The sequence below is a fragment of the Dipodomys spectabilis genome, unplaced genomic scaffold (assembly GCF_019054845.1).
Source record: "Dipodomys spectabilis isolate Male_0828 unplaced genomic scaffold, ASM1905484v1 ptg000009l, whole genome shotgun sequence".
Taxonomy (NCBI): Eukaryota; Metazoa; Chordata; class Mammalia; order Rodentia; family Heteromyidae; genus Dipodomys; species Dipodomys spectabilis.
The window spans coordinates 18,644,754-18,716,842 of record NW_024870686.1 but is presented as its reverse complement, the minus strand read 5'-3'; the positions used below and the strand labels follow the sequence as shown (position 1 = coordinate 18,716,842).

Genomic DNA, 72,089 nt, shown 5'->3' with positions numbered 1-72,089 from the left:
CCTCCAATTTCATTAGGTTAACCTAATTATGAACACCTACTTTGTTGAACATGGAAGTAAGAGTCAAGCAGGGGCATTTCCCTATCTCTAGGATTATGATTCTGAATCTTCTGAATGGATTACTTCATAAAATTCTGCAAAAAATTCATAAAAATTCATAAAAAAATTCATAAATTCATAAAGCTCTGCAAACCCTTAAAACTCCGTGGACTCCATATGGAACAAAGGAGAAGTCAAAGTGGGGAGAACAATGTGCTGTTTGGAGAATATTGCTATGGAATTCATTTATTTTTTGGTACAAGATAAAGAAGCAATAGAACATTTTTAATGTAAAAACACCTAATGCTGTTTATCTTTTCTCACATTGCGCAGGAAGAGTGACCTTTTTCTGTGGCTCAAGACCACAGAAGTTAGGAAAGAATTCTCTACCTTTGAGAACTCTCTAAATTATAGATCTTAGAGTAAGAGAGAACCTCGGGATCATTTAGACCAACCTTTTATTTTCAGAAAGGCAAGGTGTTATTATCCTTCATTGTAGAGATGAGACAAGTAAATTAAATTACCTGCTGTAGTCACATGACTGCAAAATGACTGATGGCTGAGATGCAGGGGATAGCAGTGGCAGTGAGGGAAACAGTAAGTCAGGACCCACCATGCTATTAGAGCGTATGTTCTATTATACTGCAAGCAGGGTGATTACTTTCTATTGCCATATGGATGGAGGAAAAGACATGATATAATTGTGTAGACTGTTATTTACCATTATTTATTTTGTTTCTTAAAAATAGGGAAGAAAGAAAGAAAGAGAAAGAAAGGAAGGGAAGGAAGGAAGGGAAAGAAAGAAGGGAAGGAAGGAGTGAGGGAAGAAGGAAAGGGAGGAAGGAAAGAAGAGAGGGAGGGAGAGAAGAGGAGACTTGTTCTGAAAGTGAAACTTGTAGGTCCATTTATTTGAGAAGGGACAGAAATAATTTTAATTTGCTTAAATGATGAGTTCTAATGTCCCACATGGGAACAACTAAAGACATTGAGATGTAGAATTCTTATTGTGACATTTGTTGTTCTGAGAGTGTAATTAAATACCTTGAGAATTTTACTATAGGCTGTGAAATGGTCTCAAGTGTGACCTATGCCTGCCTCTGGCCTTATGGACCGGAAAGAAGGATCAACCCTAGAGAAATTGAAATCAATTTTTTCCTGTCTTGTATTTTCTATTATTGATTTTATGGGTTTATTGAGATGTCCTGTGTCTATAAACCACAAGAGAAGATATTTCACTTTGTCAGTTGCAGAAATTCCTAGTTAGATCTATTTATTTGTCCTCTGTAACTTCTAGAACTTTCATTCCATAAGCCAGACAGTTGTAAGGCTGAGGCTTTGCTACAGACTCTCACTAGACTTCTGCAAAACTGAAAATTTGAAAAATGATAACAGCAATTTGTCAGACTTTGTATTTCATGACCAATGCAATTTAATGATGGATACTAAAATAATTGACTTTATTTTGTACTGAAGTGACCTTTGATCTCTGCCAACCTGTCATTTCCAGCCTAGCTATGATTTTTAGGAAGGATAAAAACATGTTCCTTTGATTCATTAGTTTTCTGTTGCTTTTGAATGATAAAGCTATCATTTATAAGGAAAAATAATATGTAGATTTGAAAGAGGCATGAAAAGGACTGGGTCTTGTGCATATTGAACTTCAGTACCCAGATTATTCATAGCCACATTTGTGCTTCCTTTTCTTCATTCTTCTATTTCCTTTGACTTTAAGGAAACTCTTTGCCAGTACTTTCCCAATCAAGTAGAATCTTACCGTGTGCCAAGCAAGGCTTACATCATTCCATATACTTCCCCTTGCCCACACACAATTTCCTCCTTCTCTATCTAAAATTGCAACTGAGTATGAATTTGTTTACACTTGGCCATATCAAATTGTTTGTATTTTTTTTTTTTGGTCGGTTGTGAGGCCTGAAAGCTGGGCCTGGGCACTGTCCCTTAGCTCTTCAGCTGAAGACTAGCACTCTACCACTTGAGCGTCAGCCCCACTTCCGGCTTTTTTTTTTCTGCTTATGTGGTGCTGAGGAATCGAACCCAGGGCCTCATGCATGTAAGGCAAGCACTCCACCACTGAGCCACCTTCCCAGCCCCTGTTTGTATTTTTAAATGATATCTATAAAAATAATTATTTTGCTCAATATTATTAGCTATTACTCACCCCCCCCCAACTTTTCAGTACAAGGGACACTTTTGACAGGTTAGGATGATGAGATTTGGAAAAGAGGCTGAAGTTAATTGAGGTTAGCAAGAGAAATACTACTGTCAATTTCATATTTTTTCTTTAATTATATTAAACTCATGAATAATCAAGTAAGTGAAAAAGAAATGCACTTTTAAGAGCATCTTGACTTCCCATTCCTGTATGTATTAGAGAAGAGAAGACTCTTGTCACACTACATACCATAGAACATGCCACTGGCTTTTTAAAGATGACTTTTTTTAATGAAACTTCTTTTGAAGTGACAGAATTAATACACTAGAAGGGGAAGTTGAGCATCGGGCAATAGAAGGCAATTTGCCTATTCAGTGACAATCTGGCTGCACTGTATTACCAGGAGGATGTGTAGCATACAACGAAGGAGACAACTGAGTTTCAGGTCTGTTCTACAAAAGATAAACAGCCAGCAGGTATTGTTCTGTTTCACAGGGAGCCTTAACTCTATTTCCTCCTCTGTGTGTATTAATGTGCTTTTGACTTTCAATAAACAATAAAGGTAAGCATAAAGAAATGAAAAAGGAAGGAAAAAGCAAAGGAAAGAAGGAAAAAAGGGAGGGAGGGAAGGAAGGAGGGAAGGGAGGGAGGGAAGGAAGAGGAGGCAAGGGAGGGAAGGGAAGCTGGAGGGGAGGGGAGGTGGAACAGAGGAAAAAAAGAAGGGTGGAGAGGGAAAGAGGAAGAAAGAAAGGAGAGAAATAGAGAAGGGAGAAAAAAGGAGGTAGGAAGGGAGGAAAGAAAGAAGGAAGGAAAAAAGGAAAGGAATGAGGAATGGAGGGAAGGCAGATGGTCAGGCCCAAAGACTTACTTGACTAATACATTTTCTTCCAAAAAACATGGTAAGATGCAATGTCAGCCCTACTAGACAGATACCTTCGAGTATCTACATTCATTGTGTTTTTCTAGGATAAAATGTTGCTTTGGAAAGAAAGAAAGAAAGTTCACCTCCTTCTTTCCAAATGGATTATATTTAAGTCATCTACAGGTTGATTTCCTTAGCCATTTTCCAATTTATTACCCTATATACCTTCTATTCATGTGTGTGATTTGAAAACTCTTTTCCTTATAAAAATGACAAAGTGCACATTAATGCCTGGGGAAAGTAAAATTTGTGCTTTAAATGCTTTGTGGGCTGAGGGTGTAGATCAGTAGTTGAGCATTTGTCTAGCAGGCACAAGGTCCTGGGTTTGATCCTCAGCCTGAAAGAAAAGAAAAGTTGCTTTTGTGATCTGATGTGACAGGTATGGTTCCTTATGGGTTATATTTGTGGCACTATCCTTTCAGTCATGTTTGAGGGATCACATTTATGAATGTTTAGGAGGAAGATCTATGCTAACAAATTTTCCTGTATGACTTGTTCCAAAAGAAAGATGTATAATCTCAGTGCCAGTGGCTCATGCCCCTAATTCTAGCTACTCAGAAGGCTGAGATCTGAGGGTTATGGTTCAAAGCTCGCCCAGGCAACACATCTTTGAAGCTCTTATCTCCATTTAACACTTATCTCCAAAAATTCAGAAATGGAGGCATGACCTAAGTGGTAGAGTGCTATCCAAGAACAGAAAAAGCCAATTGAGAGCAGGAGGCCCTGTATGAGTTCAAGCCTCAGTACCAGCACACGAGCGCGCGCGCGCGCACACACACACACACACACACACACACACACACACACACACACACAAAGTAAGAAGTAGAATGTAGAATCCTTGGTAACCTGTGATGTTTGACGTTCTTTTTTTGTGTGCCTACACTATTTTCCCTTTAACAAAGCAAATGTCTTTGTCTTTCAAAGTTAGATGGAAAAACATCATAATGTATAATGGGCCAAACACAAATGGGAGAAGAAGATATAAACTTGAAGCCAAGAAACTGGTTCTGAAAACAATATTTAAGCAAGATATGAGAAATTTATCTTTTTTTTCTACTTCTAAAATGGGGGAAAAAAAGATAGCCGGGGTTTTCTTAAGGTTCAAATCAAGAAGTGCTTATCTGACAAGTCATTTTTTTTCCTGGTGAGGGCTGGTTGTGGAGGCATCCTTTCTCATTTCCATGTGAGAAGACAGACTTCTGTCATTAAGGATGGGGCTTCCAGGTAGGAAGACCTGAAATATCCACGTTTGGAGAGTCATCACTTTGACTAATGGAGGAACGTGACCAGACATCATTCTAAGCACTTCTTCACAGTGTGTCATTTTTCCAGCTCAGTTGATTTTTGATATATCTCAATTTATCAACCACTGGTGTGGAAATTTTCATCATTCTTCTATGCTTTTTTGAGTTTTTCTTAGTGTTTGTCTTGTAATAGGTTTCATGGGTGATTAGTTATGTGAATGGAGATGCTCTTGGTGATAGAAGCCTATCTTAATTTCACTCATGAAACCTGTTTCTCCCATAGATTGTGCCATCAACCATGGGTTAGGGGTTGGTGTTCAGTTAAACACACCTCATTGGAATTAGCAGCTGTACTTTCCAACATTACTTAGTGTGAACATCCATAGCTGAAATTACTTGCATTAGCTCAAAATTTGAACACTGGCCCTTCTGGCTCTGTGATTTCACATACTGCTGGGATGCGCAACTGATTCCCCACTATCAAACGTCAGGATTCTACCAAAGCCCCACTGCACAATATTGCGACATAAGAATGATATTCCTGCTACTTCTACAATGATCATCTTTGCTATAAAAGCTTTTATGTGAAAATACAAGAATTTATATCACTCCCCATCTTTCTTTTATCTAATGTGACTGTAGCTGCCTGCTGTAATAGTCGATTTAGCACTGTGAATGGATGCACAGCTTATGTTGTGCCAAGCTGATTTTGACCCCTGGTTGTGCTCTGTAGGTGACATGCAACCTTGGTGTATTATGTTATCCTTGTCTAGGTTTCCTTGTGTGTAAAACACTGAATGGAAGAGTCGACCTCAGATCTACTGTGAACATTAAATGAGCTAATATATATAAGGTAAACATTTGTTGAATGTCCAGGAAATTTCAGGTCTGGACATTAACCTTCGTTAGTCTCTATTCAGTTACATTGTCCACATCTTATACGTGCCCACATGTCCAGGTTGCCCGATATTTCTCTTAGGGGGAACCATGAAATCTGATGTTTCACAGTCATATTACCAGCATAGAATGTCCATCATCAAGCTCCCTACACAACAGCAGAACAGATGGAGTTGTCTCTCCTTCCAGGTTGACTGTTATTGCTATTGTTGTATGTACAGTGCAAAATCTTAAGAATCTTCAGATTAATTTTTTGTTTTGTTTTGTTCTCATTCATTTGCAGATTTTAGATTTGTTGTCCCTTCTTTTTTCCTTAATGTGTATTTTTATTGTAAAGATACTGTACAGAGGGGTTACAGTAATATGAGCAAAGTAATGAGTCCATTCAGATTAATTTTTAATAGTTTAATTTTTTTATAGGTCGTGGGGCTTGAACTCAGGGCCTGGGTACTGTGCTTGAGTGCTTCTGCTCAAGGCTAGTGCTCTACTGCTTTGAGCCACAGTGCCACTTCTTTTATTTTTTTTTTTTTGAGTGACTAATTCGAGATAAAAGTCTCATGGGGACTTTTCTCCCTGGGCTGGTTTGAACTGTAGTGTTCAGATCTCAGCCTCCTGAGTAGCTAAGGATTGCAGGCATGAGCCATCAGTGCCTAGAAGTAGTTTAATTTCTAATGTTTTTTTTCTTTCTATATATAGTTTTTCTTTTTATATATGTTCTTTTTTATATGTTTTTTTCTTTTTATATTGTGTGGTTCTAATACTAGGATATTCTGCTTGACCATTATATTTTCCAGATACAAACCTTACCACAGTAAAAGTCATTCAGACATACATAAATATTACAGAGTTTTGTTCAAATAGGTTCCTTGCTACATCATCACATTTTTAGTATTCAAGAGGAATTTTTTTTGTGGAAGAAGCAGAAACAGGAGTATCACAGTTTGAGGCAAGCATGTTTGAGGCAAGCCAGACTCTTATTAAAAAAAAAACAAAAACAAAAACAAACAAACAACATGTGTGTTGGCACATGATAGCAATCCCAGCTACGTGCGAGAGAGAGAGGGAGGAGGATCATGGTATAAGACCAACCTACCAAAACTCTGAATCAATAGTTGAGAGATAAACTAAAGCAAAAAAGCCCAGGGGAATGGTAGAGTACTTTGAATATTGCCAAACCAGAAAAAAGGAAGAAATTTGAAATAGGATATGAAGACTATAATCAACAAGTGAAAATAAAAATATACAAAAGCATATGTATACTGAAATCAGTAGTGGCAGTAAGTAAGCAACGGTCAGTGCACAACTTTATATTTTCTCTTACAGGAAAATGTATTCTTTTTCATTACAATCATCTCTATTGTCTCGGTTGGATTTTGAGACATCAAACTTCACACAAATCAGGCAACAGAATTGATTATTGAAGATGTATTATATAGAAGGCATAAAAATAGCACCAGAGTAGATTTTTCTGTTGGGTCGACTGAATTTTGGAAGAGGAAATAAAAAAAGTGTGGAGTAGCTGGATAAAAAGTGATAGGACAATAAAACTTCAGTGGAGATTAGTCCTTCTTTTGCTTCTGAACCATGGCACCCCAGGTAGCGTTCGTGGGAGTGACACAGATTCCAATTGTACTGCTTGGATACAGGACAGAGCATTTGTGAGATGGTAGAGATCTATTGTGGTCCCTCAGCAGTTTCTAGCCAATGTACCTTATTCATGCGCAGCCATATGAGCTAGAGCTGCTGCTACAGTGGGATGTGGCTGTCAGAGTTTTCCCTCCTCTTCTTCTCTTCTTTTATATGCCAAGATGACACAGGTGGACCAGGAGCTCCAAGCATGTAGAAAGCTGAGCTGTGCCGGTGGTAGGCATGGTGCATTTGGCTACTGCTGAGCATCATGCTGTCAGACCAGCTCCAGACACATTTATATTTCTTGAAACAAGAATCTTCTCCCCTGAAAGCATGCACGAGGATGTAATCAAGGCAATGAGCAGCTCTCTTTAAAGAGAAATAGCTTCTTAACCAATAACAAGTCTTGAAGGCCAGTGAGTGGGGGAGGAACTAGACCACTTTTATTCTCTTACTGAAACCTGAAGGCAATTGATTTACTACAGAAACAGTTGTGTTCTAATTGTGGGTGTTCAATGTTGTTTTGAGGCTTTTCTTCCTTTCAGTGTGCCACCAATGTGTTTAGTGCCTCAAAGTATGCCATAAACATTCTAGTGGAGCATTTTTTGAGCTAGAATATTAGATGTGATCAGACTAGCTAATCACACTAGGTATTTCACACACATGGGCATGTCCTCCTTCTCTTTCTCTGAGTATGTTCCTTTGCTTCTGCAAAGCTCTCTTTTAGTGCCTCTTGGACTTTTAATGTAGGGAGCATGACTCAAGCTAAGTCCCGTGTCCTGAGACACAGTACCCAATACGAGGTTGATAGGCAGTGCATGCCTTATGGGAACCTACCATGTTCCTTTTGTTGTAGCGCTTGGAAGGAAGTGGTTTCTCTTTCCTATGGTACTCTGCATTTTAGCAAAGGTAGGGGGGAAATGTCTTGTGACATTGCCTTTAACTCCTTAAGTTCTGCAAGTAAACCAAACCATTTCTTTAAACATGAGAAGAAAAGCTGTCAAGTACCAGGCTTTACCTAGCCAGGGGAACATGGACCCTCTTTTCCTTGTTAATGTCAATGAGCTACACAGATGCTTGTTTTATTCTAAAGGTATGCAGCCCTGTACTTCATTCATCTCAGAAGAAGGCTCTTTGTTTGCCCTTATAAGACAATAAGCCATACTTACATTTGAAATGTGTTTTGTGATCCAGGTTAGTTCAGCCAATATGCTAGGAGACCATATATGAAAATGTTTCTAACATTTTCTCACAGAGTTTCCTCTCTAGGCTTGCTTTGAACTGTGATCCTCAGATCCCAAGCCTCATCAGGTGTTAGGTCTCCAAGCATGAGCCACCAGTGCCTGGAAGGATCTACTCTTTATGGAAAGTGTATCACGTGTGTGTGTGTGTGTGTGTGTGTGTGTGTGTGTGTGTGTGTGTGTGTGTGTGTGCGTGCGTGCCAGTATTAGGGCTTGAACTTAGGGCTTTGTGTTCTCACTTGGGTTTTTCACTTGCTCTTCCACTTGAGCCACATCTCACCTCCAGCCTTTTGCTGATTAATTGGAGGTAAGAGTCTCATGGACTCTCTGCTGATTTCAAACCAGGCTCCTCAGATCTTAGTCTCCTGATTACAAGTTTGAGCCACCAGTGCTCACACTTTAAAATATAAAATTATTTAATGAGAAATTACCTTTCAATAATATGGATATTTTTGTATTTGTTTTTCTTTGCTGTTATTGGACTGATATTGTGATACTGGTGGTGTTCTGAACCCCAATCGAGTGAAGTCCTCCTATAGCACTTGAGGACTTTTACCAATAGCCTAATGCTAAATTGTGTCAAGCATGCAGCCCTTCATCTGCTTAGGGTTTCATGGTTTTCAAATGATACATATTAGAAAGATTCTGTAGATAAGGGATGAGAGGAAAAGGCATTAAGTACATTAGTTGAAACTGGCATCATGTTGCCAAATTCTAATAAGCCTTCAGGGAGCTCAGCGTTGAAACTACTCAATTGAATGCTGCAATTTCCCATAACAATTTAAAAGACCTGCAGGCACCCTAAAGTCATAGCTGGATCTTTCAGTTAACACTCTGTAACATGACCCCAAAGTCTCATTTACATCACAGCAATTAAAATATATTCCACATTACATGCTTGCTACTATATACTGTAGAAATAACCCAATGAAATGTGGCTATTTTCCAAAAATAGTCATGAAACTGTTTCTACTCATGATTTTTTTTTCTTTCCAAAGTGGTTTTTACCATTACATACATGTACACGAGGGTGATGGTGATTTGAATGGGGAGGAAGGGGAGATAGGAGGAGGAATGAAATTTAGATGAATAAGTAGCAGTCATTACTATTTGGTGACCCACAAGAAATTAGGTTAGTGGTCTCAGTCTGGTCCGTAGGTGACAGGTGTCCATTATACAAAATGATTATTGTAATCAGTGCTAATTGGCCCCCTACTGGTAATTTGAAAGTAGAGGGACCAAAATTAAATGAGTATTAAAATAATATACTTCCTACTTACAGGAGTGCTATCCCCAGACTAGGCAGAAATGCCTTCTCCCAGTTGAGATGGAGACAGAATTTCCAGTGGCACTCAACTGAGGACGGTATTTTCACAAATTAGAGCTCTTTCCAATGTGCTCCATGCAAATAAAATTCAAAAATCTTTCTAGTATATGCATTTTAACTAAAACTATTAACTGATGGTGCAACTGTTTTGTATGAGATGGACAGCAAATTAAATTACAGCAAATCCACGGTGGCTACAATTAGATTGTATTTTCTGAAATAGTGACGATTACACCTCAGTAATGCCTTTCTTTGAAGAAACCTAGACCAAACTGACTTATTCCAAATGTTTATGTGGTTTAATATTTATAGAGTAATCACAACTTCCTAGCTTACCTTAAAGTGTGGCTTTTGGAGGTTGTATAGATTGAATCCCCAAGTTATGAAACATAGTGGCAAAAGTCCAGCTTCTTCTCTTGGCAGTCAACCTCAATGTGAGGGAGGTGAGTTTCTCTCTGTGCCTGTTAGAACACTGTGTCCTGCTTGTACCACACTTTTATGGTCCGGAAGACGGAAGAAAGAGCCCTACTTAAGCAGACATCTGAAAGGATCCCTGCCCATCTTCTCCCATAGGGTTAGACTTACCATTAGTGATAAAGTTGTTTTGAGTGTCTCTTCTTGCCCCTGAGTCTTTGTGCTCAGTTTTGAAAGGTGCATCCTTGAAGCACACAATCTACCCCTCCATCCCACCCCTGCCACAGGGCCACTGATCCGAACCACAGCAGGATAGGACAACATAGGCTGGATGTAGCTCCGTGATCTTGTGCAGATGTTTAAGGTACTTCAGATGTCTAGGTTACACACCTAAGTGTCTTTATGATATAAAACATCTGGAAAATATAAACTGATTAATTAGATTCATTTCCTGCTTTTACTTGGCTGTTTAGAAGCATGTATGCAGTCACAATATTTAAACCTACTGTATATATATATATATATATATATATATATATATATATATATACACATATAAAGGTATGTGACTAAACTCAAGATCTTAAAACATTAAATGACTTGATAGTATATCTAAAACAAACATACCTAACACTGTTGTGTAAAAACAGTCAGGTATGTTGGTACATGCTTAAAATCTTAGCACTTAGGAGGCTGAAACAAGAGGATCATGAGTTTTAAGCCAGTATGGACTTCAAAACAAAACCCTGTCTTAAAAGAAAAGAAAATTGGGATAGGGGTTGAAAATAAACAATAACCACCAAGACAAACGAATAGTAAAGAGAACAAATTCTCATGTCAAGGCACAGCCTGTTTGTCAGGCTAATGATAGCAGCATTAATCCCATTTCTCAATCCATTGAGACTGAGTCCTGACCTAAGCCTGCCTGAACAATCTCCATAGTGTGTTTTGGGTTTTTTTTGTCCCACTGTTCAGCTGCTCATAGTGAACCCCTTTGGGTTTTGAAGCAACACTGCTATAGACTATGCCCCTAGAGCTACCCTACTTGGAGAAGGAAGTGGTGTCTGGGAATCTGGGCACATCTGTTTGCCTCACTAGGGGTGGGTTAGGGATGTTGTGTTTTGTTGAGGGTGACACTCATCTTTGACACTGGACCAGAATTTCCTGCTCTCCGGGGGTCTGTGAAGAAGGGGCCATTTGCTAGCTTGGCGTATTTCAGAATGAGATGAAAACTGTCTGGTGGGCCCTAGACAGAGTGTATGTTTATTATAGTAATTTTGCCTGTGGGTTATAGAGGCATGAATAACTGCAGTTACCCTTTATTCTCCAAGTACTTGCGGGTAGTTATCAGGTCTCCACCTAGTTGTTACTAAAATAAACCTAACAGAGTTCTCTCAATCTGGAGACTCTTAATCAGTTTTATTACTGCTCTTGAAAAGCCCTTCCAGTGTTTTCCTACTGCTTTCTACTACCACGACATAAATATTTGGATACCATTATAGATGAAATCATTTTTAAATTAGTGGTGTGGGAACTGCTTTTCCTTCCCTTATTTGATGGCATAGTACTTCCAAATAAGCCCATAAAAATTCAGAACTAAAATCAAAACATCTGAGGAAAATATCAGGTTCATTTTAGACATATAATCGTTCGGTCTTGATCTTACAGGACTGAGATTTGATGCACTTTCTTCCACCCAATTCCTCAGATGACTGGGGTGTAAGCCTAAGGAATGAGGGTAAACATTATCTGTGGACAAGAAACAACAGTGTTAATTTAATTAAACTAGCTGGCTTTTATCAAGTATTCATGTTATATGCCAATCTCTGTGGTAAATGCTCTACAATACTTCTAACTTGTTCATTCTTCATGAGAAAGGTATTAACCTATGTCTTAGAGAATTAAGCGTAGGAAATCATGACTCGGAAAGTCTGATTAACCCATCTATGCCATCTGTACATAAATTGTAAATAATGGATTGAAACTTTACACAAAGGTTTTGTATGACAAAAGACCTTTGCTCTGTTAGATTAATATAGATAATTTTAGTTGAAAACTCCAGAGAAAGGGCATATTGCTTCTTGAATCATAGTTCTCTTGAGATCTTGTTTCTTCTTTCTAGACATGAGAGGCGAGGAGTATTTTTCTGAAAATGTAAACAAGCTCCCAAGTTTCCAGCTTTTCAGAGTAGCAGTGCCAATGAGAAAAATAGGCCCATTCTAATACTTCGATCCAATGTTTTTGGACTGACCTTGTTAGGTCAAGTGTCTACTACTAATCACTGAAATTATGTACAGAAAGCCTTTGGGCTCCAAGATGGAGGTCTTCTCTACAGAAACAAGTGAGCACTCATTTTCTTTCAGGGGAACAAAGGGAATACAATTGAAATTCACTCAGCCATGCTAGAGAGAATGTCTTTCCTTTGGAAACTAAACCACATGGGATATAATACAAGAGAATTGTGACCATGCCCCCTCTAAAACATATGTCACAAAAAAAAGCCATTCTTCCTAGTTGTCTTTTCCCTGAAGAAGCAACTTAGCAATGTTTCCAATATATTTTTTTCTTCTTGATCTTAAATTATCTTTCTTACTCCTCAGTGGAATTTCACTTGGTTTTTAGTTTTGCCTCCCCAATACTGAGATATCTGAAAATTTAATGATCATAGTATTTCCAATATGACATCCTTTATTTAAAATTTGATCTTTGGACATCTTGTTGCAGTTTGTTAAACTTCAGGCTGTCTTCTTGATCTCTCTTTTTCTCTCTCATACTTTTGTTTGTTTCCTGTCTTTGTTTTGTTTTGTTGGTAATGGGTTTTTATTTGCTTTGGTTTGGCTTTGGTGTTTGTTTTTTTTTTTTTTTGAGATATTGTCACCGTGTAGCCCAGGATGGCCTTGAACTCAAGGTATTTATTATTCCTCGACTCCTGAGGAATGTTGATGATGATTTCTAATCTCACTGCTCCTTTTGTCCTAAGATTTAGACCTAAGATTTAGTAGTGAAGAGCACAAACTTGGAAACACACTGCGTTCAAATTCTCCTCAACTACTTTCTGACTCTTTGAGCTGGGACCAGTTGATTCATCTCTTGGGGTCCTAGTTCTCTCATGTAAAAATGAAATTTCAAATTTGTAGCAAGGTTGTTATGAGGATTAAGTGAGGTCAGATATGTAGAGTACCTGGCATATTTTAAGCATTCAATAAATAATCAAGATTGGAATTAATAATTCATCAAGGAGCTTTTATGTCTACTCCTAGAAAGAGAAATATGCCCAGCACTTAGGGAAATAATATTAGCTCTTCATTTAGAAAGTTCCTCCTGTTACACACCACTTGGCCCACAGTCACCAGGTCAGTGATACTCATCTTCAAGTCACTTAGATAGAGCAAGCTGTACTTGTTTATCAGTCATCTAGAAGGCCTACTTATCTTCCGCTCATTACAATCAAGCTTTGGATTTGGAGTAGATGTCATACAGGCCTGATAGCCTGGCAACTGCAGAGAAATAAATGGAAGAACAGCATGTAGGCATAGGAACCCCAGTCTTGAAGGATGGGGTTGAAGAATCTTATTCTTAATTCTATACTTCTTTATTGGTAAAACTAGCAAATAACTCACACTGGCTATGTGTGGTTAGGAACCGAGATAGAATGGATGAAATACTTAGCATTAAACAGTGATTAGTTTATTATTTTCATGGGGTGTTTGATGGCAGCCGCCACACCTATGGAGGTGTACACATTCCACTGAGAAGCAAAGGGCTCAGTATCATCAGAACAGTAAATCTAGAGTGACATCAGTTAGCTATGTGGTTGTTGTTTGTTTGTTGATGGAGTATGTGCATTTGGACACCACAGCATCATTTTTATGACACATCTGTATGTCCCTCTAAATAAGATATGATTAATGTCAGAATTCTCAAAGACTTGGCTCAGGCTAAAGCAGGTTGAAGTGAACGAAGAGGTATTCTTCAGATTTGGGTTTAAGTCATTGTAGCAATGTAGAAAGAAAGAAGGTGGATCTTGTTTGATCCACGCAAGAAGACAATTTCAGAAATATTATTTACACGTCACCCTAAAGGTCTGCAAGCCTGGGAAGCTTCATTTGACTCCGCTGTATTGGATTCTTGAGTGCCTTTCCCATCCATTCCAAGAATAGAGATTATGACCTGACTTTGTACCTATCGACCACGTCACTGTTAGTGGATTAACCCTGTCTACTAAATACTTTGCCCCATCATTTGTATCAGAAGAAGTATCACTTTTGATTCTCAAATATGGAAGTTAATTATCTTGTTTCTAAATCATTGTACATCTCCCCACTGTAGATCACCCAGTAAATAAACTCATTATCCATTTTTTTTTTGGTTGGTCATGGGGCTTGAACTCTGGACTTGGGCGCTGTCTCGGAGCTCTTCAGCTCAAGGCAAGCACCCTACCATTTGAGCCACAGCGCCACTTCTGGTTTTCTAGTGGTTTTATTGGAGATAAGAGTCTCATGGACCTTCCTGCCCAGGCTGGCTTTGAACAGTGATTCTCAGATCTCAGCCTCCTAAGTAGCTAGGATTACAGGTGTGAGCCACCGGTGCCTGGCTTCATTATCCATTTTTTTCAATTTTGATCATTTTCAGTTTCTGTTTCCTCTTACATATAAATATTTTTTAATTTTTTTAGTGATTTGATGAGATTTAAGCTACCTTTCTTATCGCTTGAGGCAGTGTTCTATATATTTTCCAATTAAAAATTTTTCACGGGGCTTGCGGGGGGGTGGGGGAGATGGGAAGGAATGGTAAAGGGAAACAAAGGAGGAGGCAACAATGCTTGATAAGAAATGTACTCATTACCATGCTCATGTGATTGTAACCCCTCTGTATGGTATTTTCACAATTAAACAAAGTAATTTTTATACTATTCATACTTATTCAGTAGCTATTTTAGTACACAACTCCTATTTATTTCATTATCTAAGTTTACATACTTGCTGTTTTCATGATAAAACATAAAGGGTAGTTCTGAGTTTTAAAATAAGCCTCCTATTTAGTGTTTTTTACTAATAAAGTCATTTGAAAAAGTTCATAATATGTTAAGGAAACATGGGTTACAAGACTATCTATGTTATATACATGCAGACACAGACACATATCCACAGATATACATACACCATACATACTTGAGAAAGAGAGAGAAGGATGGGGAAGGGAGAGTAATGACAAAGTCAGCCCAAAATGTTAACAGGGCAAACATTTTTTTTTTTTTGTTTATCTGAAGATCTTAGTTTCAACATGGAGCAAATGTTACCAGTCTAATGCCTAGTTTTAGAAAGTGTGCACTAAATAGTGTTTTGGGGAGAGTATCTTCTTTTGTATGACTTAGGAGGAGTTCTTGTTTGCAGAGATGTTCTTAGTCTTAACTTTTCCTTTTCCTCACTTTTATTCCAACCCATTATGCCAATACTGCCTCTAGCCATCTCTCAAGCCTAGTGACCTCTCTGTATCAAGTCCAGGCTCTTTCCTGGACATCTGCAAAACTTACTGCCAGCAAGAGTTCCTGCATCTGCTGCAGACATTCCCTTTCTCCTTCTCCCTTTCCCTCTTCCTCATCTCAGCTAATGAGATGGCTCTAAGTTGGAGATCTGATTCATCATTTCACTTGTAATAGTAGTCACAACTCTCCAGCCATGTTCCGTTACTGATGGTCCATGAATGAAGCTGCTGAACCTGTCTAAAGCAACCTGAGTCTTGCTTTCCATTCCCTGTGGATTCATCTGATACGTCTCCCTTCCTCACTCCATCCAGCCCATTGATAGTTGTCTGCCAAGCTCTTCCCAGCTTCATTGTGGTTTTTGAACATGTTTTGCACTTTAGTCTGGCCTGTTCTTCCAGAAACCACTTCCATGTGACAAACACATTTCTGACCAAGTTAAATTCCATTTATCTTGTGAGCCTGTCCTTAAATGTCATTTTTCCACAGAAGGGTCTTCTTTTGCCCCTATGTCTTTGTTAAGCCCACAACTCTTACTCTCTTTCTTCATAACCTAATTTTTGTAGGATTTCTACAATTTTAACTATGTTTGCTTGAGTCACTAATTCTTTAACTTTCATCTCTTTCACAATGAAAGAGTGCAAAACCTGTATGATGCCCTACTGTATTTTTGATTGACATTATTTTTATTGCAATGTTCTATATATAATATGCCTTTATTGTGTGTCTCCTTTTAAAACTAATTCTCCATTGCTGGGTTTGAATAATTTTAATCATAGTTAAATGTCATAGTGTAGTTTTCTTCACATTTCTTATATGTAATGGACTTCTAAAGGTTTTTGGTTTTGATAAGACTTGAATGTTTTCAGTTATTGTTTTCTTGAGATACTTTCCTTCTTTTAACCTTCTGATTATGTCTGTATTGGCCTCTTTAAAGTAATTCTGTTTCTGGGCTTGGAAGTTAGCTCAGTGGTAGAGCACTAGCCTTGCATGCCTGAGGCCCTGGGTTCAATTACTCAGCACCACATAAGCAAAAAGAAAAAAGCCAGAAGTGGCGCTCTGGCTCAGGTGGTATAGCGCTACCCTTGAGCTGAAGAGCTGAGCGACAGTGCCCAGGCCCGGAGTTCAGGCCCCACGACCGGACCCCAAAAAAAAAAAAAAAAAAGTAATTCTGTTTCTCACTGAAGATTTATTTATCATCAATCATTATCTCTCTCCTTTCTATCACTATGCTTTGATTTCATTCTTCTTTTCTTCCATAATATGTAATCTTCATTAATCCCATCCACTGGATTCTTCATCCTAGGCCTTATAGTTTTTCCTATAGAAATTTGATTCCCTACTTTCCCTATCTCTATTTAATTTTCAAACATATGGTATAAAGTTACAATAATCATTTTCATATCCTTGTCTATTAATTGTAACACCTATGTCAGTTTGAGGTCTAGGTTTAACTGGTGGATTTTTTTCTCTTCATTTTTTCCCCTGCTTTTTTGAATTCCTGGTAATCTTTGATTAGGTGATAAACCTTGTGAATATTTTTGTATTCCTATAATACTCCATGCCTTTATGATGGAATAGTTAAGCTCCCTGGAAACAATTTGACCCTTCCTTGTCTTGCTTTTAAGATTTATTAGTTGGGAACAGAATTGTGTTTAGTCTCGTGCTAATTGTTGTCCACAATTGAAGCATGACTTTCCTGGGAATATGTCCCATTGAATAATGAGTCCTTTCCTTTCTGGTTAGTGGGTAAACACTATTCTTATATGAGTCTTGGATACTTTGGCTATAATGTAGTGGGCCTAAGGGAGCCTTATCCCCCTGCCCCCCCAGAAACATCTGTCAATATCTACAAACATGTTTTACTGTCATAACTGGGAGTACTACTGTCATCTAGTGGGTAGAAGTTAGGAATACTGCTATATACTGCATCACATTTATGAGATATCCCCTCTGGAAAAAAAAAGATATATTTGCCTCCCAAAATGTCAGTACTGATGAAATTCAGAAAAGTCGTTCTTCCTCTGAAAGCCTCTGATGGTCTCCTCCCACAAATGTATGATCAATACTCGGCTGAATACTCTAGAGTAAAGCCCTGCAGTCTCCAGAACTTTTTCCACGCACCTTTCTTTTTTGTCCAACACTGAAAATTCTTTTTACCTGTTCTACTGGACTCAGTTCTATGTTTGTAATTAAGGAAACCTATTAGGCCCTGGTGGGTTTCTCATTCCTTATCATCATGCAATAGGGAGGTAATCAAGGTTTCACCTGGTTTATTTCCTAGTCTCAGGGATCCTGGCTCTTCACTGCTTGAGGCCAACGGCTTGAAAACCATTGTTTCCGGTATTTCATAGGGAATGGTGGTCTAGGAATGGGGTATCCCAGACCAAGGCAAGAGGATCAGAAGTTCAACATTAGCCTGGGCTGTCTTTCATTTCTAAGTTTTGTTTGAGTTTTGCCTTTGAATCACAAGCATTAGAATTTGATTCTCTGTCTGAACTGTGAACTTAATCTCTACTTATGCTTGAATTTAGTACTGCCCCAAAAGTCACCATAATATGATTTTATTTTTGTACTTTATTATCTCAGTTCTTTGATTCAAAAATTGACCTTAGGAAGCAAAATTTCCTATAAAATGTGCAAAAGCAATTGATTTTCTCTGCTGATCAATTGATATTAATCTTACTATTCAATAACAGAAACACTTTCAAACTTGTACAGTATACAAAGCTCTATTTACTGTTCATCAATGTAACTGATAATTATCAGGAAAATATGAGTTATGAGTAATGAAATGTGAAATTTTATTGGTATTGTGTATGAACATCTTAATTTAAATCTTTAACCAGAGATAAATTAGTGTTTTTCTGACGTCTACCTCTTCTTTTTGGCTAAGTTTTCAAACTGTAAGAAAACTAGAACAACCTATGTAGAATGATATATAACATTCTAAAAATTGTAATTCTATAGAAAAAAGATAGGAATAGAAGCATGAGTGAGATTAACCAACAAATTATTTAATCTTTTGGATTTGCCTATTTATTTTTATTTTGGCTCATAAAATTTTAGAACCACAATTCATTTTACAGATGTTTGTTATGGGCCCAAAACACTGTACTCATTGGCATCATGGGTTATAAAGATAAACTCCACTTAAAATAAAATTAGTTTTCCTTTTCTTTTTCTCCTGATTTATTTAGAGTCAGTATTTCAATATATAGCCCCAAGCCGACATTTAATTCTGCGTTTCTTACTTTAGCCTCCCAAGTGCTAGAATTAGACAAGTGTGCTACCATGCCTGGCTCAAAACTCAGGTCATTTTTTTTTTTTTGGTAGAGGAGAGGTATCAGTGGTTGAACTTAAGGTAATCCTCTTTTTAGGCAGCTGCTTTACCACTTCAGCCACTCCTCCAGCCCTTTTAGCCTTAGCTTATCTTCAGAGAGCATCTCTCCCTTTTGTGCAGGTTAGCTGTGAGTCCAAATCTTCCTACCTCCACTTCCTGAGTAGTTGGGATTATAAGGTTACATACCACATCTTCTTGCCTGAGGTTACTTTTTAAAGGCCCAAGTTAAAAAAAAAAGTCTTTGCAAGTAGGAACATATCACAATGAAATAATGTTCAGTTTCCTGGCCTTGTTTTTTAAATATATTTAGATAATCAATTCAACATATATGATTTGATCACCCTATGTTAATTTCAGTAAGTCAGGAACTTGCTGCACATTAATTTATTCAGGCAAATACTTCAACCTATAGAGGCCCTCCACTTCTGATAGAGGTAGATCTTGATCACTCTATTGTAAACTGAAAATATCATAGAAGTTGAAATAGATTGAGTGCACCAAACCTAGTATATATTATAGCTTAACAACATGGTGCATCATTCATTACTGCTTCTTTACCTTTGTGGGTGTGTGACTGGTTTGAAGTTGAAGTTCCTGGCCAGTGTACCAGAGAACTTTGTACATGTGTCACTAGCTCAAGAAAAGATGGTGACTCAAAATTCAAAATGCAGTTTCTACTGGATGTGTACTGCTTTTGCACCATGGTGTAGTTAAAAAGAATCAAGGTGAAACATACTGTATCACAACTGTTGGTGTTGAGAAAATAACTAAATAACCAAGGAAGACAATTGGCTTTAAGAACAGCTGTGATTATCCTAGGAGTACTCATGGTTAGCCCTGGAGTTGCTTTTCAAGAAGGTAATAAATAGTAATCGATTCAGACTGATATTGTGCCAGTTCAGTTGGGGTCATCTTTTGTTCTAATAGCTTTCTTTGGTTTTCAAAGGCACTGCCTACTGATGGAGCTCCTGTTCTGTCCATAGAGTTCTTACGCGTTGTGTGCTCTAGTCCATAGTCCATGTGGAGGGCTGACTAGTCACCTTCCAGGTGCTTCAATTTAGCTCTTCTATTTTTTGACCTTCTCTTCCTTATCTTTGAGTAGAGCAGATAACACAGAAAATGGCCCTTTGAAGGCATAGGAAGCTTACTGATTCCCTCATTACCATATCAGTGGTTGCAAGCATTACAGTGTGACTACATTCATTCCTTAAAAGTAGAATGGCAGATACAAATGACTTTTCGTTGTCTTGGCTCTCTAAGATCAAATTGCCTCTCCCTTAGATAGTGTGTTTGAATATGATATGGATTTATCATGGCATTTTAGAAATGGCATGAAACAGAGATTTGGTGCTAAAGATGAATTATAAAGTTCAAGGCAATCTAAAATTCTAATTCTGGGCTGTGGGTGTGGCCTCAGCACTCCCTGCAAAAGCACAATGCCAAAGAAAAATAGCACCAACAAAACAACTGAACAAAAAGCCCAAAATTAGTATTTTATTTCTAATTATTAAAAGTTAATTAATGTTGATTTATTACACTGTGGTAACATTGTCACAAAGTTGTATCATTAATTGTGATAACACACTCCATATTAATATATTAAAGAAGTTCAGGATTACCTGATCTGTAAGGGTACAAATTTTTATCATAAAAATTATATAATAAAGAGATTTATTTCTATATTTAAATGTAAATTACTCTGCATACCAAAGTACTTTGGGGTATGGTTTTCTGAGCCGCATTATTAACTAAACTTCTTTTAAAATAGTCATCAGCATAGGGCAGGAAATGAAAGTTCTATAACCACTTGGAATCCCAAATCTCCATTACTGAAGATGCTTGAATTATCTTTTTGTCCTCAATTAAAAGGCTTTTGGATGATCATTTACTTTTGAAAGTCTATATGGTTTTTCCTCCAAAAGGGATCAAGACAATTTTAGAAACAAAATTTTTATTGAAACTAGAAATTGCAACCATTTAGTCTAAGATAATTAAAGCCAATTAATGTTTTTACTTTACAATTCTGGAAGCAGGCAGACTTCATTCCATAAAATTAAATTCACTTTCCAATAGTCTATACAGAGGGTTTTTTTTTTAATTTAAATTTTATTGTAAAGGTGATGTACAGAGGAGTTACAATTACATATGTCAGGTAATGAGTACATTTCTTTTTGAACGTTTCTTTTTTTGAACATTTTCTCCCACTTTTTCCCCTCTTGACTCCCCTTCCCCCCAAGTTATAAAGTTCGGTTCCAACATACTGTCTAGTGAGCATCATTGCTGAATTGGTTCACCCTTTGTCCCGCCATTTCTGTAATTCCCCTTTCCCTTCCTGATAAACTTATATACAAGACAAAGAATACAGAAATCAAAAACAGTAACAAAGGGAATAAATCAAAGGGGAAAAAATGAAAGGAAAAAGTATAAGAAGTACAAAAACTACAATAAAAAAACCTCATTTCCATTTCTTGGAGTTCTTTTTGATAACCATCATTTTATATAGTTATACGTGCATAGTTATTGAGCCATTGTGATCCTTTCCTAAGAATATCCTCCTTTGTTCTCAATGAGCGAAAGCTTAGAGTGCTGTTAATTATTCACGTCCACATATAATTGTCTTTTACTGTCTGTTGGATTAACTTGTAAATTTATAGCATATTCTATTTATTACTAATGAGAAAAATCATGCAACCTGTTTCTTTGGGTCTGGCTTACTTTGCTTAATGTATTTTTTGCAAGTCTTTCCCTTTCCTTACAAATGGGGCAATGTCATTCTTTCTGATGGAGCATAGAATTCCATTGTGCATATCTATATCTATATATATGTGATATATATATGTATATGTATATATATATATATATATATATATATATCACATTTATGTTGTTGATCCATTCATCCACTGAGGGCCATCTGAGTTGATTCCAGGTTTTTTATTCTTACTTTAGAAGTTACTTGCCTTGTGAGGTGAGAAAAGAGAGACATAGCAACAGAAAAGCAATTGATTAGTTAATAACAGGTTGTTGGTTTTGTTGGTTTTGTTTTGTTTAACTTCATGTCAATGCTGGGGTTTGAATCTCAAGCCTTACACTTTTGCTTAGCTTTTTCCACTCAAGACTGGAACTCTACTACGTGAGCCTCACCTCCATTCCAGCTTTTTGCCAGTTAGTTGGAAATAAATTTCTTAGATTTCACTACCTGGGCTGGTTTTGAACCAGGATCCCCAGATCTCAACCTTCTGAGTAGTTAGGATCATAGGTGTGAGATATCAACATCTTGAAGGGTTTTTTTTTTTTTAAATGAGGATTAAAACAAGAAGACTACCATTATCATGTTGACTGAAAATGGCTCATAAACTCTGTCTGAGATAGAAAAGATCATCAGATAACAACAGGTTGGTGATGTGGGGCCTGTATGGACTCCATTTTTATTTTTATTTTGCTCTAAGGAAACTAGTCAAAATAATGGCCCCTTGTAATTTTTATTTAACAGCTCTAATGGAAAGAATGGCTCGGAGGGGAGAAATCTTTTATTCACTTTTTATCCCTCAGCATCTGAAATAGACTCTAATGCATAGTGGTCATTCAGTAAATACTTGTCTAAAGTAACTTTTGTCTGTTGCAATGAAAAGGAAATAGTGGTTTATTGTTTTAATCCTATTGTTTCTATATCCATATCTTAAATGATTTATCATCTTAAACTAAAAGCAATGCTATAATCAACAATCCAAGTATTATTAAGACCTATTAGAAGAATTTGTAGGAGAGTAATGGAGAAATGAATCAGAAGAGGACAATGAACAATATAAGTTGTTTTATAATGATTAAAAAGGGAAATGGAGAAATGAATCAGAAGAGGACAATGAACAATATAAGTTGTTTTATAATGATTAAAAAGGGAAATGGAGACAAAGAGACATAAAGATACTCACATATTAGCAACTCATTTGAAGAGCTTAACTCCATTCAAACTGCACGTGAGGAGACCCTTGTAGTTTGGTTGAAGAGGTAGCGTAGAAAAACAATCTAAGCCTCTCTAAACAAAGCTCTGGAATTCTGTAATCATTCTAGCCCAGAGAGTTTTGCCACTCTTTTTTTCTTTTTTTGTAGCTGGATAGAAGGTAAAAGCTCTTAAATGACAGGTTTAGGAGTTGTTGTACTAAGTGGAAAGAATCAAGACTTGTTGACAACTGTGATGTAAGCTGAGTCAACAAGAGAGAATCAGATCAGCTACAAGATTCCAAGCTGGAAGCACATGAAACAACCCTGTGGTGTATCTATTGGTAGCGAATGAAGAAGAGAGGGTGAGAGCCCTTTCAGCAAAGGGACTCAACATGGAAGAAAACATCTAAATGGAAATCACAGCCCTAAGAATGTGGAACCAAAGAGGAGACCAGGGGCTTGCCAAAAATCATGTATATCTCGTCGATTATGGAATCACCCAAATAAAAACCAAATTTAGGACAGCAGAATTGGGGGTGGGTTGGAGGCTGAAGACAAAGCCTTCCCAGACCTTCAGATTCAAAAAAAAAGGACAAAATGAGAGAGAATAAAGACAACACAGGATCATTTTGAACGCTGATTAGCCCTGGGCATTTCTTCTCCCTCTTCTAGGCTGCAGCTCTTGTTCAGCAGAACCTTTCTGCTCGCCCTTTCCACTGTCGGTTCAGCAAAATCTTTTTTGGAAAAAAAAAAAAAGCGAGCTGCTAAGCAAACAAATACGATTTGGCTTGCTTCTTCTAACTTATTCTTGCTAAGGGCAGTGGCAGAAAACTACTCCCATCAAATTAGCCACTTGAATTGCCTTAAATATCAGTAGCACTGATTAAGTTCATTTACTAGAGAGGAAAATGCATTTCAAGGAGCAGGGTATATGAGAAGGAGACCAATTCTTTCCACAGTTCAAGACTTTCAGGTCCTTAAGACATTAAAATTGCCCTCTGACGGAAACTAATAAACTGTTCCATGCATTTGATGAAGTTTCAGCTGGAAGAAGCCTCCACTTTCTTCCTGCTCTTCAAATAAAATTGAAAAATAAATAATAATTCAAGTTTTAGTAAGAAAAAAAAGTAATTGGTGTGGGCACAAAGAAAACACTACCAGAAGAAACGTTTCCATTGTGGAAAATACAATGTGATCGAGGCCAATGTTGAGCTGGCTTCTGTAGTAAAATTTGAGCTTTAGGCTAATATTTTTTTTTCATGTTAAAAAAATGGAGACAGTAATTTACACAAATACTTGTAGCTCTTATTGGCAGCATATTTTACAGTGATCTTACAAATACTAAATTCTTATTGAAAGAAAAAAAATAGATTCCCAGATAGGCAAAACTGTTGCATTTCACCCCCTCTCACAGTCAGTTTACAGATGCATATTATGTTGACATCATGCCAACCTTTTATCTTTGCAGAGAGGCCAGTGAGACTTGAACTCTGAGCATAATTTGTAACAAGCAGGACTGATGTGCGCAGAGAAGGAATGAAGTATGGATGTGAAAGAACGTAGGCCTTACTGCTCCCTGACCAAGAGCAGACGAGAGAAAGAACGGCGCTATACAAATTCGTCAGCAGACAATGACGAGTGTAGGGTCCCTACGCAGAAGTCTTATAGTTCCAGTGAAACCCTGAAAGCTTTTGATCACGATTCCTCGAGGCTGCTCTATGGAAACAGAGTAAAGGATTTGGTTCACAGAGAAGCAGACGAGTATTCTAGACAAGGTAGGTAACTGTTCTAGTAAAACAAGGCATGCCCAAATGTTGCTAACTTGAGTTGTCACCGCTCCCTCTCCCCACCCCTCCCCTGTCCTGCCAGAAATTCTGGCAGGATTATTTGCCAATTTTGATGTCCTACTCTTGTTCTCAATTTAGAGAATTAAATGCTCACACGGTATTCCAGTTGAGAGGTTAGAAAGCCATGTGTGGCACATTGGCCCCCCCAGACATGAACACTGACACAATGTCGAAAGTAATCCCACAGCTCCATGTTTATAGGTGAGGTTTACAGTTCACACACATATCCATGCATTGTGAACATAAGCCTGCAAATCGGTCTCTAGGGTTTCCTCTCAGTTGGATACAGACATTGCTTTTATAGTTAGAACTGATCCAAGGGAAAGAGGCCATGGTAGAGGATGGTCACCTGTCCCAAGAATGATGATCCTCGATTATCTCATAATCCAGTCAGCCCAGTTCTGCATAGGTACCCATGTTATATAAGATCCTGACACCAAAAGGTTCTGTTTTATTACTCCCGGGCAACCTAGCACTTTTAAATGACACCATAAAAGATCTTACTTTCCTGTAATATACTCTATTATAGCTTGGTCATTTGCATAGGTTTGTTGAACATTTTACATTCCCTTTTCTGCCAGCATAGCCTACCAGTAGAATAAAGACTTCTGTGACTTTATTTCCTAATGCTAAACTGAACAATTTTCACATGTAAGACAGTAGTCTGAGGCATACAGAGTTATATTTCATCTAATACAGTCTTAAAGTAAAAATAAAACCCTCTTACATTTTGTTTTGAGTATTACAACTTACATAGCACTTCCTGCCCCTTAGCCAATTAATCCAGAAGTGAGAAAAAAATAAATTAAGCATCCATAATAAAGAATATATTCATTGTTTCCTAATCAACTCGCAAATCATGTGGCTCAGCGTTTGATATGCGGAAGGAAGGAACAAATTTGAGGATAGGTGATAGGAGGCAGGTTGTTTAGAAGTCTGAAAATATCCTATGATTCTTTGCCCCACTGCATTGCAGAAAGGGCCCTCCTAACTAGACTGAGATGGTATTTACTCACCCAAACCAGTTTGCATCTAAGAAAGTTCATTTGATTTTCTAAAAAGAGATTTTTTTTTCCCCTTTAAAGCCCACCAGCAAATCATAAGAAAGGACAAAATAGCTTCGAGCTGGCAATTCATTGTGTAAGGGGAGCAATAGAAAATTTTTTTAAAAAACGAAGTATGAACACTCACTCTGCATTTGATTTTTCCGTCTCGTATCATCTGTACGGCTGAAATGAATGATCCATGAACACGTTTGTCACCAGTTAAAAAGAAAACAGTGGGTATAGTGTAGACATGTGTGCGGTCAGACCCCAAATACAATGCTTTGCTCTTTGAAACAAACCTCACTGTTGCATGCCCTGTGTGTGTGTGTGGGAGGGGGCAGCGGGGATCCCCACGTGGTGGGGAAAAATAGCAGCACATGTGGCAGATGCATAGAGGAGACTCATCCCCACCCCAAGCAAGCATTTCATTTTGGCAGAGCAGAAGATGCTTCAAGAAGGTTAAAAATAGCACTCTGAAATTTTCACCTCCTAGGCAGCGTTAATCCAGCGCAGACGGCTGTTGACGACATTGGCAGCACCATCTGTGGAGAAACCCCGGAACCCAAGCTCTTAGGGAACCAAATAGTACTAGTACTCAGCTCCTCCTCCTGAGGCAGGGACTGGCTAAGTAAAGGGACAAAGGAAAGAGAAAGTGAGCCAGGCAGCAGATGGAGACCTCTTGTTAAGAGCTGAATGGAGTAGTGAGAAGTAGTTTAGGGCAGAGGGGAAAGCAAGGTTTGATGATGCTGTGATTCACTTGACAGACGCATTCCTCAATCACCATTTATGAAGAGTATCAGGGGAACCTATCACTTTTTTCTAGCAAACCTGTACGGATGCCTTTTTGCATGCCATGTACTTAAGCAGCTTGTATGAGATAGGTCTCCATGTTTGCTTTCTTTCATGGGGATATTTAGGGTTTGGTGAGCCCATGGCTGGTGCACAACCACCACCTGGGACTTGAACCTAGGCCAGTCAGTCTTTGTCTACTAGTCAGGCTTTGTATCTGTGCAGTTGCCAAAGCTAAACACAGGCAATTCAGTGTAATAATTGCCCCCTTGGCCTACAGGAGTTGATTTTCTTCCATTCTGTGTTAAAATGGTGATGGTGTGAATCGAGAAAAGTGAGCAAGCAGAACATGTTTGAAGGAAGTAAAGCGGGTCTGATTGTAATGGGGTGGGTGAGGGTGAGGGAAACATTGCAAATGGTTTTCCTTCCTTGTGTTTGGATCTGGGGAGTGTTCCTAGCAGGAAGGGTAGGTGTAGGAGAGAATGAGCAACGCAAGTCTGCCGTCAGATTATGTTTTCCTTGAGCAAGCACAATGAAAAGTCTTTCCAGACTTTCATTTTCTTTGAACCCGACAAATGTCAATTTTTCCTCACTGACTGTTATGCTGTGGGATTAATTATTTAATTGACAAAATGTGCTTTCTGCCACAGCTCCTGACATCATACACATAATAAAGATGAAATATTAGAAATATTAATAGTAGCCAGAAATCTTTGAAACAATTCCAAAGAATCATGCTAATTTAGCTTGTTCAGAGAGTTTTATACCTTGGATGACATAGAAAATGCTGCTTTCGCTGGAAGAAAGGCTAAGAGAACTCTAGTAGTGCAATTACATAGATAATCAAAAGGGAGAACGATGTGTTGGTTTTGTTTTTGTCAACCAATTTTATGGCCTATCATCAAACTTGATTTTAGTCATTTTGTATGGCTTCACTGACTGGCAGGTAACTATCATTAATTACATGTTGTATTTAGACACTAAAAAGCTAGGGTTATTTCGTTTTCGGTGGTGTGTAATGTGATTGGATCTCTCATAGGTATCCTCTCTCCCAATTTAAATTTCTTCTTGGGGTTTGCTGGTGATGGAAATAGTTGCTCTTTCAACAGCTGTAGAGAGCTCTCAGTAGGTGTGATGGGGTTTGGGTAACAATAGCATGTTTTACATTCTTGAATACTATTTACTTTGTTTCATCCTTGAAAGCAATTGATGCCATCAGGTCTGAAATACACTTCCCCATGCAACAGCTACATAAGATCACCTTGCAGTTTTTGAGAAAGGATAAAAAGGAAAGATCTGCTATCCCCACATTCACCTCTGCTGCAGTTCTCTGTGCTATGTTTTGTGCCTAAAGTATGCTTATCAAAATCCAACAAGGAATTTTGGCCTTAAGGGGGAATTTTGAAAAGATGTAATGTCTGCAACTAAGAATATTTTCAAGCTGAGCGCCAGGGTCTCACACCTGTAATCCTAGCTACTCAGGAGGCTGAGATCTGAGGATCACAGTTCAAAGCCAGCCCAGGCAGGAAAGTCCGTGAGCTCTTATCTCCAATAAACCACTAGAAAAACCAGAAGTGGTTCAAGGGGTAGAGCATTTGCCTTGAGCTGAAGAGCTGAGGGATAGTGCCTAAGTCCAGAGTTCAAGCCCCACAACTGACAAAGAAAAAAAAAAAGAATAGTTTCATTCCTTTGAACCATAAGTACAAGGATAACAAAAATAAAATAAAATAGTCACCTTTGAGGCAGTCCTTATCCAGTGTACTAAAGAGTAATCTGGTGCTGAGGTTGTGAACTGCAGAATTTTTAAATGAAAAGATTACCATCTAATTTTTATTTCTATAATTGACATGGAGAAGAAGGTTATTGTTTTTTTTATTTGAAAGCCAGCATCCTATCTGTTTTTACATAAGTAAGATCAGGAGAGAAGATTTATTTGCAAAGATGCAAAGGGATGGAGGAAGGCAGATTGACAGACTGGTTGCCAAATGTGACTCATGCCATCTTCCCTTGGAGTGTGGTTCCACCCACAGAAGCCCGTCTTTTGGGAACTTGCCTTCTTGCAGGTCTGGGCAGATCCCACAAACATTGTTTATTCTCCTTCTCTCATACATGATTGAATCAGGATCAGTTGGGATGCAGTTTAGGGGATTCTGGGGAAAGGAGATGAAGACCTTCCTAGTGGGCTGCATCCTGAGTCCTAATCTTGTGTGTGTGTGTGTGTGTGTCATATGGGAAATCCAAAAGAGGACCTCGAGCATGCTAGGTAAGCAATGTGCCACTAAGCTACATCCCCAGCCCTAGTCCACTGTTTATGCTATATCCTAGATACAAACTTGTCACTTACCAAAAAGAGAGAAAGAGAGAGAGAGAGAGAAAGAGAAGAGAGAGAGAGAGAGAAAGGAAGGAAAGAAAGAAAGAAGGAAGGAAGGAAGGAAGGAAGGAGAAGACAGAGGGGGGGTGATTACAAGAGTGTGAACTGTCCTATAAATACATACCCAGGGTTCTGGCATGGTTAGTAGCCTGAATGATACTTCATCCCTCACTTCTCTCGGTTGATTCTTTCCATCATCTGAGCTGAGCAGTGATTAAGGATGCAAAAGCAAGGATGCAAATGAAATCTGGAAGCTATTAGAGTCCTGATGGACCTAGTTGAAGCAGGTACTTGTTCCTTTAGGGCAAATGAGAGCTCCAAATGAGGTAAAGATCACAAAGAATGCTATGACTTGGTGCTTCCAAAGAGAGCCTGGGCTGGCCTACCTCTCTCAAGGGCCATACCTAAGTGAAATCACTTCCCAGGGCAGCTGGCTTGCTTTACCCTTCAGAAACTGGAGAAACCTAAATAAGTATGTTCATCACTCTTGATATTAGGAGAATGCCTTACTTGGGAAGCAGGGAGTGGAAAGGCTTATCCTTGAATTCATTCAGAATTTCCCACTATCTCTGAATAAAAGGAAACAGTGTGCTTAATGTCACCTAGCAAGCAGGAAGTGTGATGGAATGAAAAATGTTCAGGAAGCACATAATGGAAACATGCAATAGAGATAAGAAAGAATGTATGACTCAAACCAAAATACGGTATTTCTATAAGAGCCATGAAACCCAAGAACAACAACAAAGCCAATAAAGCCACCAGTAAGCCAACAATGCCAATCAATCACTAGAGTGGAAAAAAGCCATAATTTACACACTAAAAAATAAAATAGGTTGGAAGGTGTAGCTCAGTGACAGAGCACATGCTTAACATTTTCAAGGTGATGAATTTAGTCTCCAGTGTCAAAATACAAGTATTTAGACAGACAAGATTTGCTAAAGAAGAAGGGTAAACATAGTTGAAATCCAAACCAATGGTTCTGAATAAATATAGCCCAAACAGAAAACAAAACAAAACTCAGATGAAACACACACACACACACACACACACACACACACACACACACACACACACACACACACACACACATCATTAAGCACATCCTAGAAAAATTGTTTAACTTTCAAGATAAAGGTATTTTACAGGATTGTACAGAAGGAAAAAAAAAAAACAAGTTAACTTCCTTATTACTGACAAAGAAAAATAAGACCAGTAACGATTTTTCTCATCAACAACAGTGGAGGTCTAAAGACAGTGCTTGAAGACTCCCAAGAACCCCCACCCAGGGCTGTGGAGAACACATGTAGGAAAGGAGAGATGTCTTTTCTTATCTGCCACGAAGACTCATGTCTGAGGCTCTGAGGACAAAAAGACCCGTGAACAAAAAAGAGCATACAAATGTATTAACATTTTACCTTCCTACCCAAAGAAGCAGATACGTGTGTATACTTTTGTAGTCCTAAAGGGGAAAGGACAGGTAGAATATGATCTGATGATAATGTAGGGGCAAATGAACTTTCTCTTTTGACTCCTTGAAGTTTTAATAAGTTGAATCTATAATACAAACTGACAACAAAGAGATCATCATACAAGCTTATTAGCATATAGTCCTATGAGAGCCATGCAAAGTATGGAACTTGAAGAGCCAGATGGTTAAAGCTTAAGTAGCATTGTAGACTGCAGAGAAAAGTCTGGGCTTGGAGTTTCTGGGGGAAGGTGGTGAGAGGCTTTGGAAGAAAGGAAAGAAGTGCACAGAGAACAAAGACCATTTTCTATGCAAATAAGGTCCCTCAAGCAACCATCCTCTAAGAATAGATGGTTGCTTGTTTCTGTCTCTCTGGAGGAAATGTCAGCTCTTAGGTCTGAAACCTTCCCATAAATTAATGTTATCTATTTAGGGAGATACTGCATAGAGATCCAGGACAATTCTATTTCTTCTGCAGCAAATTACTTTAGTCAGGTAACCTAACCCTGTAAGGCCCATATATTCAAATTGTCTTCTGCATTCTTGTATCTTCAGGAGGAAGATACAAGGAATAGGAAAAGAGTAAGTTTCTAATGAGGATCTTATAACTTGCTTTTGGAGAGAGTATCTGAGAGTAACCGTCCTAGGTTTTATGTCCTGCTTCAAGGGAAAGGTGAGAAGGAAAGGAGAGAGGAGGAAAGAATCTGTTCTTGTTGTTTTCTCAAAGGCCAAGTTGATGTGTTGGGTCTGAACCCATCAAGATCATTCATCTCTCAAAAAAATTGTGTGTGTGTGTGTGTGTGTGTGTGTATGTATGGTGCAAATGTTCAGTGATTATCTTAAGAATATATACCACAGTATTCAGGGAGGAATATCAACAGTGAGAATTGTGATATAGGAAAAGAAGAAGAAAAGAGCAATCAGCTTTGTGGTAGGTATAGTTAAATCATCAATGGTGATGGTAGACCAATTGGAAATGGGTAAGGAACATACTGAAAAAAAATATAATAAGTGCTGGACCTAAAAGTAAAATATAATAAATAGTTGGGGGGCAAGTGATAGACAGAGTTTAAAGGGTTTTAACATCTCATCTCTTCTGAAAAGGAAGAGAAAGGAAAACAGGAAATAGAGCTTTTGCTTTGGTAAAGGGATACTATTGCTATCTTGCATTCATATAATAATGAAAAACATGTACTTGAATATGAATGTGGGGAGAGGGAAGGTAATCATTAGTGGAATGAAAAAGGCACAGTGGGCCTACTTAATTAGCAGAGGGAAAGGCAATGACTAGCAATCTGGCCAAATTAGCGAAAACAGCTCCCAGGAAAAAAGAGGAAACCGGGAAAATCATGAATAATCATAAAACAAGATGGAAGGATCAAATCTTTACAAACATACTGCATGAAATGTAAATGTACTGAATTTTGACGTAAACTGTCCAATTGGTTCATAAATGCTATTAGTATTAATCAGGAACACATGGAAAAACGATACAAAAAATTAGTTGAGAATAAAAAGATGCCTGGTAAATGCAAAGAAAAAGAAAAGAATATATTATTATTATTATTATGAAAGGTAGAATTTATTTTAAATAGAACTTGGAGATAGCTCAGTGATAGAGCTTTATGTAGTGTTTTTCAGGCTCTGGGATTGAGCTCCAACCCTACAAAACAAGTAAACAAACCCAAATAATCTGTAAGCAGAATAAAGAGAACCCTTAAGAACATGACAGATGAGACACTGTACAGAGAACAGGCACTACCAAAACAACCCAGTAGCTAACTTTCTAAAGCAGGAACTGTTAGAAAAAGGAAAGGTCATAAAAGTCCATTTTTAGTGTGATATTTTGTTTCATTCTCTTCAGAATTAGACTGACCTAAAAGGTTAAAAGTAAGAGAGCAATTACATAATAATAATTAAAAATTAATAATGATCGTAGTAGTTGTAGTACCAAAGATGAGATTAAAAAAAACTCACTTCTGCCCAAGGATGATTATGGCCCTTGCGAATGATATGAAGCTACAGAAAATAATGAATATAAAATTCCCCTTCCAAAATTTATGACCAATAGTGAAAGCTGTACTCATAGGAAAATGATGTACTGTTATGGAATCCATGTAAAGAATACATACCAACAAAGAAGTTTACTAAAAATCTGAAGAAGTGAATATTCTAAATAAATCAAGCCAAAACAAACTAAGATCAAAACTAGAGGTCATTTGAAATAACTCTTTCAAATGGTAGAGAATGAACTGTGAAATAAAATAAGTAAGTGCATGAGGCCCTGAGTTCAAGCCCCAGTACCAGGATCAAAAATGCAAACAAAAAAAATAGAGCTAATACTTTAAAAAGATTAGCAACGTGCAGGACCCTTGTCATGATCCTGGTTAAGTAACTATTAGAACAAACAAGGAGAGAGGCTAAAAAGACGAACAGTTAGACGAGACTATTCTGATCTGTGAATTTGAAAAACATAAAGGATTTTTTATTTATCAGAAAGTATGATTAGCCCACTTATTTTAGAACACGTATAAAATTTGGCAAAACCAGTTATATCATAAGAGGTTAGACAGGTAGTTGACAAGTGCCATTAAATATGTGAGTAAGAATTTTAAACAATTTTTGTATAAGAATTCAGCACTGTATAAAAAGAATACTAGGCTAAGCCAATTTAGTAACCAAGTATTTACTAATCCTTGCTGGTATCATGCAAGGATTTTTTACTATTAGGAAATCTACTAACCTAATTAGGTTAATAAATCAAAATAGGAAAACAATCTTATCAATAGATGAGCAGCGTATTTTAGGTAAGATTTAGAAACAATTCTCCATTTTAAAAAAAGCTCACTAAGTAAAAAAAAGAAAGAAGAATTATAATAATTATATTTAAAATGATTATTTAAAATTTTAAATGGCATTCTTAACTGGTAAGACATTAGGGCTTTTCCATTAAAATCAGGAGCCTAAGAATGGAATTCCTAATATCACAGTTATTATTGAAGGTTGCTTAAATAGTTAGTTTAGTAATTACAATAAGAGAAAAAATAAGTCATTGATATCTATTTTGAGAAAAGTGAAAATCGGATCTTTGGTTCAATACATGGTAAGTTAAGATTATGCCAGGTGTTTCTAGAACTAAACGAATAGAACTGGAAGTGAATTCAGTACCTGAGAGAACACAAGATTAATAGATAGATGACAAAGTTAATGTAGCATGTGAGTGAAGACTGCAGGTTCTGGATCCGCATGACTTGTGTTGTGATCCCAGCTTTGCTAGTCATTAGCTGAGTGGCAGGTTATCTAGTCCTGGCCAAAAATCTAGCTTAGACAAAATACTGAGTTTTTCTGTTCTGTACCCCAGGCTGCTTTAGTATTTGGGATCCCTAATTTTCAACCTCTGAAGTGTTGGGATAAAGACCAGTGTCACGGTATTTGACCTTTCCATTTTCCCATAGGTAGACTGAATTACATACATAAAATGAGTAAATATATTTAAACTGCTTAGAATAGTGTTTGATATCTGTTGTGAGTTATTATTTAGCTGTCACAATATATTTTAAGCAATAATTGTCTACGTTTAGAAGTCAAAAAATATCCTATTGCAGATGCAAACAAGGACTATGAAATTCTTCGGAATAAATTTTATAAGCATGACATGGGACCCAATATAAAGAGGTCAATAAAATATCACCAAATGACAAAACAAGATCGTAATGAATAGAAAGATGCAAAGACTAATACCTTAAAGATGTCAGTTCTCCAAAAACTGAACGCATACAACTCTAAGGTATTAAAAAATAATCAAATGAGTTAATTTAATTAGTGTTAATTAGAGTATGAGTAAATTAGTCTGAAATTAGCAAAAAGAAAATACTTAAAAGGAACACTGTGAGGTTAAAATGGTCTTACATGATTTCCAAAATACTGTGAAACTGTAGTTACATCTATATATCATCAAATTCTAACAGATAGCTCATCAGAATATACTGAAAGTTCAGGAATAGATCAGAGCATATAGGAAAATTTACCATAAAACAAATTTTTTTTGTTGTTGTTCGGTAGGATTTGATAACTGGTGCTGGCACAACTGGTTATCCATCTGGAAGAATAAGAAATTGGACCCATATCTCTCAGTATATTCAAAAATAAATTCAGATGGATTAAAGACAAATGTAAAAAATAAAGCACTAAGAATTCTAGAAGTTAATTTGGGAGACTGAATAGCACAGGCATGATGAACCACGAACAGCAGAAAGCTCCAAACAGTGACTTAAGCCCCTAAGTGAATTATTGTCTCAACCAATAATTCCAAAAGTAGACTGTACAGAGATCTGAAGATGCCATCCAGGACCCAGGTCCCTTCTATCTTTTTTGCTCTGCCATCCTGAGCGTGTGGCTTTTGTCCTGTGGATCCCCAGGTGGCTGCTGTACTTTCATATTCCTGTGGAAATAAGAATGAACACAGGTGAGAAGGGCTATTTCTTTTCACTCCCACGAGACTTCTTCCTACAACTTTTTCTTTTCTTTTTCCAGAACTGTGTTTCATGGCCATTCTTAGCTGCAGGAGAAGAGGAAATGTATACTATTTTCGCTTTCCAGTCTCTCTAACAGAAGGCAGCAAGGAGAGAAGGGCTAGAAAAGCATTCAGCCTGGTCCTAGGAATATATATGTACCCTAAGAGTAAGGACATCATTTCAATAGGAACAGAACACTCAGAAGAAAAGATAAGCTTAACTGTTTATTTTGATTTAAAACCCTTTGTGTGTAAATTAAACTACCCAGAAACAAAATTATTACATTAGGAATATATCTATATATTTTTTTTTTTGCTTATTCACGAGTGGCTGGGTACTGTCCCTTAGCATTTTTGCTTAAGGCTGATGCTCTACCACTTGAGCCACAGGCCCATTTCCAGCTTTTTGGTGGCTAATTGGAGAGAAGAGTCTTACAGACTTTGCTGCCTGTGTCTGACTTGAAACTAGGATCCTCACATCTCAGTCTCCAGACTAGACAGAATTGCAGGTGTGAGCTGCTAAGCCCAAAGGAAAATGAATTTCTAATCCATGTGACATGTATCTACTTTATAACTATCATACACTGAGTGAAAACAGAAAGACAAACAACCAAGTAGGGAAAAGTGGGTGAATAGACAATTCACAAAAGAGGATTTCAAATGGCTAGTAAGCATGAAAAAGGTGAATCAATTTTCCTCTGAGCCTGGAAAAGGCAACAGCTAATTCCAAGTTCTATATGCGCACTATACAACTCCTAGGCTTCACTGGCCTTCAGTTACCTCCATGGACCCTATTGACCATTGCACATATCCAATTAATCATTAGTAATTTGCTTTCAAGTTTCTCTCCATTATGGTGAGCAGAGAATTGGCCCTGGAATCTCCTGTATGGGTAGAATTGGGTGCACTTACTTTCAAAGAGATAGCCCCAGCCCCTGAGTGTTATTGATGTAGTTCTTCAGATATGAATAATTATTGCCCTGTGTGCTCCATGCTGGTATTCTGCATGTGGTTTTCCTAGAAAAACATGCTGATCCTTATCAATACTCCTAAAGTGAGGACTTTCTGTAGAATTGTGACCTTTAGGTATATAAATAACAAAAAGAGGCAACGCATGAATGTTTATTCAAACCTTCATTCAAAAATTCTTCTAAAAGAATGTGAAATATTACACAACAAAATATTAACCATGGAATGATAAACACTACCACTATCACCACCTGAAAGAAAGGGAGAAGAACAAAATATTGATAAAAGTTGTCATTGGAACAGGGCCTAGGAGGGAAAGCATTCTAAATTGAAATCACCAAAGGACAAAGGCAGAAACCCCTGTTTTGGAACTGCAACAGATTGTTGTATACATTAGGGGCTGCAGAAGCAAAGCAACTCTCCTGATTGGGTGTTGACAGCTAGTTTATGTTCTTCTGTTGGTTGTACTTCAGGATAAGTTCCAGCATTGTTTTCATGGATGATGGTGCATCAGAAGATGATATCATGCTTTTTAGGGTGTTTCGTGGTTTTTTTAGACATAGTCTTACTATGTAGTTTAGGCCAGCCTGAACTCTGTATCTTCCTGCCTCAGCCTCCCAAGTGCTGAGATTACAAGTATATACCACTATACCCACTATTACATAGTACTTTCCACTTAGCTTCTGGTTGAAATAAACCCAAAGTCTCTGGTGCTAAAGGAAATCCTAACTCATATTACTCATACTTTATCCAGAGCCTAATTTTTTTTCTATTTTGCTTGTCCTGGGACTTGAACTCAAGGTCTGGGCTCTGTCTGTGAGACTCTCTGTGTTCAAGTTCTCTTATCACATAATCCACAGCGCCACTTCCAGCTTTTTCTGAATACTTTATTGAAGATAAGAGTCTCATGGACTTTCCTGCCTGGACTGGTTTGAACCGTGATCCTCAGATCTCAGCCACCGTAGTAGCTGGGATTATAGTCATAAACTACCTGCTCGTAGTCCAGATCCTTTTTGCTTTTCCATTTCTTTCTGCTTTTGATGCCATTGTTTTCAGCTTTATCTCCTGCTCTGCTGTGCTACCTTCTTCCTACCTCTGCATAATCATAGCTTTATAATTCTCTAGTCCATTTTGTAGGTGAGAACCAGTAAGACCTAGACCTGTTAAAATGCCCACACAGTCAATAGCTGGTGAGATCCAGGGCTAGGAATATCAGAGTTGCATCAAATCATATTTTTATTCTACCTTGTCATTTTCTTAATTTCTATTTATAAACCTCCTTTAATAAAAAGCTAAACGTGTTATAGAATGTCTTCACAACCTTGAAATAGACAAAAATATCTTAGAAATGCTACTAAAATGAACTAAATGTGAAAGAATGACCTCATGAATTAGACTTCATCAAAATTAAACAGAAAATTAAAAGGCAATCTACACTTTGGGAAAAATTGTGTATGTAGGTTTTGAAAAATAACTTTTATATACAATTTATAGTAAATACAGACAATATGCATTATTAATACTAAAAGATAAGCCAATTTCAAAATGAGCAAAGTATCATCTAACAGAAATGTCATATTAAAGATACATGACTCTAAGAACAAGAAAAAGTGCTAGGCATCAGTGACTCATACCTGAAATCCAAGCTACTCAGGAGGCTGAGATTTGAGGATCATGATTCAAAGCCAGCCTGTGTATGAAAGCCCATGACACTCTTATCGCCAATTAATTACCAGAAAACCAGAAGTAGAGCTGTGGCTCAAAGTGGTAGAGCACTAATCTTGAGCAAAAAAGCTCAAGGACAGCACCCAGACCCTGAGTTCAAGTCCCACGACTGACAACAAAATAAAAAAAAATCAAAGTGCATCATATTCATGTGTGAAAGTATCATATTGAAACCTAGTATTTTTATGACTAATATGCACTAAAAAATCAACATAGCAACATATGAGTATAATCCCACAAGGCAGAGACTCAAGGATCATGAGTTCAAGGCCAACCCCTGCTACCTAGAGAGAACCTGTTTCAAAGTATCAAGTCATATGAAAGCAAAACCAAAAAAAAGACCCCAGAATTAAATATTGGTGCTGATATGTAATGTCAGTAGTACAACCACTTTCAAAACTGGCCATTCCTTCTATAAAACAAGTCTTTTATTCCAGCAGTTCATCTGAAAAGTACTATTCAAAACAAATGGAAACTTATCTTCATAGGCACTTTATCCATAACAGGACCCATGGTAAAATCACCAAGTGAATGCATATAATAAAACGCAGTGGATTTGTACAATTGAACATGACTTGGCCACACTAAAAGATGCAACAGTGTGGAAAGATCTCAGAAACACTCCATTAATCAAAAAGACCCAGAGTATCAAGTCTGGGACTCCCTTTGTATAACATTCCGAGAACTGACAAAACGAATCTCCCATACAAGCAAGCAGAGCTGTGGTTGCCTGTGAGGGTGGAGATTGCCTGGTGGGCAGGCTGGAGATGTGCCAGGTCTAGTTTGGGCTTGTGGTGGATGCATTTCTTAAAACTCATGGAAGTGTCTTCTTTAGATCTGCGAATTTCACTGCCTATGAAATGTACCTCAACAAGAACATTACAACAGAAACAAAACTAGACATGTCCAAACATCTGTAGTTGAGTGTGGCAAGTAAGGGGGTGGGAGGGCTGTGTTATTCCTCTCCTCCAGCTCATCCAGGGTGAGATTCCACTCGGGGCTGTGGGTACGGTCACATGGTCTCTACTGAGCCATAACCACACTCCTCTCTTAAAAACAGCTTCGGCTGCTGATGTGCCACAGAGGTTTTGCTGGATAAAGACGTTTGCCCCATTGTAATCACAGTGTACATGATATATCCAGTACTGTGCTGAGAGAATGAGGAGCTGGTGGCAGATCATGGGGAACTACTTCTCAAACCATTTCATCAAATTTCAAATTTAAAATGGCCCGTTTAAGTGCTTAGAGACAGATTGCATGGGGAAGGGAAGTCATTTTTCTGCATGATATTACTAAAACACTAAGTCACTTTTAAGTGTTTCTACATGCTGTATTTTCCAGATAGGTCAAAAGAACTTAATTTCTCTTTCTTAAAATATAGAACACGAAGATTATAAATTGTCAAATGTTACCTCCTAGCATTAGATGAATGTAAAAATAGTATTAATAATTCCTTTGATTAAATACTAATTATGTTCCTGCACTGTTTTTACTGCTGCGTTGGAAGTGAAATGAATTACTTTTCTTGTTCTTCCTTAGTTTTATTTACCTGTATATATATATTTCTTTTTGGTTCAGTCGTGGGGCCTGAACTCTGGGCCAGGGCGCTGTCCCTTAGCTCTTCAGCTCAAGGCTAGTGCTCTACCACTTGAGCCACAGTGCCACTTCCGGCTTTTTTTTTTTTTCTTTTTGCTTATGTGGTGCTGAGGAATTGAACCCAGGGCTTCAGGCATGCAAGGCAAGCGCTCTACCACTGAGCCACCTTCCCAGCCCCTACCTGTATATTTTGCACTATGAAAATATATTAAACCTTCAGGCATGTTGGCAATGCTGAAAGAGGAAGAGTCAAGAGCCAAAAGGAAAATGCTTTTAATTTTCAAGACTGAAATTTGGTTTAGTCTTGGATGCCATTAGAGTGAAGAATGAGGCTAATCCCAGACTTCAAAAGAAATATGACCATATGGTCTGACGATTCAACACTTAATACCACCATGAATTTCCAGTTAGACCCCAAATTTCTCATTTCCCCAGTGCTCCCCAAGCCTCTTGTCATCAGACAAACATGAAAGGAATCTTAACCCCTTTTCCATATTTTCTGAAATATTGCTGCTGAAAAAAAAACAAAACAGTTGTATGTGTGCATGTGTCAATAGTTTTGTAAAAGCACACAGTAAAAGCTTGAAACATTCATCAGATCTACTAGGCTAATTACTTCAACTCCAAAGTTTATTACTTTCAAACATTAACTGCTTAAAATGATTCATTTAGAGATCAAAATGATTAATCCTTCTCAGTCACTATAAATGTCAGCAGCAGGATTAAAGGATTTAGGTGGTCATGTGTACTCAACCTTAAATTTCTGTACTAAAGACACAAGTTAAATGGCTTCAGTTTATCATTGTTTCATGTTAATGTTTTTCTCTTTAACTCCCTCTTTTAGCTCCCCTGCCTAACTGATTGTTAACTAATTTTGGCTGTTAAGTAGGCAAAGGCTTCTTTCTGTGTTGGCGGCCAACCTGCTTTGTAGATTACCTACCAGAAGGTGTGAGTAGATAGATGTAGCTTAGAGCCCTCCTTGGGACACAGTGGGGGTAATCCTTTCCCCTGCCTCGGCCTTTATTGGTCTGATGTCTTGAGCCCTCAGCTTATTGCTAAACTTGTATCTTGTTTCTTGCCAAGTTGCCAATTTTGGATCCACATTGTGAATCACTGTGGTGCTGCTTCAGTCACAATTATTAAACACCTGCTGCTTCCTGCCAAACCAGACGCATATTTATACCAGTACCTACTGCAGTCTGACTATCAGATACCAGCAGATATGTGGTTGGGCGTATTATCATCTCAGGGTCTCAGACTGTTCCGAAGGAATAATAACTATATCAAGAAAAAGAAGCAACATTATTTTTTAAAGAAAGCTTTTGATAAAGAAACATTTTCAAATGATTGCTCTAATTGCAAATGGTTGCTAAAATCGCCCTTTTAAATAGTCGCATGTATAAATCCTTCTGCATACAAGCGTAAGGGACACGCTTTCTCCATAAGTCACTGGAACTCACCATCTATCTGATTTTTCTTAAACCCTGCCTTCAGCATCCGTGTGTGCCTCTTCTCCTGGCATCTTCACAAATCTTCTTGACTTAAGTGCTATGCATTCTAATCCTGCTTTCCCTGCCTTCTCCCTTGTCACCCACCTCCTTGAGTTGACCTTGGAGCCAACCTCTAATTTCCATGGGGCAGAGGAGACCCTTTGAAGCTGCATCTCAGATGGTTGCAGAGAAGGTGCCCTGCAAGGACTTCCACTGGGTTTGCCTTTTAAGTAATAAATATGGCTCACAGAGGTCATCTTCTGTGTTTCTTTGGAATTGGGGGTTATCAGTGTTAGAGGCATACAAGATCCTTCTAAAGCAAAAGCAAAGCATAATAAATTTATTAACAGAGATGTTACATAATAAAGGGGTCTTTTAGAAGTGAAAAATCCAAAGACCTAGGGAAACTTGCCTGTTTAGTTTGGAAGCTGGACAGACATGTGGAAATGTAAGTAGACACATTATGTAGACACAGATTATATATAGACTCTGTATAGATAATAGAAAGTATATATATTCTCTATATTATTAAAAATACATAAAATATACAGAGAGGACCTTTCTTCCTTTGTCTCATTTGACTTTGTTTTTATTTTTCAAAATTGGCAGAAGGCTTACTGCTAAATGTCAAGTACATCATATATATACATATATATATGTATATATATATGGCTAAATTATATGTAATTCTTCCCATAGCACTAGAATATGTGATGGCTACTTCTTTTAAAAAAAGTATTGTAAAGGTGATGTACAGAGGGGTTATATTTAGGTAAAGAAGGTAATGAGTACATTTCTTTTTGAGCAGTATTACCTCCTCCTTCATTTCTTCCTTTTCCACCCCTCCCCATCCTCCTCCCAAGTTGTGTAGTTCATTTTCAACATAGTGTCTAGTGAGTATCACTGTTGCATTGGTTTGCCCTTTGTCCCACTGCTTCTGTGATTCCCCTTCCCTTCTCCAAATCAGATAAACCTTGTAAAAGACAAAGGGTACCGAAATAAAAAACAGTGACATCAGGGAATAAACCAGAAGGAAGGGGAGGGGGGAGAAAAAACAACTGTAAACAGTACACACACACACACACACACACACACACACACACACACACACACACTTTTCCTTTCTTGGAGTTCATTTCAATAAGCATCATTTCATATGCACATAGTTATTGAGCGCTTGTGGTGAGAGCACCTACTTTCTGTAACCCTTTTTGGGAAAAGGAATTCTGGTTTTTATGACTCACTTCAGGGAAAGAGAACAGGGGAAAGGCAGAGAGACTTCTGAGGATTTTCCCATTCTTTTTCAGTTCAAAATATTCAGCATATCAAAGTGTTATACTTTGAGGAGGGATTCCTTTTCTTTACTGAACTTCACTATCAATATGTGCTTTGGGGAGTTCTTTTGTTGGAATCTCATATTCTTGTTCTTTTTTTTTTTTCTTGGTCAGTTGTGGGGCTTGAACTCTGGGCCTGGGCACTGACCCTCAGCTCTTCAGCTCAAGGCTAGCACTCAACCACTTGAGCCACAGTGCTATTTCTGGTTTTCTGGTGGTTTATTGGAGATAAGAGTCTCACAGTCTTTCCTTCCTGGGGCTGGCTTTGTTGTTCAGCTTTTTCACTTAAGGTTGCTGCTCTACCACTGGAGCCACATCTCCACTTACAATTTTTTTAAGGTTAATTGGAAATAAATATCTCAGAGATTTGTCTAGCCAGGTTGACTTTGAACCAAGGGTCTCATATCTCATCTTCCTGAGTATCTACGATTGTGGGAATGAATCATCAGCACTCAGCTGGGTCTGGGATATTAATAATCTATAAGTATTTAGTAAGTTGGTGAAATGTTTGCATTTTAGTATAGCATAAAATGCATTGGGAAGGTTCAGATACTTGGTGTTAATTTTTATATTCTTTTTTTAAAATTATCTTTCAGTAGTAGTACAAAGGAGTTGCCATTTGACAAAGCCGTTTATGAATGAAATGCATCTTGATCAGTGTTTTGAAATGTGTTTTTATGTAAGGCCTGTAAGTCAAGATTTATATCTTTGTTCAAATTCCTATTGAAGGTCCAGTAATCGATATTCACTTCTAATTGTGACAAATTCAACAAGAGAATTTTTAAATGCACTAGAAATAAACTATGTTCTAGGAAGAAAAGCTACAAGTTTCATGTCTACTGCTGCGTGATCTCCTCACTGTTTTACAAAAGCAGCCAAGAAGGGAACTCTAGGAAGGGGTGGGCAGGGGTGGGCGTGCCCATTCCAAAGGGACTGCTAAGACACACGTTTGCTAGAGTTGAGCGTTTGTGTAATGTTTGACTCATGAAGGAATGACACTCCAAAATAATTAACGAAACTGGCAATGTTTGTTTCCTGTGCATTCCATTTATATTACTAGTCTACCTTTTTTGGTGGTGGGAGGAGGGGTAAGACTAAAGTTTGGACTCATACTTGGCAGGCAGACACATTGTCACTTGAGCCACACCTTCAACCTACTTTCCCCATTTGAAGTTACTTTCTGTGTTTCATCCTGGAGCCAGCCTTGGATCATGATCCTTCTAGCATTGCCTCCTGTTTAGCTAGGATTATGGATGCAAACCACCATGCCTGGCTTATTTGTGGAGATAAGTCTTACTAACATTTTTGCCAGCACTGGCTTCAAACAACCATCCTCCCAGCCTTTACCTCCTGAGTAGCTGGGATTGCAGCTATGAGCCACTGAAGTCAACTTCATCTGTCCATTTTTTTCATCTGTCCATTTTTAATATTTGAATCTTCTCCATTTTTTATATTTGAATTTTGTAGGAAAATATAGGAGGCAGTTTCTCCTTTAAAACAATGTATATTTAGGGGCTGGGAAGGTGGCTAAGTGGTAGAATGCTTGCTTTGCATGCATGAGGCCCTGGGCTCGATTTCTCAGCACCACATAAGCAGAAAAATCCGGAAGTGATGCTGTGGCTCCAGTGGTAGAGCGCCAGCCTTGAGCTGAAGAGCTGAGGGACAGCGCCCAGGCCTAGAGTTCAGGCCCATGACAGACAAAAAAAAAGAAAATAAAGAAAAACAATATATATATTTAATGAAGTTAAAGAGAAGGATAAAAGTGGAATGAAAATGATAGCCTTATATAAATCTTCCACAATGTCATCCCTTTGAAATAAAGAAACAATGACTTTTAAAATACAGCTTTTCCAGGAGAATGTAATATTAAATATTACAATTCTAATAGTTGTATAAGGGCTCTTAAATAGCAAATTAAGAAAACATGCTTTCAGATATAAGGTAGGCTTGGATTATTTTTCTTTAATATATTTTTGTGACTTATTTTTCGGGGGCAGAGCTTTTCCATGTAGCTGAGGCTGCCTGGGAACTCCTGATCCACCTACCTCAGCCTCCTGCTATTATGTGTATAATTATCAAAGTAATTATCACGAAAATAAATTAAAAGCTTTAAAATAGAAAATAATGGATTTCCCTTACTAACACCCTCTTCTAAATAAGCAATCATGAGAGCTGAGTTAGAAAACCTTTCTCATCTTTATTCATGGTTAAAACAGAAGTACTTACATAATTTTTCTGTTTTCTTTCATACTCTAATTTGCTCGTTTTATTCCTTATAAAGCATTGTTATATTAAAATTACCTATATTCTTTCATTCTTATGATGTGAAAAGGGTAGAGTGGTAGAGCAAACCCTTGCCTATTGAGTGAGAGGCCATGGGTTCAATCCCCAGTTTCAAAAGACAACAATAACAAAATCGTGCATTCAACAATCACATAATCTGTTAGTTCTCTTCCTTACTTTTCCAAAGTGGTATTATACTATACATACTCTTCTGCAACTTACATTTTGTTAAATTTAAAATACTTAAATAGACATCTCTCCAGATCTGAAGATATACATCCAAACTCATTATTATTATCATTGTTATTATTATTATTTGCTGGTCCTGGGGCTTGAACTCAGGGCCTGGGTGCTGTCCCTGAGCCTCTTTGTGCTCAAGGCTAGTACTTTAACACTTGATCCATAGCACCACTTCTGGCTTTTTCTGAGTGATTTATTGGAGATAAGAGTCTCATGGACTTTCCTAATAAGCTGGCTTTGAACCACGATCCTCAGATTTCAGCCTCCTGAGTAGCTAAGAGTACAGGTATGGGTCTCTGGTGCCTGGTCCAAACTCATTCTTTATGTTAGCCACATTCCATAGCATGGATGTAGAACTTCTTCCATTCTGGGAAACACTTGGGTCATTTAAGTTTTTTGCAATGATGAGGTAGTAAATTCTTTTTGCAGTGTATATCTATGATCAAGTGATTATATTTGGACAAGGTATAGCCCCAAAGATAAATAATCAGAGCTAAAGACTTACAAAAATGGACAGTAATGAAAATGGACAGTGATTTTTTTTTGTTTGTACTCCTCCCCCAGATTCAATACCAATGGCATCTATTCCAAGCACTGAATGCAAAGTTCAGGCTGACTTGCACTGTGGTAAAGAAGAGAACTAACAGATAATAAGTGCTGGGAGAACATGAAGAGACTGTAACCCTCAGACACTGCACAACTGAGAACAACAAGGAGCATGTTACCTGGAGGGCAGTCGGGTAGTTGGGCAATGGTTAAACACAGACAAAGGTTAAACCTTTTGTTTAACCAATAGATTGAATATATGACCCAGCAAGTCTTCTCCTAGATATATACCCCCCCCAAAAAAAAACACATGTCCACACAAAACCATGAACAGAAATATCCCTAGCAGCATTTTCATAATAGCCCCAAAGTAGAAATATCCTAAATATCCATAAACTAATGAATAAATAAATAAAAGATAGTATATCCATGCACTAAAATATTATTCAGCCATGAAAAAATGGAGTACTGCTTCACACTATGGCATTCTTGGACTTTGAAAACATTGTGCTGGGTGAGTGACAGTATAGGAGGATGTTTATAATATCCCAAATATACAACCTACAGAAGATAAAGTAAATCAGTGTACATCATGGGCTGAGAAACAGATAAAGTAACTGGTAAATGGGACAGAGCTGATCATTGTTAGGACATATTCTTTTGAGAGTAATAAAAATATTCTAAAATTTACTGTGATAATAGTTATAAAACTCTGGACATATTAAAAACCATCAGCAGCATAATTTAGTGGATACATTGCACAGTATATGAGTTATATCTCAATCATGCATTTATTAGTAAAAAGAAGAAAAAATTAGCCTAATTCTGCTGGCATTGGCCTGTAATCCTAGCTAGCAGGAGCCTGAGATCTGAGGATTGTTCTTTGTAGTCAGCTTGGGGAGGAAAGTCTGTGAGACTCTTACCTTCAATTAAGCAGCAGAAAGCTAGAAGTTAGAACTGTGGTTCATGTGTAAGAGTGCTAGCCTTGAACACAAATGCTTAGGATCATGCCTAGGCCCTGAGTTCAAGCCCCAGAACTGGCACCAAAAAAAAAAAATCAAGGAAGAAAGAGAAAGGAATATTAAACATTAGAGAATTTAAACATCATAGAGGGGAGAGAGTACCCTACACTCTGAATATGTTACCTCACTTATTTTTCTTTCCAATTCCTAAAGGACATTATCTGTGTGTCTTCTATTGGCAATCATTCAAATGGCAACCTTGGACTCTCTACTCTCCCTGGAGTCTGGGCTTGATGTGAGGTAGCTATCGTACTTCTCTGATCCTCTTCATTAATTTAGGGGATTGTGTGTTTTGTGCTAACCTCATTTGAAGTATTTGTTCTTATGCCATCTTTTGTTTTGTCACATAAACAACTTATTTTTTAATGTAAACTTAAAAATGATGTAACCTGCCTAACCTGTTTACTTAGCTTTTCTTTTAGAGAATTTCAAATTTATGAGCGCCATTAAAAAACGCTTAATCAGATTCAAGATAACCTTGCATTTTAATCACAATGTAGTCTATCCTTAGGTATACCTCCATCTTGTTAAGATTTATTGTTTTGGTACTGTTTCAAATTGTAATGGGAAACTGCTGTTGGCTCTGCTGATAAAGGTTACCAAAACTCAAAGTGTAGGCGATAAGTACTTATTTGCCAGACTTAGCCAAACAGAATTAATATTAAGACAGGGAAGGGCAAAAACACACATCAGGTAATGCTGTTAAAAGTATTGCAAAGAACATATAGTTTTTTGAAGAAAAAGTGGAAAGTAAGAAGAAAAAAACCTGGACTATTAAATCTTGAACCTGACTCTAAGCAAGTGTTTAGCTTGTTCCCAAGAGTAGTTTTCCAACCTTTGTTTACTTCTCTACATTGCCTAAGAGGCCTTCTTAAAGCAAAAATCATGTCTCTCACCTTCTCTGTCTCTTACCCACCATCTCTTCTACAAGTCAAGAAACTTTCTTCTTTCCATCTTTTTTTTTTTGGGGGGGGGGTCTGGTTGTGGGGCCTGAACTCTGGGCCTGGGCACTGCCCCTCAGCTCTTCAGCTCAAGGCTAGCGCTCTACCACTTGAGCCACAGCACCACTTCCGGCTTTTTTCTTTTTGCTTATGTGGTGCTGAGGAATCGACCCCAGGGCCTCAGGCATGCAAGGCAAGCACTCTACCACTGAGCCACCTTCCCAGCCCTCTTTCCAGCTTTTATATCTGTCCAAGCTGCATATGTTTTTCATTAGCATAATCTTAGTAAATATTGCTAGGTCATGGGGACTAATTCAATAGACTAACTTGTTCTTGTTTAAGAGCTAGATCTCCCCAAGAGAACCTGCATTAAAACAAGGGATGCTAATCAGAGCTACTTGGGAGGATGAGAAACAAGAGGACAGTGGTTTGAGGCCAGCCCAGGCAGAAAAGCTCATGAGAGCCGTCTTCTCAACCCATAGCTCAATGCAATGGCATGGGCCTGTCATCCCAAACTACATGGGAGGCTAGGATAGGGAGGGCTTAGGTTCCAGGCCAGCTTAGGCAGAAAAAGTCTGTGAGATTCTGTCTCCACGGAAGGAGGCTGGATGTGAGGACATGTACCTGGGATCCCAGCGATGATGGGAAACCTAACCATTGGGGAGTAAGTGGCTCAGGCCTTTACTCCAGTGGGAAGTAAGACCCTGTCCTAAAAATCACAGTGAAAATCAGGGCTGGAGGCATGGCTCACCCCAGCGTGCTCAAGGCCCTTTTGAGTCCAAACTTCAAGCTGCCAAAGATCAAAGTATCCTAAAATTAAAAACTCCAAACCAAAGAAGAGAATGGATAGCCCTGTAAAGTGGAGAGGCAGGTAATTTTCAGAGGAAGATAATTACTTAAGGAAAGATAACTTTGGTGGTGCAGTGGCAAGTGATTAGAAAATGAATCTTTCCCCACTGTTAAATGATATACTTCTCTGTGGTTATTAATTATGTCTGTCAAGGTACGTATTTTTAAGCCACTTGACCACATTTATATTAATAATTCCTTGGGTTGAGGGTGGTGGCTCAAATAGTACAGTATATGGCTAGTTAGCAGAAGGGGGCCTTGGGTTCTATTCCCAGTACCACAAACAAATAATGATAATAATTTAAGAAACCCGACACAAGCCATTTCTTAAACCAAGTCATGGGAGCTCTGAAAGATGAAACATACTGGCGAAGTGATTTGGACAAAGCTAGTGAGAGGCTTTGATGTAGGTTCATCAGAGGCCATGTTTAGTGTTCATTCCTCCAAAACAAAAGTCAACTTTTTAAATTCAGGAAAAAAGCCCTCCAAGTGTGTTCCTGCAGGTGTGTTGCCTTCCGGTTTGAATTTCACAAGCGCTGTAAAGAGAGTTAAGTTTTGGAGAGGTACTGACAAGGCAGGGTCAGAGGTTCTGGAGTTTGGAGGACAGTGTGATATTTAGCTGAGAAGTAAGCTGTGTTTACATACCTGGAAAACAGACAGATTGCAACTCCTAGGTTTCTGCATCAAGATGGCCATAGGGGGACATGTCAATCATTTGCAGAGTGTTTCAAGTTACACTTCAGGGATTAGAAAGAACATTTCTTCCTTCCATCTTTTAACTTTTCTCTTTTGAGTCTGGAATGTAAATATGGACGTCTCTCCAAATAGGAGAGGGGTACGTTCTTCTTTTGAAAAATTCCACCTGTGGCATGGTAATATTTAAAAATTTTAAAGTTCTCCCACATTTTAAATATGACATGTAAAGAGCAGCGAGTAAACTCTTGCACAGTAATTCCATTAGCTTCCACAATGCCATTACCCTAATCTTCAGGTTTGCCTTTCAGAAATAAAATCCACACTAATTTTTTTTTTAAATCCTGACACTGTTGCTGATTTTCTTACTGTCCAGAGGGAAGAAATTTCTCCATTTTTTTATACCTTTTTTGTTCTGATGGATATTCCCATCTTCATGTTAAGCACAGTTTGATTTGCCACTAATTGTAACCAACTTTTCATTATTTATTATTAGCATTGCTGAAATCCATTGGGAAGTCTAACCGAGATAAGGCTGCTTTCAACCTCTGATAGGACCACAACAATAAAGCAATTAACTACACTAGTTAAAATATACTAAGTCCTAGACAGGGTAAATACCTTTACAACCAACTATTTACAATATTGTATATCATGCTTCATTGATCTTCTACAAGATTCAACATGTTATTTTGTCACACATAGTTTATTATAATCCCCTTTTTAAAAATTACAGTTTCCCCTATTAGCAATTAACTTTAAATTGTGAGGATAAGAGAGAAATAGGCAAGTTAAAATGATGAGCTATATAAATGCTTCATTTTCTTAAAAGGTTGGCTTAAGTAGTTACATGTAAATCCGTCTATGTGTACCCTTATTCCTTGTGTGTACTTGAGTCAGGTTCCCAAATCTCAGCCTCTGCCATGGTTGGACACTAGATAAGAAATAGGAAAGCCATATATCTGTATCCTCCAAACAAATATTTTTCTCACCTCTTTTCACCCATATAAAACAAATGTGAGACTCCAACAATAAACACAGGACTGCAAAAGTCATTAATAACAGCCGTCATTTTAAAGTGCCATCTAATTTAAACACTTTTGCTTTAAGTTATTGCAGTGTCATGAGTTTCAGTATGCTCAATTTATTAGTAAAGACCTGCAGAGTTCACAGCCATTTATTTTTCAGGGAACTTGATTTCATCATTAATTTTTAAATACATCAGACTCCCACTGTATTTTTAGAGTGCACTTTATTTACCAAAATTGGTTTACTCTGATCAATACAGAGGTTTCCAGGTGTTCATTACAGTGAAAAGTCTAGGAAGTTAAAGATAATCCAAAGTATGCTGTAATTTTTCACTTTAATGTGTCATACACACACACATGTGCACACATACACACACACACACACACAAAGAGTATATGTTTATTTGCTGAAGTAAATAATAAACTAAAGAGAATAAATAATAAACAATAAAACACTCTTGGTTTTTAAAAACTAACAGCATTCATTTTTAGCATTTATGCTGAGATTATTCACATTGGAACATAATTTATTTTAATATTTCACCATATTTGCATCCAATCACTTATTCTTAAGGGACACCTTACTTATTTTTCTCCCAAAGAATGACATCTGGGTAGGAAAATCTCCTATCTGAAGTCTGGAGCTAGATCATAGAACACAGTTTTGACCATTACTACTGCCTTACAAATCTGCGCAACAAAATTTTGCCAGTAGTAATGAATCTTTCCTCTGGGTTAGTGTTCATGGTCTGGCCATTAGGCCGTCTCTCCAGAAGGGCTGATGGGTTTAGACAGTTGAGATGAAGCCAGTGGACCCTCATTCAGTATTGGGATTCCCCCCCCCCCCCCCCCCGTAATTACCAACTTGAGCATATGTCATGCGAAGCTAACATTAACACCTGATGCTGACAGTGACAAGGCTTGAATGCTTGAGTGTTTGTTTCAGGGAGATTTTCTGTAAAAAGTAATCGTAATAAGAAGCAACTAAACTGAAGCTAACACTATTCATATACTTACTAGTTGTTCTTTTTCTCCCCCTAATTAGGACAGAATTTTACCCTAAGGCAGTTAGGAGTTTGTGAACCAGCAACTCGAAGAGGACTGGCCTTTTGTGCGGAAATGGGGCTCCCTCACAGAGGTTACTCTATCAGTGCAGGGTCAGATGCTGATACTGAAAATGAAGCAGTGATGTCCCCAGAGCATGCCATGAGACTTTGGGGCAGGGGGGTCAAATCAGGCCGCAGCTCCTGCCTGTCAAGTCGGTCCAACTCAGCCCTCACCCTGACCGACACAGAGCACGAAAACAAGTCCGACAGTGACACTGGTAAGTTTCTTTTTTTTTTCCTTTCCTTTCCTTTTCTTTCTTTCTTTCTTTCTTTTTCTTTTAAATTTACTGTATTGGCATTCAGTGCTTCTATCTATTTTTGTCGACTATGGTTTGTGTTTTCTCTTTTCCTTCCTCCCATCTTTCTTTCTCTTTTTGTTTTCATGCAGTAGAACCCAAGAAATGCCCTTGAATATGTTTTTATCCTCCTGGGATGTGGGGGGGAATGCAGAAATCAATATTTGACATCAGGTGGTTAAATTATGCAAGCAGTCTGTGAAGTGTGAGCTATAGTTTCGAAAAACACTTTAATCATGTACAGACACAAAGAGAGAAAAGATTAGAAAAAGAGAGAAAAGATTTGACTGATCTTGGACTTTGTCACCTGTTAGCCTCGGTGGAGAATCAGACCAAGTGTTGATAAAGTTTACCCCAGAGCCAGCTAGCAATCAAAGATGTCTTTGTAGATTCCTCTTGAAAAATATCTTAAAGAAGTTTCAGAATCTTAGAACGGATGAGTAAGCACACAGAATAGATTATTAACAAGGCTCAAGTGATTGAAGAACAAATTTGATCATGCTTTAAACTTTGCATTGATGAAAGCAGTTGAAAGTTTGGTAAAGAAGACGCGGGGGTGCAGTGTGGCTTTTGATGTTCTTTGGGAACTGGATGACGATGCAATTAAATCCACACACGAAAATTGGATTGAAGGATGGATTGAAGGATAGACAAACAGCAGCTTTGCATATTGTAAGAGCAATGGCACAAGCAATGACTGGTACTTCTGTCCAATTGCCAGTGTGGAAATAAGATTTAAAAAGTTAATTTAGATGCAACAATTAATTCAAAAGGAACCTTAAGTTTTAGTCAGTGTTGTTCCTAGCACAAAAAGGGAACATCAGCACCAACTTTCCAGAAAACAGCCAAAACATTTCTCCTTCCGTTTTTAATATTAACAGAATTTATTACTGTTCCAGCCTGGTTTATTAATGTTGTGTGTATCCAATGCATCACAAAGAAAAAACAATGAAAAATAGAAGACTCGCAGGCCATGTGAAAAGAAAGATGGTGGTTTTCTTAATCATATCCTGTTGTTAGTATTTACTGAACAAGTTTGTCCTCTTTGCTGTGTAATAGGATTGCAGACCTGTGATCAGCTTGCAGTTCCAGCTAAGTCATAGTATGATCTTCCCAGTGCTTATTAGGTGCTCACTATTAGTGCAGAATGAAAGTCTAATTTAAACCATTGGAATATTTTAGTGCATTAAATCCAAGTAAGATCAATTAAAACATACCACTCCATATCTCATTTTGGAAGTGTAGGTTCTTGGTGGAGGCTGGCTTTATCCCAGCCCCCAAGAAGAATTCTTCTGGACAAAATGAAGTTTTAAGTCTGGCTGCCAACATTTCCTCCAGCTAATCCATTCACCCCTGTAAATCCTATGTTTTTAGCAGTTTTCAGAGAAGATTCATTAGTCATTAACCTTACCTACTTACAGTTACTTACATTAACCATACCTAGTTATCATTCCTATCAGTATTCACTTGGATAACACACCTTGAGCAATTGCATGTACATGGGGTTAGTCAAATAATACATTCTATTTTGCTAAAATATACAAAAAGGAAAGAAAGAAAGAAAGGAAGGAAGGAGGAAAGAAGGAAAGGAAGACAGGAAGGAAGAAAGGAAGGAAGGAAGGAAGGAAGGAAGGAAGGAAGGAAGGAAGGAAGGAAGGAAGGAAGGAAGGAAGGAAGGATGTAGCAAGATACTGAACTTGGTTCTGATCACTTACATCCTACTTCATTCATGTAATTATTCATTCATGTAGTTATTTTTCACAGTGGGTCAATTTGCCTTTTCCTCCCAATTTTTTTGTATATTTAATTGTAAAAATAGTATACAGAACGGTTACAGTTACATGAGTAAGGTAATGAGTGCATTTCCTATTGAGCATTGTTACCGCCTCCTTTGATTTTCCCCTACTATCCCTTCTTGTGCTACCTCCCCAACTCTCCTCTCTCCCCCCAAAGTTGTAAAGTTCGTTTTCAACATAGTGTGTTGTACATGTCATTGTTACAATAGGTCAACCTGTATCCTTGTTTCAGGATTTTATTTCCCTTCCCCTCCCCAAATTAGAAAACTGTATATACAACATGCAGGGCATCAAATACAGTGAAAACCGGGGTTATACTGTGGGGGAGGAACATACAAGAGAAAAAAAATCTCATAGTACGTTTTAGATACATTAAAAACAATAGCAAGAAAGAAAAAAACAAGTTGTTTCCCTATCTTGGGGTTCATTTTGCTTAGCATTATCTTATATGGTCATATGTACATAGCTTTTGACTTTTTCTGCTTGTCCTATACTTATACTAGTTATTGCAAATAAGGGAAACCATGGGACCTATGTTTCTTTGGGCCTGGCTTACTTCACTTAATATAATTTTTTTCCAAGTCTTTCCATTTCCTAACAAATGGGCGATGTCGCTCTTTCTGATTCCTCTGAAAATTTTTATAGCATATCTTTTCTCTATCTAATAACAAATATACTTTGCTATCATAACTATATGTTGGTAAGATATAAATTAATCATTTTTGAAATTCTATTAGAACTATCCCATGGTAAATTTCCAATGTGTACCATTTTTTTCTTTTTTTCTTTCTTCTATTCTTCTAGAAAAAATGCAAGACAAGCTTAGTCATCTCTAGTTAGCTGTACATAATATCTAAAGATTGAGAAGAGAGAAGGAAGATATGAGTTTCTCATGCCACTGCCTGTTTCCATTTGCATTATTATTGGATTATTATTAACTAGAGGAGGAATTTCTTTCCCTGCTAATCTCCTAGACCTTGCTTATACAGTGGTGGAAAGTCAAGAGAAGTTGCGCCCTTGCCTTTCTCCCCAGGGTGGAAATGAAGGAGAATGTAGACAGATAAGGAGAGAGAAGGGGGAAGGGAAGAGTATTAATGAGAATATACAGATCAATTAATCATAGAGTATAAAACATCAAAAGCAGTTTGTTGAGCTGGACAGGGCTCATTTGTGCTCTTGTGTTTGCTTTTTTCTCAAGGTTTGTTTTTTAAACAACATTTTAATGGTCTTAAGAATTTCTTCTGGGGTGAGTTTAAGAAAACCAGAGGAAAGAAAACAGTATCCTAATGAGTACTGGCTATTTCATATATTTCTAATATGTATATCCATAGGAACATTTCAGATTAATTTCATTACTATGACATATCAGTGATTATTCACAAAGGTCAAAGGTTCGTTAAAGTAGAATTCAGTAAGGACCTGCAACAATTTATTTATTCCTGGGTTCTCATAAGAACTACAATTTGCAATTATATAAAAGTTCTTCCAGCATCTTTATAAATAATATGTTCAAGTCATACTTTATTTCTATTTCTACATCTAGTCAAATATTTCTGATAACTAAATAATAAAGTTCTATTCTCCTTATGTATTTTAAGTTACTCTAACACTGAAAGAGTGTTAAGTTTCCACTTACATTTTTCTCTGACTCCTCAATATTTTATGGCCTCATTTATTTGTTATTGTCATGAAATGTTTCTTTGGTAGCCTTTTTATGTCAGCGAAGGTTGAAACAGGAAGGATGGGGTAATGTAACTCACCGAAATGAAGGTAATTTAGAACCCAGACACTGATTTATTTTCATTCCAGTTAACTTGGAAGCTTGCACTGACTTTTTTATCATTCAGGAGAACTGTGAATGGGACCGTTTTCCCCTGGAAAAGATGTTATTCAACATTTGTAAAATTATTCAAACAGAACACCTGACGTCCTAGTTACAACTTCAAAGAAGGGTTTAGTCACTATGTGAAATTAGATTTCATTTATTTATTGATAAAGAGGCCAACAGTTCAAATGAAGAAGGTGTTAGAACTGCTGTGTGGCTAATGAAATCTTGATGGCCGGTGCATCCCAGGAGAGTAAAGGAACATTTGGGCCATGCCATGTACACATCTCCATGTTGGCAGACATTCAAAACAAGTGATAACACCCATTATTTTGCAAAACTTAACTTTTTACCAACCATGAGAATTTGAAGTTAAGCAGAATTTTAGAGGGGAAAAATGTACAGTATATTGAGTTTCTGAATTAAGTTTATCCCGCCATGCATCAGGGATGTGTGACATGCATGCATGCATGCATGCATGGTATTGAAAAGTACAAAATAATATGATAGAGTGACATTACCAGTACTTTCTGCATTATTTTAGGCCTCTGATGTATGCTTAAAAGCCCCTTAAAAGACTAAACTCCCACTATCCAGCTTTGCAAATAATCTGATCTGGATTCTGAATATTTATTTAAATGTCAGGAACAAAGGATTCCTTACTTTCACAAAGCATTAATCTTTAAGGCTTAAAAAAAAATGTTTGCATGGGTGTCATTTTCAGAAGCAGCTTGCTCTTTATCATTTAGAAACTGGTATTAGGAAAGATGTCTGTATTTAAAAAAACACAGGGGTCAGTAGTCAAATGAGTGCAGCCTTCCCTTGCTGGCCTGCTACTCTGTAAGTTGAACTTCATTTTACAACTGTGGGGTGTTCGTTCTTATTGGGTAGGTCTCTCACCTTGCTCCTTTGCGCTCCCTTCCTTCCTTCACCTCTCATTGATGACCTTTGATCAGAAAAGATGAGCTTTAGTGTCAGGCAGGCTAGGAGAAGTTGGCACTGCCATTCTTCCTTACTATGAATTAATGGCATAAGAGCCTTCATTGAGGGCCTTAGTTGAAAAATGGTGTCCAGACACAAGTCACTTGGTTCCCCTCCCCGCTCCACCCCTAGATATGTGACGTAGGGCAAGCCACATTGACTTCCTATTCTAGTCTGTCTACTGGGGAAAATAGAGAGAGCAGTACATATAATTCCCCATCAAGATAGGGCTTTGGTGAAGATTAATTGAGTTGAAGTGTATATTATACTTAGAATACCAGTTCCCCTGGTATCTGGAGAGCTATCAGTGATCAGGTGCCTTTATTATTATTGGTAAAGGTAGAATATTATATCATGAAGATAAATAACTAATACCAGACCCCAATCTAATTTGGGCCCACAAACAACGCTCCCTCAATCCCCCGGCATCTCTCCTACTTCTGTTTTACCTTTCCTCTGTCTGCATCAGTCCCATCTTTGTAAGAAGGGAAAAAATGGCCTTTCCCAGAAAATACATAATGATAATGTATATAGTCTAGAATTTCGGTCACCACGTATTGACTCTCTTATTTTTCTCCCCAAGCCCACATCCTTTTTAATGTACTGTAATTAAACGAACGGGCATGGAATGGTGCTGATAATTAGTCTGACGGCTGCAGACTTCAAAGACTTTATCATGCTCCTTCTCCTCCTGGCCAAAGGAAATTTCAAAAGTAGTATTTCCCTGAAAGGCATGTTACTTAGACAGCCAGTCAATTAAAAGGCTCATCAGTTCACACAATAAAATAAATCATTCCCATAAGACTTGAGTTCTCATCTGGGGTCTTTGCAATATACCTGTTGTAGGACCCCACTAATGCCACACTAATTGTGCATGATACAGAAGTATTAAGGACTAATTTGACTCACCCAAAGGGTATAATATTCAATTTCATTCTTTAAATTTTTTTTTCGTGTAGAAGATACTTACTTTGTACAGCAAAAACACTTTTCAATGAATCAATTTTAGTTGTCCTATGAAATAAGTATTTAAAAAGTAGACTTCCCACGCAGAGAGATTTGGTCTAAAAGTTTAAGTTATTGTACTTTATGGGGGACAAAGAAAGTTCTGTGTCTTAAACCAATCTGATAAATTGTTGTGATCGTACCATTTACATCAAGCTTTCACCAGAGAACCTGAGCTATTTTGCAATCCAAAATACCGTGTCAGGATGAATGTGTTCTCTGGAGATGTGGGTGCTGCTATTTCTTCTTCTTCTGAGCAGTTACATATAGGTGAGAGGGAAGAAATGGAAGAACCTATAGCTATTCCATTACCAATTAAATTCTAGAAGGGCTTGGGAAAAACCACTAGTTGCACTGGTGTACCCAGTGATGTCACCTGTCAGGATAGGCTGGCTCTTTTCACAAAGGGACTAGTATTTTGGATTTGTCAAAGAGAAATGTAGGTTTTGCTTCAATAAGTTAATTCCGCTCTTTTAACTTTACTTCCAAACCTTTCTTTCAGCCCTCTGTAAAAGTTGGTTGTGAGACCAAAGATGGTATTCCCGATTGCTGTAAGAAATAAATGCTCCTTCAATGCTATTCTAATTTAAAGAGAGTCAGCTAGAAATATTAAGTTATAAAGTAAGTGTAAATTCCATCACAGATCCACTTCTGGCATGCAGAGGTCAGGTCTGGCATCATCTGCTGTTGTAAATTACATTTAATGTTTTAGGTGCTCCAAAATGTCAAAAAAAATAGCCAAAGTAATGTCTGTGTTCAGTAAATCAAGCTCAGAGTTAGGTTGCTATCTTGCAAAACACAGCTAGATCGTTTCTAATACATACAAATAATTGTATTGCCTTGGTACACATAAATTCATGGATTCAATTGCAACTTGTCATTCTGAGCAAAAGCTACCATTTTTTCATTAAAGATGAAATATATTCATTTCATAGATACGTACAACTCACTCTTAAGCATAGAAGTTATGATTTAAATGAAAAAGTTGGGGCAGCATTAGAGTTTGAAATTAGGACCTAGCACTTATTTGTCAGGTGTCTACAATTAGACACATTCTCAGGCCTTTTTGCTGATATCAGACTGCTCCTCCTACCAATGCCTTTTGCATATCTGGTATCACAGACATTGTTTTCTGTGTAACTGCAGCAGTCACCTGAACTGTTGATTTTTTTTTTGTCCCAGTTGACCTTGAAGCATGGTCCTGATCATGTTTCTATACCCACAAACCTATCATTTATCATTATTATACAGTACCCATTACACCTTGTAAAAATCTACTATCATCGCTATTGTTTAAGCATCTATACACATTTATATATTTCCAACCTAAAAGGATTTTCAGTAAACTGATCAGTTTACTATCACATGGATATTAACATTTCAATTAAACTCATCTCCAGTTCTAAGTGTTTATTTTTTCCGTATGTCAGTACCAGGGCTTGAACTCAGGGCCTTCTGTTCTTGCTTTTGCTCAGCCTTTTTTTTTTTTTTGCTCAAGGATGATGCTCTACCACTTGAGCCAGGCCCCCACTTCTGGTTTGTTGCTGATTGATTGGAGATAAGATCCTCCAGACTTTTTTTCCTGGGTTGGTTTTGAACCATGATCCTCAGATTTCATCTTCTTGAGTAGGTAGGATTATAGGCATGAAACACTGGCATTCAGCTCTTCGAAGTATTTTTTTTTTCTGAAGTAGAGTATAAGCTGTCTCTGTTGAGATTCTGTCTATTCTCTTAGTTGCAGAGCTGAAATTGAAGAGAAGTATTCTATATACCTATCAAAATTGATGATGTATGTGATTTTGATTTTTGAATGTGTTTTTGATATCCTTGAAAAATCCCAGCAGCAGCAGTAAAATAGTTTTAATTAATGAATTGAACGGCAGTGATTGCTGAGTCAGATTTATTGATGTAATTATCACTGAAACAGAAAAACATAAATGTTAAAGCCATAGAACCTTAGTTTTATTTGCCATTCTGAGTGTATTCAAGTATTTGAAAAACTACTAACTGAATTTTTGTGTGGGCTATTTTAAAGAATAATTTTATTAAGACATAGTAATTTTGCTTATTAACATTTCATACAGATAGACCTTTATATGTGAAAATCTTAATACATTATTTACTGAGTACTTTGAAAGACAGCTTCACTATATTGAAATTTTCTTCTATTTACTGGTTGACTTCAGATTATCTTCTGTAATGACTAGACTGTACATAAACTAAATGTAAAAGCTATTTGGATGGATATTGAAATGAGTAACAAATGCATACCTACTTCAGCAAAGGGTAATTAAGAATGTCTGAGGACTGTTACCTTGACTTAGATATTATTTTAAGTCACAGGGAAACTAAAAATTGAATAAAGTTTGGATGTGGCTTATTGAATTGATTTTTTTGTTTAGTATAATAACCATGTCTTCATCCAATGAATAATAAATGCTGACTATTGTACCAAGTGTGGAAAAACAAAATTTAATAAGATGTAGTTCCTGACCTCTAGAAGCTCCCAGGCTAGTTGGACAGATAGGTAAGTAGACACGTAATTGGATTTTAATATGGTAAGTGTTATTACAGCAAAATATGCAATGTCCGTGTGAGCACCTAGCAAATTGAGGACTTTAGGAAGAGGAGAGGAGAGAACATTATACAGATGAGGAAGGAGGTAGCGTTGGAGCAGAGACTAAAAGTTCCTATGCACTCAACACAGGTGAGAGCCTTGGGGACTGTTCTTAAAGCCGAACGTCCATCATGTGGAGCCCAGAGCACCTGAGAGTTGAGACTTTGCCAAGTCTTCCCTGGACATACCCAGAAGTCGTCTGTAGAGACATGGGCTTGGTCACCAATTGTGCTCACCTCTCCCAGTATCTGAGCCTGGAAACAAAGTTGTTGTTGAATGAGGAAGCAGTAGACTTGTTCAAATATGGTTGTGGTTCATTCCCCAAAGGCTCGTTGGTGGGTAGGTTTAGCTCCAGTGTGGCAATGTTTGAAGATGATGGGTCCTAGAGGAAGGCAATTAGGTCACAGAAGGCTCTCCCCTCAGGAAGGATGCATGCTACACTTAGTGAGAGAAGCCTGTTCGAAGAGAGGCCACTCACTGCCTCATGCCTCCCATCCTCTCATGGCTGGCTCCCTTTTTGCGTCTCTCCTCTTTAGGAGATACCCAGCCTTAGGTATTCCGTTACATAACAAAATTCATTGGGAGGGAAGGAGAAGAATGACGAAAGGGAGTACAGTGATCAAGATACATTGATCAAGATACAATGTGTTGATTTGGTAATGCCTTTGTACAACTACTTAAAGATATAAGAAAAGAAAACTCACCAACACATAGCTCAGGCTTGGGAGAAACAGGGGCTGATCAGATAGTATTATCATTATCAACATGAAAAAATATATAAGTTTGAGGCCTAAGGAGGAAAGGAAAACCCATTCAGAAAGCTAGAATTAAGATTTACTAGTCAGATGGTGGCCTAGACCTATAATCGTAGCTACTCAGAGGCTGAGATCTAAAGATTATAGCTGGAAGCCAGCTGGGGCAGGAAAGTCTATGAGATTCTTATTGCCAGTTAAATCACGGAAAAAGCTGGAAGTGGCTCTATGGTTCAAATGGTAGAGGGTTAGGCCTGAGCAAAAAGAACTCAGGGACAGCACGTAGGCCCAGAGTTCAAACCTCAAGACCAGAAAAGAAAAAATTTAAAAAAGATTTAGTGGTCAAATTCATTGCATAAGATCAAAGAGAAGGCAAATAATTTAAAAGCTATATTTTCTATATTTTCATGTCAGAGATGGTAGCACCAGCCTGTAATTTAAGCACTAGAAAAATAGAGGCTTGAGGATTACAAATATGTGGCTAGTTAGAAACCTTATTTAAAAAAAATCTCAAATAAAATCTTAAAATTAATTTTAAATCCTATCTTCTCTCATAGGAAAGTAGGCAAAGGATGTAATAACCCAAATTGAGACTTAACATATATCATTTTGACGATATTAATAATTCAGCCAGATGTTATAGCTCACGCTTGTATTCCTAGCTTTTTGGGAAGCTGAGATCTGAGGATTGTGGTTCTAAGCCAGCCAAGGCAGGAAAGTCTGTGAGACTCCAACTAAGCATCACAATTACCAGAAGTGACACTCTTGCTCAAATGGGAGTACCCTACCCTTGAGCAAAAAATGCTCAGGGATTAGTGCTCAGGACCAGAGTTCAAACCAGGACCAGCATAAAAAATATTCAGACATGGTTCAGTTGTTTTGAGGTGTTTGTGTCTAATCAGCTCAGAAATCTATTAGGAAATTATATACACATTCATATTTATATATATGAAACACATATCCATATATGTTTCAGTCCAATTATGTTTAGAAATATCTATTTAGAAACAAGATTCCCAAGACCCAAAGACTTATTCCCAAAGGCAAGTAAAAGAGAAGAGTCTGCAGACAGAATCCTGAGTTCACCAATATTTAACACAAAAGTATAGAAGAAGCACCCTGGAAAGAAGCATACAGGGACTTCCCTTTAAAGGCAGAAAGAAAACAGAATCAATTTACAGATTCTAAGGGAGACAGAGTGTCATCAAAGGAATCAACTTCTAATAGTCTTTCTTAGTAAGTGCCAATCTTTTGAATGGAAGGTGTTTACTTCTGTGTGGTAGGCGTGGCTAGTATGTGACAACAGCCAATGGAGATTTTTCTTTCTAGTGCTCAAATGAGCAATAATAAGGGAGCTAGGCTGGCCACTCCTGTGGAACTCAGGGAAGGGATGTTTTTACCTTGTGAAGCTTTAGCATCTTCTAAGGAAAAGGAAAGAGAAATGAATAGCACTGGATATGGAAGGGCCTTGGGAACATACACCACTGTCCATTCTTCAAGACTTCTTGTCTTTTTAGATATTCCCTATCGCAATATTGTGTATATAATGTGTTTGGTGTTTGCTGTAGAAAAGGCATACTTAAAAAGACACATTTCTGTCTAATATTGATTAAAATCACACAAAATGTCAAGTCAATATAGTACAAATTGATATTTGATGGAATTAAAACGATGTCCTAGAAAGATTTGGGAAAGGAAGTGCACTCCTATCTAAAATTGATATTTTATTTAAAATAGCTCTCAATAGATCTGTTAAACTATCCTCATACATCCAGAGTCTACTGGAAGTTACTGGTTTTGGAGCCTGAACTTCAGGATTGTGTTTAATATGACTCCAAGGAACACCAACAATTTATTTCCTTTTCTGATCCATATGTATGTATGTATGTATGTATTCCTGCATGCATTCTTGTATACGTATGAGAAGATGAGAAAAATGGGGATAAAAATATATAGACAAAGAGAATTATAAATATACCTGAATGTGTGTGTTTGTGTATATTTACACATCTGTGTCTGTATATGTATGGTATCTTTGCCCTAGGTTTAAATTAATAGCTAGAAAATAAGTGTTTGTATCTTAGTAACTGCCATATGGCTTTGTACTATTTTAAATGCTTTATTTTGCTTAAAAACAAAGTGAGCATTTATAAACATAAAATTACAGCATCAGATTTTAAAGGAATTCTCCCGAGAAAGTATCAAAATTTATATATATGTAGATATATAGATATATATATGTATATATATATCTACATATATGGTGGCTCACACTTGTAATCCTAGCAACTCAGGAGACTGAGATCTAAGGATCACAGTTCAAAGCCCCTGGACTGGCATGTGCAAGTGCGCGCGCGCGCGCACACACACACACACACACACACACACACACACACACACGTACTCAAAAGAGACCATATTATGATATGTCCAAGGGAAATATATACAGGCTATGAAAAGCCAAACTGGTAGTTGCTGTTTGTATATTGCAGATTTGAAAATCAGTGACTTTGTGAAACATCAATTTGGACTAAATTAATTAGGAAGAAGTAGTCTTGCCTTTCCAACTGGTTCCATAGGAATGACACAATTCAGAAAGGGAGATCTTAAACTTTTGACCTCTGGCAGATAGACTTCTGGGGGATGTGCAGGTGCTTGACTGTCGATGGCAGATATTTCCTTATGATGGACTGTCCCATCTGCTGTGGCTGGAGTGCATACCATGTGCACAGGTAAGTCATATTTAAATGAACCTATAAAAGTTTGAGGCTTCAGAAAATCACTAGAATTTTAAAAAATCATTTGTAGTGTGCTGTTCTCGTAACCCAAGTAAAATGATTGGATATGACAGACCTAACAAAAGTGGAACTTGAGAGTGGGATACAGTGCCTCACGCCTGTCATCTTAGCAACTGAGGACACTGAGATTCAGAGGATTTCAGTTTAAAGCTAGCCCAGGAAGGAAGTCCCACATACTCTGTTTTCAAAATAACCAGGAAAAAGCAGGGCTGGAGACAGCTCCAGTCATAGAGTGCTAGCCAAGCAAGTCAAGTTTGAACTTGAGTTCAAGTTCAGTTTCCCTACTGGTACGGGGGCGGGGAGGGGGATATGCAGAACTTTAGAACAAATGAATTTAAGAATAGCACCGTTTTTAAATTTGTGCCATTAATTTGTTTTAATTTCTGAGCATTTTTTTCTTTTATCTTTTTTGGTATTGTTTGGCAGTATTGAGGATTGAATATTAGGGCCTCATACTTGCTAGATTAAGCTTGCTGCTAGCCCTGCAATTCCATATAATTTTTATTTTTCAATTTAAATGAATAAATAAATCAGAAGAGACCATTTATTTTGTGATACGGTACCTACTCTTGTGCCTAAGACTCTGCCCCTAATTCTTTTCTCACTACATAATTCTTGGAGATAGAATTCTAGTACTAAGGACATGTATCGCTTAAAGTTTTAAATATACTGTAGTAAAACATCTTGAAAAATGGCTTTTCCCAAATTAGACTCCTATCAACAGTGTAAAGACATATCTCTTCTCCTAAGGCATCCACAACAAATACATGTTTTGCATTATTGGCAGTTTGGTAGATGAAACATAATGTCTTCCTATTATTACAGTTTCTGTTTAATTCGATTAAGGGGCTAGGTACATTTTTACATGAGTGTGTCACATTTCTGTTCTCTCGTGAATTGTCAACCCATGCCTCTATTTTTATTCTGTTGGAAATAGGAAGACATGGATCTTCTCAATGCAAGAAAACTTGAAGGTAATGATCTGGTGTTGAAGAGTATCAAGGCATTAACTCTGCATCTTTCCTACTTGGGGAAGATGGGCTTTGATGACTCAGGCTTGTCAGAGGAGGCAGTTTTATATAGAAACATCTTCAGTGGGTCTTCTGCTCCCAGATATATATGCAAGTTCTTCAAGCATGAACAAGTGATATAAACTCCAGGTATGAGGGAGCTCAGACAAGAAGAAATGTAGGCCTTGCTTTAACAGTGGTATAATACTTACTAGAAATGTTAGCTACCAAGAAAATCTGCATTTAACTCAGCTAGGACTGACGATTTCCACCATGTTTCTTTATCCTTATTAAATACATAGAAAACATAAAGCAGGAGATAGTAATACTATGTGGTAATTAGATATCTTTCAACTAGTTCATAATCTTTTGATAAAGAAGAAGAGTGTATATATAGGACTAGACAAATACAGATATATAGAGAGATATATAATCATGGATATATGTGGACATAGATCTGGGTATGTTTTCTCATAAAGTTCCAAGTGAATTTTATATAAGATGATCTTATGAATGTTTAGAATTTAATATCTTGCAAATACTTTCCTCAATTTCATTTTGCTTCAGGTATTTTTTTCATATAAATATATTTTTAGGATTTTTCAAACATAATTAAATAAGGGTTACTATTTTCTTGTGATTTTTTTTTTTGTCAGTTGTGGAGCTTGAACTCTAGGCCTGGGCACTGTCCCTCAGTTCTGCAGCTCAAGGCTAGCACTCTACCACTTGAGCCACAGTGCCACTTCCAAATTGTTTATTGGAGATAAGAGTCTCATGTACTTTCCTGCCAGGGCTGGCTTTGAACCGCAATCCTCAGATCTCAGCCTCCTGAGTAGCTAGGATTATAGGCATGAAACACCAGTACCGGCTTCTTGTGATGTTTTATGCTTAGAAATATTGATTTAAACCCTAAAAATTTATTCATGTTTTCTCATTTTATGTTCTGTATTTGTTATTTAATACATAGCAGTTTTTTTTATATAGTGTGATAATGAAAATTAAACTTTTCTTCATTCAGCCTACTTTTTTCCATGTCATTTTATTAGAAGAAGCTTCCTAATATCTAAAAAATATATACTCATTTACTTAAATTTCAAAAGTTAAAAATCAATAAAGAAATTTGATTTAGTCTGCAAAGAGGTGGGATAAGGTATGTGAACTGTCTTGTATAAACAGCATATTTTACATATTAAATTCAGATTTGATAGTTTCTGATAATTTTATAATACCAAACAAAAACAAATACTTCCAGGAATACATAATTTGTCACTAGTAGTGTAGCATATAACCTTTAAGCATTGAAAAAAAATGTAGTAGTAGAAAAACACATTTAACTAGATTTACAGAAGTTATCTATAATGTCAAAAGCCGTTATTGAGATCTATGTTTTTCATTAAAAATAAAACATTAATCCTGCAAAAAGTTAGGATGTATTAAACACATATATTGTGAATATCTTATATTAAACATCTTGAGGGGTATTTTTAAGAAATAAAATATATCTTTTGGTGCCAGGGTTATAGGCATTGCAAATAGGAAACGATTAGTTGGGATGAGAGAAACAATAAAGACTGCTGATCCAAACTGATTTCTGAAAGAATAAAAATGAATGGGTTTCATGTAGAACTAGAAATTTGAACTCTCACGGTTAAGAATATTGTCCCAGAGACTTCCTCCAGTCTTTGTACTGAGTATGCAGCTCATTGATAGTTGACAGCTGTCAGCAAAGATTTCTCTTCCTGAAAATTTAAAAAAAGAAAAATCAGAAAGGAGTGAGTGCTTCGATTGACCTTTCCTGAGACCATCTCTTATCCTAATTTAATTAGAATATTCCAATGACAAAAATTCTCTTGCTCCAAACAATCTTGGTTCTGCTATGCAGATGTTTTTCTTTTAAGGGAGTGTTCGTGTTTTCTACAAAAGTCTGGGCTTCCCACACAAAGGATCACTACTGTAGGAGAAGTATGTTGCGAACCGTCATTGCATGCTAGCGTCGGTAGCCACCTTTCTGGCGACAGTCATTAAGGATTTTGCTTGAGAATGTTGAAATATTTTTTGTTGTTAACCTTTTTTTTAGAAAAAGCATTGCACGAGAATCTAAGTGGTAGAGCTTGATAGAAATGAAGACGTGTATTTAGATAAATATTTAGATTTTTATTGAGCACTTATTACAGTTCATCTTTTCCATTCATCTTCTGTGGCTCTTATGATCCATATTTTACATAGAAAAGGGAGATTAAATATCTTTCTAAGGTTCTGTAGATACTAATGACAAAGACAGGATTCAAAATCATGATCTAAGTTCCAAACCTACTATAAGACACTGCCTATTTTGTCCTGAAATGCCTCGGCATTCAGAGAGTAACACAAGTCCTGTTAGATAATTTACTTTCTAATTAAATGGATAGAGCTTTGTAAATGTAAATGTCCTGCATGTTACCAGGGGCTTCTGTGAAGTTAATATTTGTTTCATATTTTAAGATATTATCCTACTAAATTAAAAAGCATTTCATAGGAACAGTGGTAAGGTCAATTTGTTTCATTTCTTATGCTAGGCTTATAATTAATTTATTGTTTTACCCACTATCTTGGAGAATTCTATGGTATTTTGTAATGTAAGTTCAGAAAACTTGCTTAGAAGTGGTAGGCAAGAAGAATCTTTTGGTGAACACCACATCCTGCTTGGCACACAGGTGCTCTGCTTAATAGATGCACACAAAATATCTGGCATTATCTCAGTCGTGTGATCAAGCTTTTAAGAAAAAGAAAGTCAGTGTTAACAATCAAAAAAGCCAGTAACATTTTCTCTTCTTTCATATGCTTTTCAAAGAGGAAGACGTGATGTGGAACATATTGTTTTGTTTAACCACGGTCATACTTGATTTGCATACGTGAATCCCTCCTCCCCCTAAATGTCCTCATGTGTTACTTTTTCTGTCTTTCTTCAGCTACTACCAGCTCACAAAACACAATCTGGTTCACTCTATTATTTCACCAGAAGGACATTCATGCGATTACTAAATTCTTTCTTGGAGAAATGATCTCTGCAAATCAATTCTGCTTGATTTTGCTAAAGGACCTGCCAGATAATTGAACATCAGTCTGGCATAGACTTTTGGACCCATTAGTTGCCCCCTTCTAAGAAGGTCTAAAGAGACACAACAGAACAAGATATCATGATTGTTCATAATTAACTGTGTTGAATTGGGAATATTTTCCTGCTTTTTTCTACTCTAAGTTTTTGATATGAAGTAGACCAGTGTTAGTCTCCAGCTTCATGTCATGATTCTTCATGTACTTGTGAAGCAAAAATGTTACTCTTTTCTCAAAACTAATTCTGCTCAATATTCATTCCTTGATAAATTGATCCTGTCTCCTTGCTGTAATTGTTTTCATTGTTTGCTGATCTTTTCCCCAATTCTTCACATCTTCTAGTTTTTGAGGATCTCAAAAATTTCCCTAAAATCTTCCACCAGCACATAAACACACACACACACACACACACACACACACACACACACACACACACACACACACACACACACATACTTTCTCATGTTTTATCATGTTCTTTATATATTTACCAAGCCTTTCTCTTAGCTGCTTAATGATGAGCATACTACATTTTTATCCAAAGTTATTCTTGGTATCATTGACCCTCAACAACCCATGCTTAAGTCAAAACCAAAACAAAAAACACAAAAAGGAAAAAAAAACCCACAATGCCCTCAAAATAAGTTTTTAGTCATTAGTCCCATTTTTTGACCCTTTTGTTTACCTCTGTCCTAAGTCTTATAGGAACATGGCTAGAACCATTAAAGATATATTACTGAGTGCTTGTGGATCATATCTATAATCCTAGCTACTCAGGAGACTTAAATCCCAGGATTATGGTTCAAAACCAGGCTGTGAGACTCTTCTTTCCAATTAACCACCAAACAGCCAGAAGTGAAGCTGTCTCTCAAGTGGTAGAGTACTAGCCTTGAGTACAGAAGCTCAGAGACAGCACCCAGACTCTGAGTTCAAGCCTCAGGACAGTCAGACACAGAAAAATCTGTTATTGTTATTGTCATTTTCCCCCTTCTTGCTTTCTTTTCATAAATTTATTTGTATTTTCACTTTAGATGTTAAAGAATTTCCCATATCAATATTTAACCAATTGCTCTAGATGAATAAGCCAGGGTTTAAAAAAAATTCTCTCTCTATATCCTCAACTTTCCCAATCTCATGCAATTGTATTTTAATGTTTATTTTTTATCCAGTTTTATAAATTATTAGACGCTTTCTCTTTTCTATCTCTTGGTGTCATTCTGAATTTCTTTATAACTAGAGTATTCAAGTTCAATTCTTCCAACTTGCCAATTTTAATAGTTGAGGATGAGCAATAAATATCTGTTTGAAGGGCTAATTTAGTAGCTTTTCAAATCTTATATTTCACACTCTGGAAATCAATGTAACTTTAATGAGATCTAGGTTTAAAAAGGAGTTGATAAAAAGTGGCTACAGAATGTTTTAGTTTATATCTATTTAAAAATATAGACCTTCGAATATCTTATTTTAGTTTGTAACATAAGGTGTTATATAGGTAAATTATGCAAACTCTCATTAACAAAAATAACTTGTTATCCTTTGCAAATATGCTTTCAGTTAAATCACTGCTATTGGAGAAGAGGTTGGTAGCTGTCTTTTTGTAGCCTACTTTTTTCCCCTAACGGGTATAAATCATTAGGAATAAATTGTGTTCTGTCATTGTAGCCAGTAATTGGTGACATTTTCTTGTCACTATGAGATTATAAATAACAGCAATATATGTACTGCCAACAGATTCATTATGTTGTGAAAAACATAACCCAGTAGTCCGTTTCTTTTAAATATATTTTACATATTTTAAGGATGACATTGACATCTTTGCATTTTTAAAAACTACTTGGTAGAGTAATTTTTATTATTAATTTTGTTACTGTGCTTTAAATGTATTTTAATTGTTTATATTTCTTCCAGCATGCACCTAAAGATATATTCTTCCAAAAATATTTTGTTTCTAGACATATTTGGTAATGGATCAATTAACAGATAGTAATTTTTCATAGTAAAACATTTATAATGCATCTCAACATAGTTTAAGGTATAAAAGTAATTATAAATACATAGTCCTCAAAATCTGTGTTCACATAGGATATTTGGTAACCTGTTCCATGCTCAAGTCAAAATTAATCTAGTGGAAGGAATATGATCATGGACCAAATCCCATACTCATTTGCTTTACTGGTTACAAAATCCCTTCCCAATTCTCATGTTGTCTTTGACCTCCCTATAGAGATGGGGAACACCTTTCCCTTTGAGTAACTTCCTTAGAAAATAGGTCTTAGAAAATAGGTCTTATTTGTGCTTCCTGCTCAAAATTAACATAGTAAAGCTCCTGTTGATAGACAAAGAGGGCCTGAGAAGCAAGCCCTCCACCTTTATTTGACCTCTATTTTCCTGGACAAGGTCATCAGCTTTTCCTTGGGCATCCCTGAGCCAAAAAGGGTTCTTCTTGGTTCATTGTGGTCACTTTTGAGTTGCTCCTGAAATGTACTTTGCTAAGGAGGGGATGGCTTCTAAATTTCTATCTTTGCTTTTTTCTTTTCAGCTGCATACCATTTGGGTGGGGGGAAGGGGCTTTATTTCAGATTCTCCTCTTCGTGAAAATCAAAACCAGTAAGGTATACAGTGCACAGCATTTTAGAACTGACTCTAGTAGGAGCTACAGTCGTGTGTGCATTTCAAACTCCTTCAATTATGTTTTGTCTGTTAATGTATTTGCATTAATTTTGTAATATTTAGAGCCTCACATTTTTGAGATGTCCCATTTTTTTCCTTTAAATGTTAGACTTTTAATGAAATGTTTTGCTACTGATGGAGTCTTCATAATTTCTTGTTTGGTTCAGATTTATAGTTTAGGGATTTTCAATTCTGTTTTTTCTTCTTGGTCACATAATGCCTCAGGAATACTTCCTCTATTCCACCTAAAATCATATCACCACCTAAACTTACAAATAGCATTTGTTACCAAAACACTTGCTTTCTCTTTCAACAATGAAAATTTTTAAAGAAGATTTTCAAGCAGAAACTGCTTAGAAAATTTAAAACATTATGAAATCACAAGATGACTGCATTATATTTTTTTCATCATGACATTCAAAATGATTTGCCAAAGTGAGTTCAATTTTCTTTGTTTCCCCACTTACCATTTCCAAATCATTTCCAAACTTTCAAATTTGTTACTTTTCCTTATTTCTCTAATTTGAAATCTTTCCACTGCCACTGATATCAAATTCAAACTAGCTCTTTATTTCAAAGTTCTCTTTTTATTTTCAGTATTGTATATTTCTTTTTTCTCACTTTCTAGTCTTCTTTTATCCTATCCTTACCTGGGTATCTACCCAAATGATCACAAACAAGACCATACTAAAGCTACCAGCACAACTATGTTTATTGCAGCATTATAACTAAGATATGGAACCAACCTAGAAACTTTTGTTTCTTTCCTTCCTTCCTCTCAATCCTTCTTTATAGACGTATAATTTCCACCAAAGTCAGGACAGAAGTCGAATTGATCTTCTTGGGGAAGCTTGAATTTTGCAACTTACCTTTCCTATTATTTAGCACTGGTCTTATCTTCCTCTTTTTTCCTTGAGCTTCTTTATGAAGCCATTAAATTAGACTCTTCCTTATTATTGCTGGTCTCTGAAGTAAACCATGTACTTTTTTTTTTTTTTTTTGCATCTTTGCCTTTGATCATTCCTGGCTGACAATCTGCTGTCTTGTCCTTTCCCATCCCTATTACTCTTTACTGATTAAAAGCCTTTCAAAGTTTCAAGGTTCAATGTAAGCACCTCTTTCATTTAGCACTCTCTAAATTCCCATACTGTTTATTCTTCCTAGTGTTTCTATAGCATTGAGCATTTTCTGCATTATTTAAAGGTTATCTGTGCTTCTGCCTTATTTTCCATTAATATCTAGAGAAGAGGAATCGGATTCCAAGTGTCTGCACCTTGTATAGTCCTAGATCCACACTCAAAATAGATGCCCATTTAAAATTTCTCAGCAACTAAAGGGGTGAGAGTTCAGTGATAGAGTGCATCCTTACCCTGAACAAAGCCCTAGAATGCACAATGAATGAATGAAAATTCAGTAATGATTGACTGAATGAAGTGTTTATTGAACGAGGTGTAATGTCAGAAAATGGCGGCAAGAATTTTTATCAAAAAAACTTAATCTATGCAAATGTTATTGCTTGGTAGAAAAAAAATAGATTTTGTAAAAATATTTTGTAAAGAGCTTTATGTTGTGGGTGTGTTTTTCAGTCACATTTGTGAGAGGAAGAATGAATGCATTGACTTCCATGACATACTGTTTTAATTAAAATTCAGCCCATTTGTGCATCCTTTATTATGGTTTTCTTCACTAGATGTTCTTTCCTAAATGATTTATACACTTGCATAACGTGAAATTTTAAGCATTAAATTCATTGCACATTGTCATTATATATTAAAATTATTTCCATAATCATGAGTGCTTTAATATGTCACATATTCTTGTGCACATCATTTATGTTAAGAATTTCTTCAGCAAGGTTTTTACCATCATCTGAAGCACTTTAGAAATCAATATTGTGGACTATAAGGAGAGAAAATATTGCTAAAAGCACTCCCCTGTGTTCCCATTAATTTGTTTATTATCAAGGTCTTTATTAGGAATATAGTTGTGAGTGTAATCCTGTAATAAACAGAGTATAATTGAATTTTCAATATTGTGTCACCTGGGAGTAATTTTTTCCCAAGACCTCTGCTCCATCTTCTGACTAATTGTCAGCACTTACTCAATATCACCACATTAATGTCACCAAATATTGCAAAAATCTCTACCTGATTGTGTTATATTTGAAGTGACTTGCTTCAAATCTTTGCCATTTTCTTTTTTTCCCACGTTATTCACTTCAGTTTAAAATATCATTTGAAATGCAATAAATGTAATTAACCAGCATGTTTTGAAAATACAAAGTCAGATCTGGCTAACATTTGATTGAGGAACAGACAGTCCATGAAAGTATCCATAAGCACTGGAGACGCTGGCAGAATGGAGCTGTTGGAATAGAGACAGTATACCATGCCCAGTGGTTACCATTGGAACCTTTCCTCCACTAAATTGTGCTGCCTTCGCATAAAATCCTTTTTCTATACGTGGCTTTTGCCTGGGATAAATCATGATGATACTATAGTAGATGACATGATATTCTGAAAGGAGCAAAAATAAATGGGATAAAAAAGAAGACAATGACAGTTAAATGCTAGATGGATTGGTTGAAAAGCACCAAAAAATAAAACCCAAAAAACGTTTGGTTTCTTCATGCCATATTGTCAAAATAAAGCTATTCATAAAATCAAAGCTCAAAGTATCAACCTAGAAAAATCCAGGTTTATATCTGTTGGTCCAAGTGTAATTCACATTGCCTCCTTTT

General features: G+C 37.1%; 1 protein-coding gene across 1 annotated transcript; it reads left to right on the top strand.

Annotated features, from left to right (window-relative positions):
* The first annotated feature begins 24,196 nt into the window (after positions 1-24,196).
* On the top strand, positions 24,197-63,729 carry LOC122125261 (teneurin-3-like). The gene is made up of 4 exons (XM_042699858.1): positions 24,197-24,428; positions 50,446-50,724; positions 62,407-62,510; positions 63,514-63,729. The coding sequence occupies exons 1-4, from the start codon at positions 24,197-24,199 to the stop codon at positions 63,727-63,729; spliced, it is 831 nt and encodes a 276-aa protein (XP_042555792.1).
* Positions 63,730-72,089: the final 8,360 nt, after the last annotated feature.

Excerpts from the sequence above, each read along its gene's own strand:
- LOC122125261 (XM_042699858.1), top strand. The coding sequence starts at position 24,197 with ATGGATGTGAAAGAACGTAGGCCTTACTGCTCCCTGACCAAGAGCAGA. Across the intron at positions 24,429-50,445 it reads AGACGAGTATTCTAGACAAG|GACAGAATTTTACCCTAAGG; the intron begins GTAGGTAACTGT and ends CCCCCTAATTAG. Across the intron at positions 50,725-62,406 it reads CAAGTCCGACAGTGACACTG|ATAGACTTCTGGGGGATGTG; the intron begins GTAAGTTTCTTT and ends GACCTCTGGCAG.